Source organism: Coffea eugenioides, chromosome 8, assembly GCF_003713205.1.
Source record: "Coffea eugenioides isolate CCC68of chromosome 8, Ceug_1.0, whole genome shotgun sequence".
NCBI classification, from domain to species: Eukaryota; Viridiplantae; Streptophyta; class Magnoliopsida; order Gentianales; family Rubiaceae; genus Coffea; species Coffea eugenioides.
The window spans coordinates 5374711-5446475 of record NC_040042.1 but is presented as its reverse complement, the minus strand read 5'-3'; the positions used below and the strand labels follow the sequence as shown (position 1 = coordinate 5446475).

Genomic DNA, 71765 nt, shown 5'->3' with positions numbered 1-71765 from the left:
ATTCTACATATTATTACTAGGATTATTCAATTATGTGTTCTAAGGGCAAAAAATAAGAGAGTAGTTGTTTATAAAAATTTAAATATTTTTTTCGTTAAAATTTCCTCAATTCAAGGGATGAATGATAATGTTTAAATTTTATAGTGGACTCACTCCCTATGTTTTGTGGGAAAAAATTTATTTATTTTCCCATTTAGGAATGTGGTATCCTGAACCGTATTCATCACAATTTTAGAGTTTATTTTATCCTAACAAATCTCATTGTCACTAACTTACAAACAGGAAATCTAACAAAATGTTGTGAAACTAAGAAAATAAACCATGATTGTCGCGAAATTCATCTCATTCATTTTCCTCTCACAATTTTCATAAAATCACAAAGGTTGATAAAAGTAGTTGAAATCATAAGTTCTGTCTAATGAACTCGAGTGTAAATCCCATAAATGCCATCTTAGAACTACACCGTCACTCTCCTTGGTTTCTTCCTTTGCTTTTAAAATAATAAAGGTTCTTCTATTTTGTGCTTTAAAGACACAGGCTTAAGCATACAAAAGCAAACCCAATATTTAGTTATGGATTAATCTTTCCTAACGTTGGATAAATAACAACTATGCAAAATTTAAATTTGGAACTCAATTTTTGTACATGTGTCGTGGATTCAACGGTGATAGTGTATGCACTATCAGTGTAGATAAGATTTACTCGTTAGTTATCTGTAAAAGTTTAATTTATTTTGCTAAAGTTTTTTTTGATTTAAGGGTAAATGATAATATTTAAAATTTACTGTAAATCCATCCCTATATTTTGTATGCTTATTCTGTACCTTAGACAACATAATAGAAAAAAAAAAAACACATAATAATATACTACTACTATACTATCAATTGAATATTGGCGTAATGTCGGTTTATGGGAATTTGAGAATACACTATTGATTGTTCCGTTACATTAGAATGTGAAATGATTCTACATCCTCGTGCATGCAACACAAACAAAATCAATACGTTTGAATAAACAACGCCACAGGTAACTTGAGAATGGAGAGAGCGCTAGCAATTGTCTCAATCTTAACCCTACACGGGAACCAGAGATTTGATGTGTTTATATATATCATTATATATAGCAGTAGTAGTACCATTCATAAATTGTCTTTGGTATTAGCTTTTCTCTTCTTGTTATCTACCACAAAGACAAACAATAAAGTATAAACAACTTTGTTTATCCTCACACATGCAGTGGTTAGTGTGCTGCTGATCTTTCCCCTCGCATATGAAAACAAACACGAACAAAAATTAAAGGAACAGAAGGGGAATTGCCCGGACATGGTTTCTTGATTAATATACATTCGACTTTCGAGGAGTTATAAAGCTTGGAGCAGGTTCTAAGTACAGTATCTCGTGTTTCTATGGACACACGTGAGGCCCACTCTAGCATCTTGCATGCAATACAAGAAGAAGATTTTGAAGGATCAAAATTGGGAGGATCGCAAATTTTAAAGTTTTGCACAAATCCTTAAAACTTGTTCGATATTTGGGCTTAGCAACTTGATGATATTTTACGGGGATATCATAAATGGAAACCATATGCTGTTTTAATTTCCAGACTGAATATATATAGTCATTATTGTTTAAAAAAAAAAGAAAAGAAAAACTAACTATATTCATGTAATCGAACCAAGAAACTGAAACTAAGAATTGATTATTGTGAATAATTTTTCTGTTCCGTAAATCTCTTTGCCTCAAAGTCCAAATTGGACTCTTGTGCTAACGAAGGGAGCCCTCTTCAGGTTTCAATCACCACCAGCAATCCACTTGCTTTTCGAAATGATTATTTGCACCAATATATGCTAAATAAAGTTTGAGAAGCATCAGTAGTGATTTCAGGTTTCATCATTTGATATCATTTGCTAGTTTTTGTTCTGACTGAGTCGTCACATTTGGAGACACTACTGTTAATCCATTACAATTACATATCTTCTTACAAATTTTGCCAAACCTTTAGCAGATGGAATTTGCATAGAGTTGGACAAAATGCAACTACATGGTAAAAATGAAAGAATAAAGCCGTGAAATACAAATGATATGAAGATTTTATGCATGCTTGAATTAGTAGGTGGCCGAAATTGTCACCTATGCCCATATCAAGGTCAGCCATTAAACTTCGGCCCTATTTGGCACTTGAGTTTTTGTCAAGTTTGTCTGCTACAAGTTTTTAAAAAACTTTAACTACAGTAACCTCAAAAAATTTCTTAAAGTTTTCAAACTATACATTTCAAAATATTCAAAAATTTACACACTTCAAAAATTTTTTTAAATACTTCTACAATAAGTTACAGTAAAGTTTTAGACAAACACCCAAAAAACTTACTTGTCAAACGAGCCTTCGTTTGTAACAGGACACTGCACTTGTAAGTTGAAGGCCAAAGTCCTTGGATCCAATGATCCAAGAGGCCAGATGGACTGGTCTAGGTAATGAAACAGCCAAAGCCGAACATTTATAGTAGACAAAGGTGCAGGAAACAATTAAGTGGGGTAGAACTTTTGGGCAGAATAAGATTTCTGTGCTCCATATATTTTCAAATAATGGTAAACATACTCTGAAACTAAGCCATATCTAAACACCATCTAGTTGATGAAGAGCCTTAAGAGCAAGTACATCAAAATCTCGAGTTCCCTTAACCAAAGTAGATCAGTTCCTAAGCAAATAGTTACTTTCTAGCAAAGCAGTTGAATTTTAACATCCTCCATGAACCAAAATAGCCCTTCCCTTAATAGGCTTAAAGTTGCTGCTTATTAGTTTCATTTGATTGCTTGATTATCTACACCGGAAACATTGAATCGAAGACGTCATAATCCATTTATCTCCAAAGCAAAGTATTTGGCACATTATCGGCATTGCCGAGTGACACCCAAAGATCAATTGGGCTTGACAAGCCAGAAGTGCGCAACACTTTCTGTCTATCTCCATGACAAAGGATTCCACTAGAAAACAACGTCATGGGCTTCAAGCCTAGGTCTCTAATTAATAGACGGTTTGAAAATATGCATGGATAACCAAACATTGAAGGAAAATCAGGAAAAGAAGAGAAAATTTGGATTGTAGGTACAATATATATATACAACCTATAAATTCTTTCTTTTGTTTTTCTGTCGAACCTATAAATTCTTTCAGTTTCACAAAATTTGATACATTCATGCAGCTATGTAAAATATACGTGTAACCCCACTTGCCTGCTACTACTAAACTATGAACCTTTTGGCACCACAAAACTTTACAGAGCTCAACTTGCAGAACTTCAAACTGTTCGTGTTAGGTAAGTCTGTCTGCTATAGGAAGCACCAAATCGAGCCCTGAAGTGTGGTAAACTATTGTGCATATATTGCACAGAGCATATGTGCTCGTTGATCCTGCTGTCTTACAACTATGAAGAGACTTCGGGTTGAGGAGCTATACAGTTTCATCAAAAGAATTGTATTAGCCTGCGATAGAAAGGAGAAAAATCAGCTCCCCCAACTAATCAACTCAACGATGATTCACTTTAAAAAGCTCAAGTTCATAATTGTACAAAAATAAGCATTTCCAGATTTTGATGTTTTGGATTGTTAAGCACGAGTAAGTACTTAGGATACGTCGGACAGTGAAACAAACAATAGCAGATATTATTATTTTAAGATAAACTTAGCCAAGGATAAAGGTAATTTACCTGATTTTACAGCATATGGAGGTCAAACAGATTATGAGTTAGCTATTGCCATGGCTGGGACAACGAGACAGTAGGTGTTGATGCATTTAGACCTTGTTTACCATGTATAGCAGACTTAAGCACGTTATACTGTTCGTTCACAGAATCATACAATGCCTGCGTATAAGCTGCCTTATTCTGCAATAACAATAAGATGATCTGTTATTAAAAATTCAAAAATTGGGAGTGCTAAACTGACATAACATAGGATCCAGAGAATATCTGAACCTCAGGATTCTACTCAAATATTAGAAAACGAGATCAAGTGAAATCATGCATTGCGGTGAAAGAATTACATAATAGCCATTGAGACCCCCTTTATCATCTCGCTTTCTGTTCTGCTCTAAGTTCTATGCTCCTAAGACTTTTCCTTTCCAGTAGATAGTCATGCCAAGTTAAGATGGAAAATATTGCAGTGCTCACTCTAATGCATGATTTAGAATATGTACAAGTCTTTCTTAAAAACGGTTATTGACTTACAAGGTCTGAGGTATTGGAGAAGAAATGCAGGATAAATATGAAGACTGTTATTTTGCCTTAATGAAGTGCAGAGAGAGAGAGAGAGATCAATTTCCAAACAGACCAGTCTGAAGGATACAAGAGAGACTGTGTCTATGCAGTGCATTTAAATTTCTTATATTCGTATCTGACTAAACATAAAATCTACAAGCAAACTCATTTGACAGACACGAATTAACAAAAGAAAAGGCTGGCAGTTAAGATTTAAGCTAAAAAAGAAACATGGCAAACAAACGTCCAGGGACAAACAGAATTCTACTGACCTAATGAACTTCAGTCATACTTGATGCAACTAACCTTTTCAGGGTCTTCCAAGGAAGTGGCATGGAAACCGATTTCTGGTGCCACTGACAATCCAACCCCATGGAATGATATCATTCTTTTCTCCCCAATTTCTTTTTCCACCTGCAAAAAGTCACTTTTAAGTCAGATGAAATCATCAACAACAAAATATCAAATGCAAAATAAAAAGTTACCTTTGGTGGAGGGGGCATGATATCATGACATAATATTGCCAAGGGATATATGTGACCAGGAACACCAGCATGTTCCACAAGCCTTCTCATGTTGTCCACTGAGGAAACGTCAAAGGGTGCCTAAAAAGTGACATGTAACTATTAGACAAGTGTGATTGGAAGAAGCTGGTGCAGATGACTCAGGTTATTGTAGGTTGGAATTTGTTTAATGAAAGCACGCAGGATGAGGATGAAATGTAAAAATTGCAAAGCATGATTGCTTTTCCCTCTTTTCAATATATTCATATTTGAGCTTAATTTTGTACATAGTTGGTCCTTGATTACATAAAGAGTAAAAAGAAAACCTATACAACTCTTGACAAAGACCTTCAAGGGAAGTAATGCCAAAATGAAAAACCAATTGCAACTCTTACACAAGACAATTGTTTGATAACTCAAGGAAAGTATAAATCATGAGAGATAACCAGGGTTAAATGTCATTAAATATGGTTGGGATATATTTATGTCAAATAAATTGTTGAAATCAACCGTTAAAAGCACTGCCAATGAGATTGTCAATAAAGAAATTAATAGCAAACAAAAACCAAAAAAACTTGACAAAAATACCTTTTTTCTGCAGAAACTTTGCGAAGAAGCTATATATGCTTCTTATGTGTCACTTAGTCAACTTAACAAACTTTTTAAATATGCGTGATAATAACACCGATATCCTAGTTCTTCTTCTCTATGCGGACATACACAAAAGTATATTAATCAAGGATATCAAATCTTCTTTTTGCACCGGCAAGTTGGTTTTTAATGCAAAGACTTCATTCCAAGTAACTTGAGTTTTTGTTATCACTAAGTGCCATTGAAATACTAAGCTCATCAGCAAATTGTAGGGTTCAGAAACCAAGTATACCCTCATGAATTGACTCTTCCAAATGACTTAACCAACAAGCAGTTTATCAAGTCTACAGGAATCCCTTGGAGGTGTCAAGTTTTGAGTCAAAAGTAAATGAGTGATGGAATCTCCTTACTGGATACCACTCTCCTGAGACAGGATCTGGGCGGTCCCTGCCACCACTTGGTGCAATCCAGATTATTGTTGATCCACCCCTGGGATCAAATAAAGTTAGTCTTTGTGCAGACATAGTGCTAGATTAAGAAATTAGAATTAGGCCTAACTGTGCAAAGGAACTAAGAAATTAAAAGTGCAATTACCAGAGTGAGGAGAAAAATTTCAGGGGCAAAACAAATGAAGTCAATACTACTAATTGTATATCAGGATAAAGAAGCTCAGAATAGTTTCAGATTTTGCCTCCTAAAGGTCCAGAACTGGTGAAACTACAGTCAAATGATTTTAAGTGGAAACATAGGGTCCAATGATTGACATTAGAATGTGGTCGTGATATACAACAATAGAAATGCTTAAGCTTTGAAATTCTTTAACGTCATTAGAACTTCAAAAACAAACTATTGATGTTCAGTCCAAGGCTAAGATAGTGTAATCTGCATGCCCAGTTCACCTGTTCTAAGATCATAAAATGACCAGAAAGATGTTGCCAGTCCTATATCTGACTGAACTAATCAAAACCAAAATGGCAAAGGGAGCAATTTAAAAGTAGCATATAATACATAAATTTGCTATATATGCAAGATCATTATAGGAATTTAGAACCTGTAAGTTTTAATACTAAACAAATCATTCTGTGGAACAAATACCACATATCTGTACCCTTTTTACTTGGTAAACAACTGGCAATTGATGAAGCCAAAAAGAGGATGCTGGGTGTCACTAAACCAATAACGTCACATCTATATTGTTCCACAACAAAGAACAGCATTACTAGAATAATGGATTAAATACGACAATGGGGAGTCTGAGTTTAAATGGGACACACAATGGTATCATAGCCAAGGCATTTGACAATGTTGTCACATACACTAGGAAGATGGACAATTGACAACTGGACTTAAAGATTAAAGGCAACTTTTAAATGAATTTGGAACTTCACATAATTCAGACAATTGCTTCTTAATGAATAAGCCAGTATACCTCAGAAGCAAAGCCATCTCTTTTAAGCTTTTTGTGTTTGCTCTACGTTTCATCTCAACCAGCTCAGGATCATCATTCATGTGGTTTTTTGAATAAACACATAACAGATTCCTGAAATGTAGAAAGCCAACCAACTTTAAATCATTTCAGAAGGAACAAGCACATTTATAAATACAAGCTTCTTTAAAGTAAATACAAATGCACCTTCCCATGCTAAAGGGCTTGCAAAGAGGATCAGTAATAACTCTATCCCCAGCCACATAGATCTGTGATGCAACATAAAAACGTTGGTTTTAACAGATTACTCATAGCAGATATGAACAGGCTTTTACTTTTAGTCTCAGATTATAGATAGATTATTTCACCACGTTCTCAGCAAGATTAGGATTTGTTGATTCCAGCAGCAATGCAATAACAGCTGGATCTGCTTCAGTCTGGTGGTTAGACATCAAGACAATGTTGTCACCCTGAAAATACAATCCAAAATACAGAATTTTAATTTTTATTTAGGACAGAAAGCTGCAGAATACTATTTATCATATAATTAATAGATAAATAATAATCAAATACGTTCTTAGTTACACGTCCACAAAAAACACAGGCCAAAAGAAAGGTTAAGGGAGATAAGACTACAGCACTCCAACTTTAGGTTAAGCAGCCATCTCCTGCACTTAATCTCAAACCAAGTGAAAAAACAAAAGGGGGAAAAAAAGGGCAAAAAGAACCTTGTTCCCCATCCCCATGTTAATATGATATCTCAACCATTAGCAAACAAGAACATATAAACTATCAATGATTCCCATCCAGCTTCTTTAAGCCAGCAATTTTACAACCTAACTTTCATTGGTCAGACTTGTACTTGGGCACAGGTAGCACCATCCAGTAATGTTGTAATTTTTCATTCTATATCAGCAAATCAAAATGAACTACAGAATCAAAAGTAAAAGCAGTATCTAAAGCCCCCCAAAACAAAAATATTACTCCATCCCAAATTTTTCGTCGCGTCTAGAGAATCATTTTTTTTCAACAGTACTGAAATGTTGCTTTGTTTTCTATACTTACCCTTCAGAACATTGTAAGAAATGACCTAGGTCAAATGAATTTCCTGTGTTAATTAACAAGCTACCAATGAACCAAGCGTAGTTGCACACTCGACTGATATTAGAGCTAGTGTAATTCGTGGGGACCATGTGCATTCCATGCAATTCTTTATCAGATCACCATCAAATGAAAAGGAATGCACGGAAACACACTCCTTTTGCCATCACATGTTCCAAGCTGGTGAGTTTCATGCACAATTTCTTAGCAAAAGTCAAAAGAATTATGATGGGCCAGCAGCTCATTTTAAATGAAGGGTAGGAATGGAAATTAGATGAGAAATTTTTATCATATTATAGAGTGGCTGTATTTGGACAGACCAAAATAGAAAGTATGACACCTCAGTGGGATGGAGGGAGAAACAGTTACACTCTTACCAAGTACTTTTACAATTTTCTCTCCAAAAACAATCTATTCTGTTACATCTTTTTTTTTCTTTTTATCATCTTATTTTTCATGAAAAGTTTCTTCTACTGTTTCTCCTACATGTTACTCTTATGCTACAGTTGGGTGAAATGCAAAAGAGAAGGACGGAAAGTAAAGCTAGATCTAAATGCTTAACTTTCCTTCTATTACAAGCAAGGAAACTCGAGAAAATATGGAATTTCATTTTCACTGCTTTCCAATTATTTTAACCCTTTAACAGTTATGGATCCAACTGAGGGATGACAATCAGAAGCATAAAGAATGAAAAATGCACACGCAAGCACCCATACACAAACCAGATATAGAGAGAGAGAGAGAGAGAGAGAGACAGAGACAGAGATCTGGAGACATGAAGTGACTCTAAAGATGGAATTTGAATAATAAATCCTCACCAACCATGAAAAGGAGGAAAAATAAAAAGCAAATGCACCTGAAGAAGCTTGTCTCCAATTTCATTGAAAAGAGAAATGTTTCCAACATAAGAGTTCCTGTAAAGGGATAAATTAGTGATTTTGCTTATTGCATGGACCTCTAAAAAAAAGAAAAAAATGAATATGGTGGCAGAGACTTCATGCGAGTCCTAGAAATAAATCAGAATTATATAGGAAACTGTACAACTGAGGGTTATTGCAGATGAGGAAACCGCACAAGATATGTCACTTGGCAATTAATCTTGAAAATTGACAGCTCAACAAATAAGATACTTGTCCCAAAATACAGCCTAAAGAGACCAATAACCAAACAGGATCAACTATCCTCTTTCACCTAGAGGGAATAGACAAAGTGTCCTTCCAAAACAAAAATATATAGTTGAATCTTGTTAGTCCTTAAATATCCACTTTGAACTAGCCTCCACCTCCTTTTCTCTAGCACTTAGCCTACACCATCTCCTATCAGTAACTGATCTATCAGATCAAAGCTCCTGTTCAAAACATATGCACTAGATATTCATGATTACAAATATAACTTTTTACCCAATCCCACACAACCACACAATCACTTTTTCAACCACTGAACAAAAATCACATGTCTACTTCTTTTTCTTTCTTTATGAAGGATGCTTTACGGTTTCCATTACTGAAAAAGCCAAGCAAGAAGGCAGCAGGAACTGTTACACAAATAAATTAAATAAATGATTTTTTTGGCAGGCTATTGTTGTTGTTGTTATGCAGGCAAGGTGGGTTTTAATAGCTGGGAGGGGGAAAGGAGAAAACTAAATGCCTGCTTCTTTATCTTCTTTTGAAAATTTCTTTTCTTGTTTTACCTTTACTCTTAAGCAATCTTTTCCTATGTAGCTTTCTTATGGAGATGAGAGGATAAAATGGCTGTAAAATACATATGAAAATATAGCATTTATAGGTTAAAATCTTCGTGATAAAAACTTAAGCCCTCATTCTTCCAGAAAAGAAGGCTGAAAGGAAATATGTAAGATAACTGAAAAACAAAATGATATTCCAATTTGACAGAAGGTAATGGCTGAGATGCCAATAAATCTCCCTATGTACTGTTTCTTGCTTCCCCTCAATGAACCCACTAAACAAAAGCTTGCTTGATCTGCTGACAGAAAAGCTTGACACAAATCTGACATCCCATCTCCTCCTTAAGAGAAAGATCTAAAGCTCTCAGGTGGAAGGATCTTACATCCTTCTTACCCAAACTCGAAAGCCACTCCCGTCATGGAAATCATCTACCAACTCATCTAAAATACGCAATACCAATGTCTAACAACTAGTGCTTTTCTCTCTTGCTTACTGGTAAATGCTCTCGATCTCACCTCACGTTGTCAAGTGTTATTGACCAAACCAGGTGATAACTAACTGACCTCGGTGTTTACATACGCCTACATGTACCTTCTTATCCTTACCCATAACAGCCCCAAAGGAGAGAGAGGGGGGGCCACATTAGGAATCATATAAGTAATCAGCCATGGAATATCAAGAGATGACAAGCAATGAAAGCTCAGTTGGTTTCATGTACCAAACTTTATCTCAAAGTCTGATGTCAAGTGGGATTACACGGAATTATCCAGTTAAAGGGGGGGAAAAAAAAGGCAACCAGCCAGGTCACTTGGTTGAGATGAAGTTATACAAGAGATTACAGGCATCCAACTGCATACTCAATTCAGACTGCATACTCAATTCAGATAACAGTTTATTCTCAGAGCTATTTCAAAAGTTGGACAAAATCTAGCATAAAGCAAAAAAAAAAAACTTACAAACACAAAGCATATGGTTAAAGACTTAAAACAGAGAAAGAAAGAAAGAAAGAAAGAAAAATAAGCCCGTAAGTTCAGAATTTCAAAGTTTTAACCCCAGTTGCTGGTAGTCATTTGCAGACAGAAAGCATTAAAAAGGCAAATTTGACCTAAACTGGGGTACACCAGCTATGGGACTTGAATTTCAGGCTGCACTCAAATTTTATTTGGCATAGCCTAAGCAGATTTCCATATATGGAGATTTTTCCTAACCCAACAAAGAGAAGTACAGCCACTCTACTCACTCCTGAATTACAGTAAACCAGACATCCTTAGTAAAATGACAAATAAAAGAAATAAAAGACTCGCCTGAAGTCAATCAAGGGACGGATATAATTTTGACCAAACATGTAGTAGTCAAAAGGTTCTCGAATAGCTTTGTGATAGGATGAAAATTCAAAAGGATCCTGAAAGTGGATGCAAATCAACAATTACAACAAGGAAATCCTAAAATTGCAAATAGTACAGCATTAGATGATACCGTTCTTACCTTGACATCCATGAAGATGCGATCAAATGCCAAAGCCATATTAGATAATACAATCTCACGAGCTTTGGGATCTCCACTTTGGTAAACCTGGAGTGAAAGTATCATATATGAATCACGAAATAGCAAACATTTGAGATAGTTATGAACCAAACAAAAGAAAAGCACAAGACTATACTTGAATAGACTGTACTTAAATGATAGTCAGCATGGTTAACCACCATTTTCCACTCAATATTGCACAAAATCAAATTAAGCATAAACAAAATTGTTATCAATGTAAAAGGTGTGCATGCACTTAAATTTAGAAACATTACAGATATTATTGGAAAAAATAGCCAGTCTTTGAAGAACTCATACCACCATTGATTGCTAATTTGCCAGGAAAAAGAGAGTTTTCACTAATGAAGCACTATAAGCATGTCGCAAATAGTATCCCATTCAAATGATTGGAAAACAAGATTGTTCAAGGGAATAATAATGCCATAATCTCATGCAATGCTTGTAAGAACATCAATGTATATATTTGACATGAAATCAGACGTAGGTAGAATTGCCTAGAAATCAATTAATCGAAGTTTCACAGGATACAATGTGGAATGCCTTGAAAGACATCATTTAAATCAAGAACAGCCCTACAACCAGGCAAATGAGCCCAAAAATGAAATGATAAATTGCTTTCCAAGACTTGGAGTTATTCTAATCTCATATAAACCATTTTGGATCATATGCTTTAAAGTTGTTGTAGATTAACATCACAAGTATCCAGAAATGGAGAAATATCAACAACCAACAGTGAAGAAAAAAGTCAGCTGGATTGAACACCTTCACAAATGTGCAACGAGTAAAAAGTATCATAGAAACCATTGTCATATTTGACAAAATATTCTACACCCAAATGAAAGATCAAATTGCAAGTACAAGAAGATGAATTTACAGCATTCCGGTAGTTCTGATACAACTCCTCCATGCCTTGAGTAACATTCAGAGGCAACCTTCCAGAGTCTGCTGCTTTTCTAATCCCAGAAAGTAGATCTGTAAAGCAAGAAATGGAAAAAAGTTCAGTATGACCACTATTGTACAAAAGCATTTTCATTCTCAACTTCTATTACTCTGACAGGTAAATACCAGGAAAACATCAGATAACACCAACCATAGTTCCAGTCTAAAATCACGGGTTTCCACAGTTGCAATCTAATATCAAAGGTTTCATTTTTGAGGTAGGAGCATCAGGCCATTACAATACGACACCCCCCCCCCCTCCCAAAAAAAAAAACCCCATCATGGCCATGGGGGGAAACAATATACAGCATTTATGATTAATTGATGTAATTATTTTCAGTTGTAAATAGTAAATGCCCTTGTCAATTTCAGATATGACACTCAAATTTTGGCAAAAAGATTAGTTTTAGGGAGGCTGTATTGAATCCAAGATGATTCCATTGTTATAACACACTTCGTGTAAAGCAGCTGCATCAGTTGCTTACATTTATGCTTCATGAATAAACCACAACTCCTTGCAGGTAAAGCATGTATGGAAGTACTTTGGATGTTTAACAATGTTTTCAGCCTTAAATAAGTGTTTCAAAGGAATGCGCTTTAACTAGTTTTGTTTTTCCTTACTGTTATACCAATTCTACTGAAGTAAAAACTTTTGACATCTTATAAAACAAAATTATATAGCTCATCCTGTATCCAAATCTATTGTAGTTAGACTTTGGATATGCAAAATCTGATCCCATGGTTAAATGCAACTATACAACAGTATGCAATTTGAGACATTACTGAATCTTCTTTCCCCTTGCTACCATATGAAGCTATCATCTTGCCATACAACAGCCAATGTTTCATGCCACCTTTGCATACTCTCAAGAATATGAAGCAGTTGGCAACTCATTCGTCTAGAGTTATCTCACTCCATGCATTTTTCATCCAAACTGGGTATGGTGATGGGAACTAAGTTCAAGATACAGAAAAGGACAGCCCCTTCCTACTTTCTTGCATGCAGATTATGCCTAAGTTCAAGGTGGCAGATTATGCAGAAAGTCACAAATAATGCAGAATTTGCATGCAGAAAAACAACACATACATTGTAGATTGGGCATATCTGTTTACTGTAGAACTCCCACTTTTTAAATTTGCTGGAAAAACAATAGCAAAACTTACAAATTTCATTAGGCCAAAAAAAAAAAAACGAATACGGTAAAGCTTCTTTTGATCTGAAAAATACCCACACATGATCATAGCTGAAATCTTCTTCACATAGGAAAGAATAAAGAAATTGAAATAAGAACCCCATGTAAAAACTTTAAATACATTCTGAAAGCAATGGCTATGGTCATCATTGTACTTTAAAATTTTTTGGACTAGAAGATTGAAAAAGAAAAATAGAACCCTTATAACAAGTAGAGTATCAACCAGAAACAAAATGGAAAAAAAAAAAAAAAGAATAGTTGAGTATTATATTTCTCAGTCCTAACAAACTGCCACGTGACATAGAAAGGCACAGAACACTGTCTTCCACTAATTGACAATGGACAACTATCCAACGTAACTTAGATGTCTCAAAACTGCAAGCCCTGGGTATTATTACAGCACCATTCAGATCCAAATTCATAAAGCATCTTGATTAGAATGAAGGAAAAACTGCAGCTCATCAAGAATTTACAAGAAATCAGCACGAACAACAAATTAAGAGCCAGGATACCTCTAGACCGTCATAGCAACCAAACATGGGATCATTCAACTACAAAGGCAAAGGAAAAAAAAAAAGAAACTCAAACAAACATATTTACAAACACATTTACGAAGAAATGTAACGTCATGTGCACAATGCATACAACCACAACTGAATTTTTAGCAAATTGCAAAAATTCAATAACTGCAATCAATCATTTCCACTTTCAACGATAAAAATTTTAAAATGTACAAGAAACACATTATACCTATAGGAAGTGGCTAAACTTGATAATTACACATGCAAGAGTGAGTTCGTGTGTTTCTCACACACACATCTTTATTTTATTTATTTGAATTATGTATCTCGTGATATACACAGCAACTGAAATACAAGCAACGTATTCGCTGGTATAAGCAGGTGCACATACAAATTAAGTTCGTCAACACACGAATTAGATTGATTAACAAATTACACATATGTAAATTTGTTAATATATATGCAGATAAATGCATTAAGACACTCACGCAGGAAGAATAAAAAAAAAAAAAAGAGCGAAAGTGTATGGACCAGAAGAGGACCTTCTTCAGTTCGGAAATCCACGAAATTCAGCGAGAGCGAGAGCTCCGAGATGGAGCAGCTGGAACTAGAACCGGAAGCAGCCAACGCCTCCGCAGCTGCCGTGGCGGAACCTTTCGTCTTATCGCCACCAAAAATCTCCGCCATTCCTCTCACCGACTTAGCCGAAGGGCAGAACTCTACAGAACTGGAAACCTTTACTGAAAAAATTGAAGTTGCTCTCCAACTTGAACAGGCCGGAGAAGCAGCTCGAGCTGCCCCCGCCGCCGCCGAAGTGAAGAGGCTACAAGGAGGAGGAGCAGAGAGGATCACCATGGAGACAGAGTAAAGAGTAGAGATAGAGAGAGTGAGACAATTTTAGAGAGAGAAGGGAAAAATTATGCCATATAAGAGAGAGTGGTTCTTATTGTTGAAAGCTTGATATGGAGGGGGTGGGGTCCGCGTGGGGTCGGAGTCGGATGGTGGGGGAAGGGGAATAATTGGGTAGGGGTGAGTGCGTGGTGATTGATGGTAGACGCACGTGCTTTTTATCTCCCAATAAAGACGTGGAAAAATCCGATGGTGATTGATTTTGAGGGGAGTGGAGCTTGGTGAAGTCTTATCGTGACACGTGGCACTAATGGGAGAAATATAGGTCTGATCGATGTATATCCTCTTTACGCTATCCACTTTTCTTCCATTTCTATTTCCTGGGAAGAGCAGTAGAGCTCTAGAGCGGTTTTTTCCGTTCTTGATTTTGAAATTTTATGAAGTAGTCCTTTCAGTTTTGGAATTTGCAAATAATATTAAAAACTTTAGTGTGCAATTAATTGTTCAATTGAAAATTATCTGGAAAATCATACATAAATGGAATTATGGATACATTTTGATGACTTCTTTTTCTGTTTTTTTGGAATTATGTGTTTGACAAGAAGTTTCAAAGTGGACAAAAAGGTTTGATTAAGTCGCTGAGATTCAATAGATTATGTTGTTTCTATTTAATTCAAGCAAAGCTTCGAGAAATTTTTTTCGACCAAAATTAAAACTTTTAAGATCAATTCAAGTTATCAAAGTTTATTATGACTCTTTCGATTCAACTATGACTATAGTTTTTTTTTCTAACTTAACACAAAATAGTCCTTAAATCGATTTTAATTGACTAATTTAGTTTAGATTTGATAACGCTTTTCGTTGGTGAGAGTAATTATTTTTTAAGCTTGTGGAGCTCTAAAATACAAAATGTACTTGCTAAGAAGTATATGGGTAAGTCTTAAATAACCACAAATTTTGTAAGCATAAAGTTAAGAAGAAAACAATTAATACTCTTCTTACATTAGTGGCCAAATTATGTGCTGTGGCTGGCTATCAAGGTCCCATCTACTTTTGTGATTACAACATTACAAAAGTCTAACATCATTGATGTTAAACTATACTAACTATTTATCTATTTGAGATTGCGTAATTAAGATGGCAATGTGCATAAATCATTGTGTTCAAACAAGTCCTAAAAGATGACGGGAGTACAGAAGCACAAACAAATCAAGGCCAACTTGACGTTGACTAATTGAGACTTCAGACCAATTTGGGATTGGAGTGTTTTCAGTAGAAAATTACTTTTAGGTGTTAAAAGTATTTTTAAAGTGTTTGGTGAACTTTAATCCATAAAATTAGGAGTAGGGTTTTTGATATTAAAAGCACTTTTAGCAAAAACTCAAATTTTGTGCTTTTAGAGTAGTTTTTGTGATTTAAAAAATAAAACACCAAATTTAATCATTTTATCCTATATTATGAACTAAATAAAGAGATAAATTTAATGATTTTATCCTATATTACCACAAATCTTGTTTAGTGATGCTAAATTTGTTAATACTAGCATTTAGTACTATTTATCAAATAATTTACCACATATTGGTTTGTCATTATATCATTTTGGGACCGATCTCACCAAAAAGTTCAATATTTATAAACGCATATTATTATCTAATTATTGAACCATGGCTCTCTTTGGATTAGTGACTTTTTCACAAACAAGTTTTTCCAATACAAATGTTACAGTAACACACTCTCAAGAACACCTAATATATGCAAATCTCAAATACAAACTAAAAAAATAAATAATTAATGAGAAAAAACCCATCGCCTCTATCTTTTTTCACCCACCACCATCGGCCCTCTCCTTCCTTCTCTCTTCTCCGCCTCCTTTCTCCTCCCTATCCTTCCTTTTTGCTCCTTCTCATCCCCTTCCCCTACCTCTCCGCTTCCAAGGCCACGATCAGACCAACCTTCTAGTCATAGCTAGAAGTCATGATCTAGTTGCAATTTTTGGCCGCAACTAGAAGGTCAAGTGGCATTTGGCTACAACTCGAAGGTTGTGTGAGAGGAGGGTAGAGGCAAGGGAGGGAAGGGAAGGGTAGGAGGGAGGGCGAGGAAGGAAGAGAGGAGAAGCGAGGAAGGAAGAGAGGAGAAGGGAGTGATGAATAGTGATCGCGAGTGATGGTAGCTAGTATTATTTTCAATTTTTGAAAAATATATAAAAAATTTTAAATTCTAAAAATATTTCAAAATATATTCTTAAAAACACGCTCAAATTCACCCTCAAATACATCCCAAAAACAACTAATCATTTATAATAAAAGTTTTTCACATATAATTGCTATAATAAAATTTTTGAAAAATATCCCCAAAAACACCTAATTCATACGGAGCCTAAGCTTAGGTTTTAAATACGTTGGATTCATTTTTCCATTTGGCATCCATGAGAAGGGATGTAATTTAGAACCATAATTAATTTTATTGCCCGAAATAAGCAAATTAGCAATAGTTCTAAGTTTATCAAAAAGTAAAATAGGATGTGGATAAGCATAGAAAAATAAATAATAATTTAATAGTGGTGACGCAGTCTTGATGAGATACGTCTGGAGCAACGTTCCAAAAAGTGATGCTCCGGACAAAAGTGCAAGTTGGTCTGAACACTCGACTCTCAAGTAGGCCTGTCAACGGGTCGAGTCCGGGTCGAAATTCATTATTACAGACCCGGATCCGGCACACTATATCGGATCCGGATTCGATCCATTTATCTTACGGGTCTTTTACTCTATGTTTCGGATCCGGGTCTACCCGAAAAAAAACTAACAAAATTTATAATTCCTAACAAAAATGAGAAAAAAACATATATTTATAAACTAATTTCTAACTAATACAAAAAAATCAAATAAGAAAAGAAATCAAATTAACCTTACTCAAATACACCACCTTAATCAAATTATATTGATTAGGATCCGGGTCCAATTATATTGATTACTCAAATAATCATCCTAATCAAATTATATTAATAAATATATATTTTTTAAATTATTAATTCATTTATTTCCGGATTTGGGTCCAATACAGGTCGAAATACTATATTCCGTATCCGATCCGTTTTTTGTTTGATAAAACAGATCCGGATCCGAGTCCGGGTAACGGAATTAAATTCCTATCCATACTTGGATAAATTTGACGGATCCGGTCGGGGTCCGGGTCTAGACCCGGACTGTTGACAGCCCTACTCTCAAGTGTCCAAATTATTTTTGTCATACACCAAACCACCGGGAATTAATTTAGATTTAGTTTATAGTAACAACTTATTTAATATTATCCTTGTGATGTCACATATGAACTCTTTCAAAACCTCATATTACATCACCCTAATAATTTTTTTATATAATACATATGAAATAAAAATATATTTATAAAACAAGCAAATAAAATTGTGCAAATAATAAACTATCCAAACAATCCATTGTTACTAATTTATACTTTACAGTATTAACTTTTGTTAATTTGTCGACTTTTCAAGGCTTTCGTGACTTGTGATTTAGGATTTGCATAATAATCCCTGGAAAAAAAAATTCTTTTACAGAAAGCCATCATGAAAAATCAAACTTCAGAAGTGAAACAACAACCCTTCTTAATAGTTTAGTTTATAAAGACTGGAGTTTTTTTTTTTATTTTTTTTATCGTCCATGCCAATTTCTTTAGTTTCCAGATATACGTTCCCTTAGAAAAGGAAAATGCAGCTAATTATCAAGAACTACACATGAATGCTCGGCCCTGGAAAAAACTACTACTACATAGGAACTGTGCGTGTGTGTGTGTTTTTTTTGGGGGGTGAGTGGTTGATAAGGAATTTGGAAGATGGACACTTACCAGCACAATCAGTGATAGAAGCACAACCAGCGAGAGAACCTCAGCCCACGTATTGATCTAGGAAAGATAGTTTATTACAGAGAAATATAGGTTTCAAAGGATAAGGCAGAGTGGATTTGAGGAGAAAGATTGCAACTCGAATTTATATAGGAAATCTTAGGGCTTGAAATCTTGACCAATGAGGTTTCAGAAAATCTGAGGAAGATCAGGTAGGAGCTTAGCGAAGAAGAAATACACAGATAAAATGGGACTCATCATATAAGGCCAGAAAATATTCTTGAGGAGTCAAAAAAAAAAAAAAAAAAAATTCAAGCAAAACGTGGCCCCCTGGTACCATTATCGTGTGGCAATTTGGTCTATTCTCATCCACGAAACCCATTTGAAAGACTTAGGCGGCGTTTGGTAAAAGGGTTTCGGAATGAGGAATTGAAATAAATTCCATGATTCATGTTTGGTTCACTACTATCGAAATTGAAATTTTGAAATGATATCTAAAAATTTAGCATTCCACCATTCCTTAGTAAGTTGGTGGGTTTTGTCCAAAACCCAAGTGTGATTCCAAAATCTTATAATTACATAATATTTAGTATAATTAATATTTATATATATTATATTTATATTATAATATATACTTATATATAATATATTATAATTATAATATTTTATTATAATATTAGTATATTATATAAATATATATTATAATTATTTAGTTAAATATAATTATAATTATATAATATATATTATAAATTTATTAATATTATATAATAATATATTTATAATATATATGTATATTTATAAATGTATATTATATGTGCATATAATTATAATATATACATGTATATAATATTAATAAAATATATATTTATATTTATATTTATTATTTTAAATATAATAACTATATTTAATATGTAATATACATTATATTTATATAAAATATTAGTACAATTAATATTTATATATTATATAGTTATAATTATATATTTATATTATAACATTTGTATAATTATAATTAATTATATATAATATTTAATTTAATTAGTTACAAACTTATAATAATGATATTATTATATTATATACTTATATATTATAATTATTTAGTTAAATATAATTATAATTATATATTATATATTATAAATTTATCAATATTATATAATAATATATTTATAATATATATGTATATTTATAAATGTATATTATATGTGCATATAATTATAATATATACATGTATATAATATTAATAAGTTATATAATTGTAATTATACTTATAATTATTATTTTAAAAATAATAATATATAATAATAACTATATTTAATATGTAATATATATTATATTTATATAAAATATTTGTATAATTAATATTTGTATATATCATATAATTATAATTATATATTTATATTATAACATTTGTATATTTATATTTAATTATATATAATATTTAATTGTTATTATAATGTATATTAATTTATGTAATATAATTGATATTATCAATTATACTAATAATTATACATGTTTACTAATAGAAATTATTAATTAGTTATACTAAATTTACTAATATATTTATATTAATATATTTAATTAGTGAAAATTTCTTATATCCCATTTACAAAGAGCCAATGACTATCATTTACGATGTAGTTTATAATATATTTATTATATTCCATTCTGAAAGAGCTGACGAACCAACATCAACTATAGTAATGATACACATTCCAGGTACTTGAACCAAACAGATGTATTGGAATGAATGACCTTATTCCAAACCCAGGATATCCAATTTCGAATCCGAATCCGATTCCGATGTGCGAACCAAACGCCACCTAAAAGTTTGAATTCGAGTGAATGGACACATATTTATTGGAATGAAATACTGTTGTTTATTTAAAAAAATTTTTGAGTGAAAAACACATATTTTATTTAAATGCTCAGAGGTCCTCTAACATTTTAATTTGCACATATTGCTAATTACTAGACAGTCTATAAGTACTTAAATGTGAATGTTGACTGAAAACAAGGTATTTTGGTTTTAACTTTACGTGGCAATTATTTCATTTAAAAGAGTTATCCTATATGATAATCTTTAAATGCAATAAAATGTTTTGATTCCTAATGTCCTCAATTTTGTAGTAGGCTTGTACATGAATAGAATGGAATTGAACAAGTTTTAGTTTCCTGTACCCGTTATATTATATTTCCTTTTCTTTGGTCATTTACAACTATGCACACCAATAGTAATTTTTCTTTCTTTGAATCTTATTTTACATAATCGCAACCCTTTTAAAGGATCAATTTTGAATTTTGCAATTAATGCCTTGATATCAATTAATGTGGATGCAGTTGAATCTTTAAAAATATATAGAAGTAGTCAATAATAATTCTTTCTTTGAGTTCAAAATATTGCATTCAATTTGTTGAATGTTAATTTTATTATTTGAAAATAAAAATTGGATGATATTTCTATTATTTATGAACTCTATATATTTTTAATACATTTTTACTTTAGTATTTTCAAAAAATACCCATGGATGCCCAAATTCATAAGGGTCTGGATATGAATTTACTTTTTGAGACCCAAAAGGGTCTGGATCTGGATCTGGGTCTAACTAAATTAAATGGGTCTGGATTTGGATCAAAGGGATCCAACCCAAACCCTACCCATTGACATACCTAAATATCTCAGAATCATGTGCTGCAGCTACTGTTGCCATGGAAACACCACGAAATTAATATAAAAAAGTTCTATTGGGCTGCAACAAGTAGTACTATAACATGAATACACAATGATAAATATTTCATCCATAATAAACAATTTGATAAAATGCCATCCATGCATGAAAAAATTCTTAATAAATATGAGATGTAACACGTTTCCATTTAATATTAAAAAATGATTTAATTCTTATTCAAAAATTAATAGTAATTTTTCTTTCTATGAATCTTATTTTACATAATCGCAACCCTTTTAAAGGATCAATTTTGGATTTTGCAATTATGCATTGATATCAATTAGATTTTGAAAGGGCATTTTGTCTCCATATACCCCTATGAGAAAAAAATCCAATTTAAAACTTTGAACTCCAATTCAAGTTAGAATTTACTAAACACCGAACTCAAACTTAGAATCTTCTGAAAATCTAGTTGGTAGCTTGCCCGACCGGTTTAACTCAATAACAAAAGCAATTGGCCATTATATACTACTCGAAAATAAGAATGAATAGTTTTCAACCCATAATAGGAAGCACGGAAAGTAGAGGAGCGTTTCCTTGTACTACAATGAAATTGCAGAGACAGGAAACAGTTCAGAAATTTCTATATGAAATTGCTAATCTCTTGTCCCAATTATAGTAAACTTCGGATACAATTCATAATTGTAAAGAAACTACTAGTAACGCTTCCAATTTTTTCTTAACTTCCAAGTCTATAAAACCTATATATACTAGTTATAAACCAACATAAACTTTTTTCTACTTCTCTCACATCTCCACGGAACTCAAGATTCTGAGAATTATAACAACTTTTCTGTGATCGTTCCTTTTTCCTTCCAAAATTTTGAAAAGGGACATTACAATGCTGCCATATGGAACTCAACCACGATGGTTAGAACATTTGCTTCAAGTAGGATTCTATGAAGACGTTGATACTTGTAGCGTTCAAACCCATCGGTGGAAAACAGTTTTCTGTAAAACATGTATGGATGGGCCAATTTGTGATAAATGTTGTTGGACAAATTCTCACAAAAATCATGATATTCTGCGGGTACGTTTAGTTTTTATTTCAACATGCATGCATGTGTATTTATTTAATTTTTTTTTGGGTCTGGTTTGGAATAAACTTTTACTTATCATGTATTAGGTTTGCAAAGCGTCTCATCGAGTAGCTGTACCAAAAGAGGATATAACAAAAGATATGGATGTTGATGGCATTCAGCCCTTCAGAATTAACTTCAAATTGATTTTCTTGTTGCATGAAAACGTAAAAAGTCAGTGCAAAATTGTCCGAAGTGTCAGATATGTCAAGGATATATCAAGGATCCAACTTATAGGTTTTGTTCAATCGCCTGCAAAGTAAGATTTTTTTCCCCTTTTCTTTTTTGAGATTTATCTTAGGCCTCAATTGTGTTAAATTTACTTATACATAACTTATGTTCATTTATAGGTTAAATCAGTTCAAGGAATCAATGGCGAAGTTGATCTGCAACCAAGTCATGGCCTAGAAGTCCAGCTTCGTCCAATTAGAAGGCATGGGAGAAAAGGAGTACCTCGTAGATCACCACTCAAATAATGGATAGATATTAAGTTTTTATGGTTATTGAACTCTCTAATTTACATGTATTTAGGCAGATCCACTAAAAAAATATATATATTAGTTGCTAATTTTATCTACTATTTTATTGGTTTCGCCCGTTTAAGCACAGGTAGCTTACTTTAAGTCATATTTTGAGTGCTTATTCTAGTCTGGCTAGTCAAGAAATAATACAAATTGCCTTAAATTGCCCTTTGGTTTAGAGTTTCAACGAAAAAACCTCCTTGTGATTTTAAAGTGCCTTTTAGCCTCTTATGTGAAATTGCTATATTCAATTTTTTTGGGTTCAAAATTCAAGAACAACGTATACACCATCAGGATAGAAGAAGATGATGAGTTTGTTTGGAAGGCGCCATTGTTTGGGTAGGAAGGACTAGACGTTTGCACGTGCAACCTTTTGGGGTGAATTTCATGATTTAGATTTGGCCAAAATTGTGAACTTTGAGAATGTGCATTCCCAATTTCCGGGTTCCAGATTTTAAAGTTTTGATGTAATCGTGAGTTTTACACTAATTCAATGATAATTCATGTTTATATCAAAATTATTCCGGTTTATATCGAAAACTGGACAGAATTGAAATGGGAGAGGTCCCATCTCTCCCAATTTTCATGCGATAGTTGGAGGTCCTTAAAGTGGTTTTCTTCATTCATACGTACACATTGGTAAAATTATTGTTTGTGTGCAATGGCCATGGCGGCCATTAAACATGGTTGGGTACTATTATCACCAACAATTGTTCATGTACCACATTCGAGTGAGATACATGGGGATGTTGGCTTATGAAATTGTTTGAAAGTACGGATTGAGGCAATTGAGGGGCATGGCTGGCTAAGAATGTCATATTCTCACAGCTAGCCTGTTTAGCTATCTTTATTGTTCTCATTTGCATCACAGAAAGCAGTGGCGGATTTAAGGTGGGGCACGGGCCCCACTCCCCCTTTAAATTCCTATAATACTTATACAATTTCGAAGACATGGTAGAGAATATAGTGTTAAATTGGGGAGTGGGGATTTCATCTTTTTTTTTTTGTCTTTGCTCACGAGATTGACATGGTCTCCACTCCCCAATTTCCCTTCCCTCCTCTGGTCCTCTATTTCCTCCCCCCCCAACACAACCGAGAGCCACTCTACCAAGCAACTAGCCACTCTTTCTCTTGATCATCTCATCCAATCATATTATTCACTTCCTTTGTCCCCACTTCCCAATTTCCCTTCCCTCCTTTAGTCCCCCATTTTCCCCCCACAACCGAGAGTCACTCTTCCTTCCACAACCAAGTAGCTAGCTACTCTTTCTCTTGATCACTTCATCCAATCATATCATTCATTTCCTTTGTCCCCATTTCTCAATTTTCCTTCCGTCCTCTGGTCCCCTATTTTCCCCTCACAACCGAGAGCCATTCTTACTTCCATAATCAAGTTAGTAACTCTTTCTCTTAATCACTTCATCCGATTCAGATATTGTAGCAGAATCAGTTGATCTCCTGGGTCCGCCACCATTGCAACTCTTTTCTAAACTTCTTACCAACTTTAGGAGATCATCAAAATCAAGTTCTAAACAATTACTTCTTATTATTATTATTTTGAATTTGTTTGCAAATATATTTCTAGAGCATGAGACTATTACTGTTTTAAAGAAATTTGAAAACTGATTAGTTAATATAATAACTAATAAATGGATTATTTGATAAATATTTTAACTTGTGAAATGGTGCTTTTATGGATTTATAATTTATTTTTTAGTTGCCTTGATTAGTTTCTTATATTGGAGTTAATGTAATGATGAATAGAGGGCCATTTGACATATATTTTAACTTTCAAATTATTCTTGTATGGATCCTTTTGTCTAATTAACATGATTAGGTTCATATGTTGCGATTAATGATTTGATCTAGTAATAAATAAATAAGTCATTTAATAAATAACTCTAACTTGGGAAATAGTTCTTGGATAGATTTTATTGTCTATTTAATATTTTAATTTGATTAGTATCTTATATATTGATTTTAATTTCTTTAGCTGCGGAGAGATATTTCAAGAGGAAGTCAATGGAAAAAGAGTCATCTAATAAAGAAAAAGCCAAGGATAATGAAAATGCAATAAATGACAATAAAAAAAGACGCTTGGGGATTAATTTAGATGAATTACCTGTAGATCCAGCCCAAAGGAAAAAAATTGGGGATTATCATCCAAACCTTCAAGATAAAATTCGGAGATATTACTTACAAAAGGGACCATGTTAACCTCTTGAGCATGTTTTTCCACAAAGAAAGATAGGAAAAAAGATACGTCGATTTGTTCGGGGCTGGTTTGATGATTACAAGAATTGGTTAGAATATAGTCTTGAAAAAGATGCTGCTTGTTGCTTATGCTGTTATCTATATAAACCAGATGTGGGCGAACAATTTGGTGGTGATAGTTTCATTAAGGAAGGATTCACAAATTGGAAAAAAAAAAAGGATAGATTTGATGTTCATGTTGGTGGTCCTAATAGCGCACACAATCTGAGTTGGAGTAAATGTCAAAGTTTATTAAATCAAATCAGCACATCAAAGTGGCATTTTTTAAGCAATCAGAGAAAATGAAGGCTGAGTATCGGACTCATTTATTAGCTTCAATAGATTGTGCTAGATTTCTCCAACACCAAGGTTTGGCATTTCATGGTCATGATGAATCTGATATCTTTGAAAATCAGGGAAATTTTCTTGAACTTTTGCACTTCCTTGCAGGTCATAATGATGATATAAAAAAGGTTGTTCTTGAAAATGCCCCTAAAAATCTCAAACTCATTGCTCCAGATATTCAAAAGGATATTTCAAATGCTTTGGCAAGTGAGACTACAAGTATTATTGTAAATGCCATTGGACACAGATTGTTTGCTATTTTATGTGATGAATCTCGTGATGCATCAACAAAGGAGCAATTAACAATTGTTATACGTTACATGGATTCACATGGATATGTGATTGAGTATTTTCTTGGCATTCTACATGTAAGAGATACTACTGCTCTTTCACTTAAGAAAGCAATTGATGTTTTATTTTCAAAGCATGGTTTGAGCATGTCACAAATCCATGGTCAAGGTTATGATGGTGCTAGTAACATGCGAGGTGAATATAATGGTTTAAAAACTTTGATCATGAAGGAAAATGGTTTTGCATTTTATATTCATTGTTTTTGCACATCAGCTTCTGCAAAGAAACATGTCCAAGTCGTCCAAGTCTCTTCTATGTATAATACACTGTCTACCTTAGTGCATGTTCTTGAAGGTTTATCTCAAAGACAAGAAATTCTTAGAGTACAACGACTTAAGAAAGTCGTTGACGATCTAATGACTGGAGAACTTGTGAGTGGTCGGGGCTTAAATCAAGAAACTAGCCTTCAAAGAACTTGTGATACACGTTGGATGTCTATTCTTGCCTTCGAATTCAACTTCATTCCTGGCTTTCCAGATCTGCCAAAGAATTTCCACTGTTAAGGTTATGTGTTCTCTTCCATCCTTTCGCATCTGTACTTCCATTAACATACTCCACCATCTTCTAAAATCAGCAGTGTGCTCCTTAAGTCCATCCCACCGGAGGGGTGCCATCCGCCATGTCATTTGTGCTTGTTTACACTGAAAGAATATGTGTTCCATTGTTTCACTATTTTCCCCACATAGGTTGCAGATTATATCACCATTTCCTGTTCGTTTATGTACTGCTTCCCTACTTGGCAAGGCTTGGTTCAGGCATTTCCATACAAACAGCTTTTGTTTGTGCTTTATCTTCATCTTCCACAGCTGTTTTCAGACTTTCCCACTACCTCCTTCCCAACTTGTCTCTCCCTTAGCTTTGTGAAAATGTGGGCTTCTCAACAGGATATAGTTGTAAGAAGCAGCTGAAGCCTAATCCAAATTGTCAAGATAAGTGGTTTGGAATTGCAGGAAAATGGAGTGATGAGGGCAAATTAATTCTTATTGTGGTTATGTTCTTTGGACGACTCCTCAAGAAGTTCCACATGGATGGACGCAAAGCCTGGAAACTCCTGTAATCAGAAGCTGTCATCCGTATGTAGAGTACATGTAGGTATCCCATTGAAGGATACTAATTGTAATTAGTAATTACCATGTCGATAAATGCATTGGAAATTACTCTTTCAAATCCAACTTGGCCAAAAAGAAGTTCAATTCAACTTTGTCACATGGTGGATTTGCCTTTTTTTTTTTTGTGATAAACTGAATTGCAAGGGATAATAGAATAAACATGATAATACTGAAAAAAAAGACATGACAATATTATTTTTCCATTTTCAGATTTTTTTGCAAGTAATAAATGAAGCTGTGGTTGTAATAGCATGGTTAGAAAATGCGACTATAGATTCATTGCAGCGAAAGAATATTTTTTTAGAAGTAATAATAAAGTAATAGTGCAACAGTATAGTTACCAAATGAGGTACAACGTCATTGTTTGTTTGTCTAATTCCTTTACCCCCTCCCCACTTCTGCAGTCCTACTCCTCTACAAAAAATATGAAAAATAAAAAAAAGTCACATTTAATGTTTCATTAGTATTTAAAATTAGTCTCAATTTAGATATATTTTTCCAAAAAATGACACCTATTATTGTTCTTAGTGTCCTCTTTGTATTTAGATAGTTTCTTGATTTAAATTCATTTTTCAAGAACTAACACCTAATAATCGAATTGAGTAATTATTAAAGTTATTAAACCCAGCAAAGGCACCCCGTCTTTGAATCACTGGTTCAATCGTAGGTGAGTGGTTGAACTAGAGGATGACTGAAAGAACATTTCAAAATACAACAAATATATTAATTAATATAGTACATGTAAAGTTTATAAATAAAATGCTTTACATATTAGAGCAATTGCACTATGTAATTCATAGTTCAGATGTATTTAATTTGAATTCAGATAAATAAAATTGAAATTAAATTTAAATTAAAATGATATGGCGGTACATAAAACCGTCAATGTATACAATGATAATGTAGGAAAGATTAATCTTTCTTTTTTATGTTATAATTTTTTATTTTTTATTTTTAGGTTCATTAAATTTCACATGAATATCAAGTTGAGTTAACCAAATGATCTATCAATTACACCCCCAAAATTTGTAATCAGGTTGATTGGTGGTTTGATTCAAATTGAAATTTGGGTTCAGGGATGTAATAATTTCAGTTTTTAAATGTCAAGGACGAAATTGTTTCATTTTAAAAGTGAGGGACGAAAAGAATATTTTTGTGAAATGTGAAGGATGAAACCGATCATTTTCTCAAAAAAAAAAAAAAAGGTGGCTAAATTCTTCTTAATCCCGGCCCGTACCCATTAGACAAATTCAATAGCAAACACTAGACGTCCACTAGGTCAAAGTGTTCCTGCCTCATTCTATATTCACAACCCAGCTGCAGGCCCAACTTCGATAGTTGAACAGACCAAACTACATCCTTCAAACAAACAGAATCCATCCAAAACATTCAGCCCAATTCCAAAACACCAATAAACTTTGAAACACAGCTATTGTGGTTCCGCAAGGCAAACCGAAAGGAGGAAGAGATATACAATTACTTTAAAAAATATCCGCACCAACCTAACATTCTATCCTGCTTTGAAGATTCCACGCAAGACCATTTCTTCAGAGGAGAAAGTAGACTAATACCTAACTTGACTGATGGGGCTTTAGTTAGGCGACGATAAAGTCTCCAATTTGACTCTCAAACTCTCATTTCTTGGTAAATACTTGTACTAATCTAGATAAGCTTATCAATTCCCGGCTGCCAAAAAAAAAAAAATCCATCTTGATTAGTGCCACGATTCAGATCACCATTCAGAGGGCACTGCCTCCTGCCACTGATAGGATTTGTTTGTTTGTTGGGTTCGAGAATGGTGTGGCCAGCATGACACAATCTCTCTGCTTTATCAGTGCTCTCTTGGCTGATGCTGAAGAAAGGCAAAACCAGGATCGGGCAGTGCAAGAATGGTTGAAGGGTCTGGAGGAAGTTGCTTATGATGCTAACAATGTTTTGGATGAGCTCAACTATGAATCTCTTCGTCACAAGGTGATGGGGTCCCAAAACCAACTCCAAAGAATGGTATGTTGCTTCTTCTTCTGCTCTAACTGTATTGCTTTCCGTTGGAGGATGGCTTCTAAGGTTAGGGAGATCAGACTTAAGTCGAAGGAGATCAATCAAGAAGCCAGTGAATTGGGACTGGTCAGTAGGGCAGTTGCGACAGCTGCCCTCCCTGCCGCTGCTAGAGACACAAGAGGTCAGCAGACCGACTCTGTTGTTGCTTCAATTTTTGGAAGAGCCGATTCAAAGATAGTTGAGATGTTGTTGAGCCCATCTGAGAAGGTTGTTTTTGTTCTTTCAATAATTGGTATGGGAGGTTTGGGAAAAACAACTGTGGCTAAATCGATATACAACGACAAATAAATTCATGGCATTTTGAGGTAAAGTCGTGGGTTTGTGTATCGAAAAAAATTTTAATATTAGAGTTTTTCAAACTTATACTAGTGCAATTAAAAGGTAGAAGTGGATGATAGGAATTTCGTCGCTGGAAAAAATTTGGAATCGACTAAGGAAAAAAAGATATTTTTTAGTTCTTGATCATGGGTGGGATGACTTTTTCACCACTACGAAGGGACTCAATCTAACCAATAGAAGCTGGTGCATTATTACCACTCGCTTGAGTCAAGTGGCACATATCGTGTTGGGAGTTCTGATGATGGATAATGATGCCTATTTCGTAGACTATCTGATGATGGTTGTTGGTCTATTCTAAAGGAAAAAACAACTGCAGGGGAAGAAGTACCAGATGAATTGGAAGTATTTAAGGACAGACTTATAAGAAGATGTCACGGTCTACCATTGGCTGCAAGTGTGAAATTGGAGGTCTGTTACGAATAAAGAGAAAAGAGGATTGGCGATCAATTTTGCAGAATAGGCTTTTGAATTTGAGTGAAGATGAAGATGGTCTGATGCAAATACTTGAATTTTGATTATTTACAAATTTCCATCCATCAAGAAATGTTTTGCATATTGTTCTATATTTCCTGAGGATACTTGAACTTTGGACGGCAGAAGGTTTCCTTCAACCAAATCTCAAAAAATGAAACAGCGATTGAGAAAATTGGAATGAATTATTTGAGAAATTTATTGCAGGGTTCTTTGTTGGAAGAAACAAGAGCTTATTTGCAAACATGTTATAAGATGCAAGATCTACTGCATGACCTTGCCAAATCAATGTCAATGTCTACTAGTCATTAACTTGGAGACTGGTTTAGTAGACAAAAGTACTTAGGTTCGTTACCTTGGAGGATCTCAACTGGAGAACAGGCAGTGAGAGTTTTTGAAAATATATCAACTTCACTTCACCTCAAGTCATTTGTTGAGATTGCCAAGGAAAATAGTATTGCTCTTGCCATGAAGCTGCAGAGACTTGGTAGATTATCCTTTACCAAAATTTAAGTCTAAAGTTTAAGCTCTACTGCAGTGTCATAGTTTTATGAAAATACTACTATCTGTAGACTGAGCAGAAAGATTTCATATCTGCTTACTAATTTAGGTTAGGAAACAATGACAAAAACATTTCTTCAGCTTTCTGTAAGATTTTGTTGAACAGAAATGTCATGCAATTATGTGGAATTTCTTGTTAGCTTTTTGATCTTCTATAAATTGTCCCAAGTTTTTCTGGTTTGCAGTGGTATTAGGCTGAAAGCTCATCGGAGACCTCAATGGCCCTTAATTACTGCCTCTACCTATGAACATCCTCTGATTCATTCTCGAACAACACCATGTCTCTAACGGGAGACAAACATATAGGGTGGCACTCTCTTTTGCTTCTTAAGTGTCTGAGATAGCCAAAGCCTGAGATCTACGTTGTGAATGTGGTGCCTTCAAACTGTCAATCAGCTGTAGCTTTTGTGGTCATGATATGTGGTAGTAATTCACTGATTATGGACCTCAGTTTGCTTTCTGTCTCAGACTGCTTGTCTCTCAAATTAGCTGCAGTGAAATGTCAGTCTGTCTTGGGACTGCTCCCGAGTTTGAGTTTTCTGTTTTGCAGTGGCTCTTAAGTCTTAATTACTGCCTCTACCTTTAAATATTCTCCGATTCCTTCTTGAACCACATCATGTTTCAAACTGGATACAAACATATAGGATGTCACTATCTTTTCCTTCTAAGTGTCTCAGATGGCCAAAGCCTGTATATCATCAATGTCGTGCCTTCAAACTCTCAATTAGGTGTAGATTTTGTGGTCATAATACGACGTAGTTTTTTTTTTTCTTTTTCTTGTTGCTAAGAAAGAGAGATAGATTAATTAATAAGTAGCGTTTACAGAATGAGGCAAACTGAAGCCTCTACAATCATCCTCTAGGAGTTTCAAAATACAATTAGGGACCAAAGAAAAAGATACAAAATCTTGCTATCATGTTTATTTCAAAATAAACCTTCCATACAACAAGAGCAATTTCTTCCTTTCAAGCACCATTCTCCCTAGCAGCCAAAAATTCGGTTGCCACTCGAGGAAATGCACCGCTCTTAGTCATTTCCTCCGTTACTTTAAATTTTCTCCTTGAACCTTAGACCTTTACCGTGTTCCAGGGCTGGGAAAATAAAACATGCAGCCTTGGAGATTGTTGGATGCGGTAAGTTTAAGTTTGAAGAGTGGTGTGTTATTAGGACAAAATGTTCTTACTTATCAAAAAATACCTTTTAATTGGGAAAACAAGTAAGAACTTACTCATGAAAATATTAAGGAGTTAGAATGTCATATGCCTACTTGCTCAGTTCAGTAATTAGGCATTATAGTCTCATTACATATCAAACAAAAATTGTAACAGGCGCCGTCACTTCTAGTCAAAGGGCACGGCACCAGCTTATCCAAGGAAATTCATGATCACCAAATGAAGTACTAGGTTACAGAGAACGAAATCTGCAAAAGCACGCTCTGGTGGTAAATCCTGCAATGTAATAGCCAATTGTCAATTAATGAGATCCAAATTACCAAACTTGTTACAGGAATATCTGATCCTACTGGCACTCTCATCATAATGAACAATGAATGGTATTGGTGTTTCTCATACCAATTCTATATGTCTCCTTTTTTCACTCAAAAATAAGCTTAAACTTATGACTGCTATTATCTTCGTGTAAGCAGGGAAAAAAAGGTCATCCCATATATACATGTTCAAGGTGGGTGTAAAATATTACCAATCGCAACCCTGTGTGTGTGTGTGTAGCTTTTCAGTATGGCCACCACAGATTTGGAACACTCTACTTGATGAAACAACAGAGATCAATGACAGCATATACACAGCACCGAAAAATGCTTACCTTAAATTCCTTATTTTCTTTGTTTACTTGGATGCGAAGGCAAACTGCAGACCAGCAAATCAGCAATAATAACAAGTTAAAACTTGACAAACAATACTAAGTTGCAAACCTTAGACTTTCATATAATAATAATTACATGCAGATAATATAAAAATCCCCAATTATGCTTACCAGCAAGAACTGCAGTTCCAACACAAGAAAGGACTCCTGAGAGGAATGAGTTGAAGGGAAATGATCCAACAAGAGCCATGTACACTACCTGATTATCAGCCAAAGCATAATGAAATGTTAAAAACATTTTGGCCTAAATACTCACACAAGCACCTATGATAAAGTTTAAATATATTTCCTCAACCACCAAACTAACAATTTTTAATCATTGGTGTTGGCTGAAAATCTTGGAAGAATGCTAGTGAATATACAGAGAAGCAACTCTAGTTCAGATGGAACTTATATAGACTTTACTTGCCAAGCCATGAGGATACCACAATGTGGAGAAACACATAATATGTGCCAGTTAGGTTTTCCCGACTACTCCAGCATGTGAGCTTTTTAAATCCAAAGATAGACTCATTTTTTGCCCATTTCTATAAAATGTCCAAAGTTCTTTACAATAATCACATACTCCATCTTTGAGGCCACCATTGCAGTGATGTCTGTATACCCAAATCAACCAAAATCTAATAGATTAACTTTAAGAGGGACTATCGAACATGTTGGCCTGCTGAAATCAGGAAACCTGAAAATTTTAATCCCTCTTCGCACACCAACTCTTAAACACAACCTTCCTTTGTCAGGGCCTCACACAGGGCCTTAGTACCAATATAGAGTTATTACATGTCATGGAATACTGGACGCAATTCAGATCCATTATACATCCCTTTGCAATGGACTAGAAGGTAAAACTCAACTCTCATCCACAGACCCCATCCACTCCATTTGCCTCTTCTCCAATCAAAGCTGGAATAAATACAATAATTCTGTAACAGACCATATACAGTTGCTATTAGTTACCTACATCTTTTGACCTTAACCTTCAGCAACCAATAATATTCGACATGCACATTCAACAATCTTTAATGCCTTAAGAATCAATGTACATTTTGCTCACATGTAGCAGAGTTCACATATGAAATACAATTTTCATCCCTCAACTCCACAAATGTACAAACTGCATTCCTTAAACTTTATCTACAACAATGCTATCCCCACTTCCTTTACATTCCCAAGCTTAAGCAACAATTCTATAATATGGTAGAATCTGCATACTCAATTAAAGCCTATATTGAACCGATTGCTCCAACTATGCCACACCACTAAGGTCTACTGTGGAAGCTTAAATTCCTAGGACACATTTAAACATTCGAATATCCACAAGTTCGAAATGATCATCGAACTGTCATACGAAACAGCATTTATTATTATGCCACAGGAACACTCAAACAGATTGAATTAATCAAATAACATAAAATTCAAATAAAACAGTTCAAAATGCCATATTTTGCAGGAAAACAAAAGCTTCAAGCAATCAAACAAGTAGAATTTCATCTCAAACATCACATATTAATTCCATCAAGTTCCTCGGCCAATCGAGTCACATACAGACAGTCCAAAAAAAAATATACAGGTCAACGGAATCTACAAGTTCACTCCACATATTGAGAAGTTATAGACATAAGAATTTGAATGAAGCACCTGAATTAGGGCAGTGGAGACGGCAAAAATGATATAAAGATCGATGATCTGAGAGAAACAAAGGAAATTTCGTTAGGATTTCAAAAACTGCTCCGCTGCATTGATTAATTTGCAAAGAAATCGAGATAGTAAGAGAGGTGGATTGACCTTGAGATTGGTCGGAGTGGCGGCATAAGCAGATCGGAGAGATTGGATAAGAGCCTGAGCGTCCTTCGCCGTCGACGATCTCGCCATTTCTTCACCCACTCTTGCTCTCTCTTAGCCGTCGACTTGCCAGATGTCTAGTCAAGTTAGAGTACAAAAACCCTTAGATAACCCTTGATTCCTAAACAACAGAAATTTTATGATCAGTAGTTAAATTTCTGAAAAGCTTCACAACGGCCTATTAGCTCAGTTGGTTAGAGCGTCGTGCTAATAACGCGAAGGTCGCAGGTTCGAAACCTGCATGGGCCATCATGTGCTTTTGATTTTGCCATTCTGTCCGGGGCCCGCTACTTTTCTAAAGGTCTTCATGCTGTTCTTTTCACAATGGCCTATTAGCTCAGTTGGTTAGAGCGTCGTGCTAATAACGCGAAGGTCGCAGGTTCGAGACCTGCATGGGCCATCCTGTAATTATGATTTTGCCATTTTGTCACGGGCCGCTACTTTTGTAAAGCATCTTCATTCTGTTCTTTTCTATATGTGTTTTTGGAGTAGATTTGGAATACTTCTTGGTCTTCTTTAAATCTTTCCATGATTAATACGTGTTTAGTTCTAAAATTTTGTCCTTTATCAATTTCTTCTTTTGGGAAACATAAGCTGCATCCCCGTCATGGATCAAGCTGCTCGCAAACACTGGGCTCCAAATCAAGAAGTTAAAGTTTTCCCTCTACTGAAAAAGTTCACCTTCAGTTTGGCATCTGACTATTCAAGATGAAGAGCAAATAAGGAAGTTGGCTGATCCTTTCGATCTTGTTAGCGAGAGACTTCTATCTTTGCCAATTGATTTGCCTGGCTTTGCTTACAATGGTGCAATCCAAGCAGGGAAAGCGTTGCGCAAAGAAGTGATGAAAATCATTAGGCAAAGAAAGGAGGAGGTAATGGAGAACAAAGAGGCAACAGAAAAACGAGACAGTTTGACGCAAATGCTTCTTTTCACAGATGAAGATGGCCAGTTCATGAGTGAAATGGAGATTGAAAACAACATAATATCTCTATTGCTGGCCAGCTACGTATCAACCAGTAATGCAGTTAATTTTTTCTTGAAACACCTTGCTGAGCTTCCCCATATCTATGATGAAGTCTTCAAAGGCAAGAAAACTGATTTCATCAAAGTAGTTCAGACGAATCAATATATCTATGGTGTATATTGATTGTTAATCATAGAAATGATGGCAATTGCAAAGACAAAAGGTCCTGATGAGTTGCTAAATTGGGAGGATATTGAGAAGATGAAGTACTCCTGGAATGTTGCCCGTGAATCTTTTCGTGTAACACCACCTAATCAAGGAGCTTTTAGAGAATCATTGGTGGATTTCACTTATTCAGGTTTCACCGTCCCGAAAGGGTGGAAGGTAGAGTAAGAAACCTGGATAAAACATTATGCAGGAAATCTTGATTAGTATCAATTTCTCACGTAAAGCACTTTGCATGAAATATATTATCCATGCCTTCAAATTCTTTTTCCTCCTGATTGACTAGATTGAATAGTAATTTTGGCAGATATTTTGGAATGTAAACAAAATACACAAGAATCCCAAGTATTTCCCGGATCCTGAGAAATTTGACCCAACAAGATTTGAGGGGAGCGGACCTGCACCATACACATTCGTGCCCTTTGGAGGAGGGCCAAGAATTTGCCCGGAAGGGAATATGCTAAGATGGAGACGCTTGTTTTCATGTATAATGTGGTGAAGAGATTCAAGCTGGAAAAGGCTATCCCAAATGAAAAGATAGCACATCGTGCAAGTTTTGTTCCTGTGAATGATCTCCCACTTCGCCTCCAACCTCATGGAAATTAATCTCCAAGTATCTAATGAGTTGTTTAGTGAAGTATATATTTCGAATTATGTATGTGCAAACTTATTTTGTATCTTCATTGGTCAAGTTAATGGAATTGCATTAGGTAATGTATATATGTATATTCTTGTCTCACATTAAGTTTCTTTTAACCCTATTCTACGAGTAATTAAATGATAATTTCCTCCCGTCAAAAGTACGTACCATATTACCTGATTATGTTCTTTGTTTCTCAGATTGGAAGCGATTCATTGGCCATAAATCAGTACTTGCTTGATCATTCCAATTAATGGAGGCCTTCATCCTTTTGCCTTTTGTTCTCGTTCCTCTATTGCTGTGTATCTTCCTTTTTTTCCTAATGAAGGGTTGCTCCAACAAGGTGAAACTTCCACCTGGAACATCCGGATGGCCATTGCTGGGAGAGAGTCTAGAATTTAGATTGTTAGGCCCCCAGAAATTCATAAACAATCGCATAAAAAAGTACTCAGAAGACGTATTCGAAACCTCATTATGGGGAGAACAAATGGCAATGTTTTGTGGTGCAGAAGGGAACAAGTTCATCTTCACAAATGACAACAAACTTGTATTCCCATGGTTCCCTAAATCACTATCATTGGTATTATTTGCTGAATTTTTCGAGAATAGCTCAAGGAAATTATCCACTCCAAGGCGTAGATTTCAGTATAACAGTCTCAAGCATGAAGTTTTGAAGCAATACATCCCCGTCATCCCCGTCATCGATCAAACTGCTCGCGAACATATTGAAAAAGAATGGGCTCCAAATCAAGAAGTCAAAGTACTGCCTCCGATGAAAAAGTACACATTCAGTTTGGCATGTTTTATATTCATGAATATTGCAGAAGCAGAGAAAATTAAGAAGTTGGCTGATCCTTTCGATATTGTCAGCAAGGGACTTCGTCTATCATTGCCGATTAATTTGCCTGGCTTTGCTTTCAAGGGCGCAATCAAAGCTGCAAAAGTGGTGCGTGAACAGCTGGTGAAGATCATGCGGGAGAGAAAGGAGGAGCTAATGAAGAATAAAGGAAAAGAAGTCCAACCAGACAGTTTGACACAAATGCTTCTTTATACAGACGAAGATGGCCAATTTATGAGTGAAATAGAGATCGGAATCAACATAATGGGTTTGTTGTTGGCCAAGTATGAATCAACCAGCAATCATGGTTCGCCATATCTGGAACGGAGGGGATCGGTATGATACCGATCCCTGAATCGCGGATATTACCGTATCTGTGATGACTCGATTTGACTCGGTCGATATTGGCCGATTTGAATCCGTGATGCATGATATCGGCCAATATATCCGAGTCAACTCCGAGTTGACTAAGATTTTTTTTTAAATTGTGTCTTTTTTGGTATTTTCTAATTTTAGTAATTTTTTCAAAATTTTATCAAATTTTCATGTGTTATAACGTACGTATCACCCGATATTCAACCAATATGCCGCGACGGATGTGAAACAACCGAGACCGCGACCCGCGATGGCGAACCATGCCAGCAATGCAGTCACTTTTGTCTTGAAACACCTTGCTGAGCTTCCCCATATTTATGATGAAGTCGTCAAAGGTAACTAAATGAATTTCATTTTTTATCATGTTAAACTAACATTATAGATCTTCCATCATTAACTCGGTAATTTATACTGATTGCTGGTCATAGAAATGATGGCTATTGCAAATACAAAAAGTCCCGATGAGTTGCCAAATTGTGAGGATATTGAGAAGATGAAATACTTCGTGTAACACCACTTACTCAAGGAGCTTTTAGAGTATCAATGGCAGATTTCACACTTTCTGGTTTCAATATCCCAAAAGGGTGGAAGGTATAATATGCCACACGCAAATAAAACTTTGTGCATAAAATTCCAAATCTCAATAATGTCTCAAGCAAAGCCCTTGAATGAAAAATATTGTCCATACCTTTAATTAATCTTCTCCTGATCAATTCTAATAGTTATAACACTGCTACCAATAATTTTGGTAGGTATCTTGGAACGTAAACACAACTCACAAAAATCCCAATTATTTTCCTGATCCTGAGAAGTTCGATCCAACAAGGATTTGAGGGTAGTGGACCTGATCATGTTCTTTGTTTCCCAGATTGGAAGCGATTCATTGGCCATAAATCCTCTGGGGTTGCTTCTTATACAATGACTTTCTTGATTGAGATGCTAAAATTTCCATTTTTGTGAAAAATTGGTTGTCAAGGGAAGAAGAGGATGTTATAAAAAGATACTCAAATCATTATAGAAAAAATCTAGACCCAAGGCATGGTCAGAGATTATCTCTCATGATTTTCTTCTGGTTTTTTCTATTGTTGATGATCAACATGCATGCAATATGAGTGGATCTATTTTTAAGAACTTCTAAAATCTTAATTAAAAAAAAATACTAGTAACTTGTATCCATAATAACGTAGCTTCATCTATCCTTTTTTTCATATTTTTTTCTTTAATGTAAATTTAAAATAGAGTATGAAGGAAGTAAAACGTTTATAAGAAATTAGTCTAACTCTAATGTGCATTTGCATTCCGTTTTCCATTCTTTGCAAGTTGAACCTCAGGGTTAGGGATGGCAATGGGGTGGGCGACCGCGGGCACCCGTCCCCTGGGGGGCTAATGGGGAGGGGGTTGGGGCGGGGGTGGGGGAAATTTTTTTCCCCCCGCTTAGAAACGGGGCGGCGGGGCTTTAAAAAAATAAATATATAAAAAATATATATGTATATAATTATATATATAATATATAATTTAATTAGTTACAAATTTATTATAATGATATTATTAGTTATATGTATTATATAATGTCTATTAGTATATATAATATAATTGATATTATTAATTATATATGTGTACTAATACAAATTATTAATTGGTTATACTAAATTTACTAATACATTTATACTAAATTCCTAATTACACTTAATACAATAACATTTTTTTCTTAAAAAAAGCACAAGCACAAGCACAATAATGAATTAGTGATTGTATTTGTGCCAAAAGTGAAAATTTGACTACTTTAGTTATATTTATTTCATCATGTTGGATTGTATTCAAATAATTTTTGTTTGATTGTTTTTATAAGTTTCAATTATAAAATTATAATGAATAATAATTTGATGATGTGTTAATATTTTAGTACTTGATTATTTACTAAAATTTAACCATAATAAAATATATAACAAATTTTTATTAACTCCCGTGGGGAAAACGGGACAGGACGGGGCGGGGCGGAGACGGGACGGGGGGAGCGGGGGACCGGGGATGGGCCCTCCATTCCCCGTCCCGTTGCCATCCCTACTCAGGGTAATCAAAGACGCTTAGACGTTAAAAGAAAATCTCTATAACTTATAATTCTACCGTGTAAAAACCTATAGGATAATCCGTTGTAGTAGCATAATTTATCTATATAAAAATCCAACTATAGAATAAGAATATGTAAAAATTTCTATGTAGTTTCCCTATGTAAAAATTCGAACTATTGTTTGGATTGTAATTTTTCTTCAAAAAAATTTATATTTTCTGTGAACACATTTTTCAATTAATCTTTTATCTCTTGTCCATCAAACTGTTACAGTATACTTTTCTATAAAAATTTCAAAAAATAGTAATTAGAACGAGAAATTTTGAGATTTCAGAAATATACAATTTCTCAAAGTTTAGAGATAAGTGCATCTTCTATCTTTTTCGTTTCCTCTTTTTTTTTTCCTTCTTTTTTTCTGGTAAATAATTATGGGGTATAGCAAATATGTGAAAAACTGCTATAATGATTTGGATTAATCATTGCTATCCACGGTTAGTTTTGTATGAATAATAATTATGTAAAATTTAAATTTAAACTCCATATTTTATACATTTATCATATATCTAACGATGATAATGTATATATGGTAAATCAAATGATTTTCCATGACACCAAATAGTAGCCTTGATACTTGGAAATTTTACCCCTATACTCAAACAAAATGGTGAAACAGAAGAACATGGCTCCAATGCCTTCACAAGTCAGGACAAATGTACAACTAATTGGAGAGTCTATTTGCCACTGCCTTCACAATTCACGCGCACCACTTGTCTGGCAACTCATTTCACTCACAACAAAGGAATCACATATTCGCACACTTTCCCCATTTCCCCTCTCTCAGTGTTTAACAGAGCTTTCTTTCTTTGGCTCGGTTCCAAAACTTTGCTCTCTACTAAGTGGAGTCGTGAATTTCTGGACAGGGAGAAATGGTGATGTCGCTTTCATACGCTCCACCTGCTGCCATATCCACAGCTCCATCATCTTCTTCCTCTTCTTGTCTTGCTAGCAGCAGGGCTCTTCTTCCCACTTCTCGTACCTTTCATTTTCCCCGCGTTAGCCACTCTGGGTAAGATTTTTTTCTTTTTTAATCCACTTAATTAGTATTACTGTTGATTAAATCATCAGTAGTTCTTTTTTTTTTTTGGTTTGTTGTTAAAATAGAGAGAAAAGGGTCCTTGTGGTATGAAATCTTGTTGGATATGTGTATCTATCAAGACCCTTTTAAAATAGAGAGATTTGGCCGTTTCTTTTGTTTTTGTTTGGGGGTTTTAGCTTTTAAAGATGATCAGCTCACAGAAATAAAATCTCATTAATAAATCTAGGCCTTTTGTTTGATTTCGTAAAGATAAAAAGGACAAACAAAAACCCCCCATAAGTTTTCTGAACTCTGGTTGATAGGATGGTAGCTTGGGTTTTGCCCTTGTTTTGTAATAGAGTTGTATACTTGTATAGCTTCAGCAAACTCCCAAAGGAAATGGCTTTATATGTCCACGATGAAGGGCACCATTATAGCATTAACCAAGACTTACAAAAAACTAGTTTGAAGTTACGTATACAGTGCTGAAAGCACATCGAGTATTGGATTTGCATAAAGTTCAACGTTACAAAAGGGTAGTAAGGAGAAAAGTTCAGTACTGGAAAAAAGTCGATGATCGTGAATAAGTTGGCTTTTATAAATTTAAAGTATCCAACCTGAATGTAATTTGACAGGGATATTTACTCAAGTATTGCCATTCTGATTGTAAGTTAAAATATATATATTGTTGATTTTAATGGACTTCCAGAGATACAGAAATCAACTTCTTGGATTTTTTCCTTCGATTTACTTAGTCTTCCCTTCCTTTCTGAAAGTTGAAATATACTAGGTGGCTGTTTTTCTATGAAGAGCAATTCTTACATGGCTATAGAGGAAGTCTGGGGTTTTTGTGGCTCCATCCTTCAACGCCTTTGTCCATTCAGTGAATTTTCCCAGTCCTTCATCAACACTAAGAGAACTAAGAAGGTGAGTATAGTTGGGAAGCATGGGGTTAAAGGGAAAGATGGGATTCAAAGACTAGCAAAGTCATTGTCAGCGGTGCTTACACGTTAAACACTGTTAGTGCTGTGACGGACAGGAGCATCATCTGTAGCTTGAAGGAGCAGAGTTAGAGTTAGAGTTAGATGAATTTTGGTGGAGGGCAGGAGAAATATACATTTTAAACTAAATAAAATTTTAAAAAACCATTGAAACCGACACTAGTTTCTTGATTTTTGATAGAAGAGGTAAAATTTGAGTAAATAACACAAATTTGGCAGGTTTTGTCAGCATATATGGCATTACTGCACATCTACAGACTGGGAAATGCTCAACTCAATGAAAACTCTTAGAACACAATTTTATGACCTTCATTGGAAAGGCATGCACCTTGAAAGCCTTTTAAGTTAAAAGAAGACCTCTGCTTATACTTATATGTTATTTGAGTGTACAATAAGCGAATTTACATGATGTTATCTGATATCAGCACATATATATTTCTGTGGCTGGGCGGGAGGGTGGAAGTTTTACATTTCATCAAACAGTGTGCCAACTGGGGATTTATCTCTTTTGTATTTTGTATTCCTGTTCGTGGTGTTTTTTTAGTTATTTGAGGCTTGAGCTGATGCTGACATCTAGCTGTTCTTCTTTTTTCAAGCTCACATAGGGCTGGAATTAGATGTAGGTATGCAGGTGCTGGCATAAAAGAGAACGTCAATCCTGGCACTATTGATGTTGTGGCTGATGTCAAGACTGAGCGAGTATGACTAACAACTTCTTCCTTGTCTCAGATGAAGTTTCTTACAGCTCTGTTTCCTTTTATCAAGTTTATCAATTGTGCATTCTATTATACCAGGTTGTAGTATTAGGAGGTAGCGGTTTTGTTGGTTCTGCAATATGCAAAGCTGCTGTATCCAAGGGTATAGAGGTCATAAGTCTTAGCAGGTGTAAGTTTATCCAAAATTTGGCAATTTGATTCAATTTCTTTTACTAGTTCATTTACTCAATTTCTGCGTTAAATTGCATGACTTTTGGGTTTTCTTAATCAATTTGTTCTTCTCTTGGATACCATGGACTATCATGTACTGGATTTTGAAAAAGAAAAAACAACATTTTGCAGGTCAGGACGCCCTTCTTACACAGGGTCATGGGTAGATCAGGTCACATGGAAGTCAGGCAGGTTCATATCTCTATCATACCTCATCGAGGCTTTCCATTTTGTGGCTTATGTTTTTGTAACTTGACTGGAAGTATCATGCTCAAAAGGGTTCCAAATTTACTGGCCATTTTACGCAGTTCGTAGCATTTAGCCTTACCTTTACCTTGGCTAGTATAGCCTTTGGTTCTGTGCTCCCCTAATATACCTTCTCATGGTATTGGAAAGAACTCAAAACTAGGAATTTCGTAGTACCATTGGACTCCTGTAAGTTGACTGCTACTTTTATCGGATGATTTGCTCCAGATAATGTAATAACTCAAGCTTATACTCCTTACAGACTGTATGTATGCTTGCTGCATGTATTTCTTGGATTATCTTTGTCCATAGGAAATGGAAACCAAGAATAGGCTTCCTCTGCAGAATATGTGGTATGGAGCCAAGAACCCCTTGACTGTGTAAATCTGTAGAGAAAGGATGTCCGCACATAGAGGAATGCCCATTGTGCTTCTGGTCCCACTGCCTTGGGAATTTAGACTAAAGTACAAATTTTCATGATGTTATGGAACATGACAACCTACTTTGTCAATGCAATGCAACTTTTTATGACTCTGGGCTTCATTCCGTGCTACAGTCAATGGGCAAGGAAAAATAGGCGAAACTAGTTATTCAGCTAAAGCACGGATGCTTTATGACATGAACTTGAAACTTTTCCACTGTTAACTTTAAATGCAGATCTCTCTTGGGATTTTGGGTTTTAATTTTTCTCTGGAGGCCTTATTTCAGCTCTATGACCTGTACTTTCACCCACATGGGCAGATTGTTTTAGTCATTCTTCTTCCTGCAGGGGATGTTTTTTATGTTAACTGGGATGAAGTGCTTGTTGGGGCCACTACAGTTGTTTCAACTCTTGGTGGCTTTGGCAGTGAGGAACAAATGCTAAGAATTAATGGCGAGGCTAATGTCGTGGCAGTTAATGCTGCTAAAGATTTTGGTAAGACTTGTGAATCGTTTTGCTTATGAGTTTGCAATCGTAATGTAAATGGATTAAATTTCTCATTTAACGCTCTCTCTTTCAAATTTAGCTAAGTATTATGTTCGTCATTCTTTCTGTTGATATTAATAATCAAAACTCTATCAATGCTAATTTTATTGCAGTTATTTGTCATAAATACTTCAGTTTTAAACTACTTACTGCCCAGATTAGTCAAAAACTAGTTATCAACTGCAAGAGGCTTTAGGTATCAAACTGGTAAATATGCAATGCATTGTCAACAACGTCACATCAAAAAACCAAGATTGATCCCAATTCCCAAACCTTTGCATTTGTATCATCTGCCAGCAATGCTACTATTGCTTGTGTTATGTCAGCACATGCTGATTTATTACTAATGTTTGAGTATGTTGATGATAAACAAAGATAAAAACTTCAGAAAGTAGTCACTAACATCTTTCCAGAAAAATTATATGTAACACAAAATAAAGTTTGGTCATAGGTTCAACTCAGTGGGATGTCACAAACCTTGCACATGCATGGCCCATAAAGTGATAAAAATAAGTTCACGTTATGTGTCAGGTGGCATCCCTTAGAGCCTACAGATAGAAGAATTTACTTCTTTCTAAGAACTGGAGCTTTTGTACATGTCATGCTTAGTCAATTTAAGACGGTATCTGCACTATGTAAATCATACAGCATTGATTTGTTAAGAGAAGGTTGTATATTTATGATTGCAAGCATCAATTTTGGCTGGACCTTAGTGAATACGAGTGAGGATGTTTACAGTTACGATGAGGATTATTTGGCCTAGCATCATCTTTTTCATCCTAAGAAACTAAATGTATTCACATACACAGCCGGGATTGTAATGAATCTTGGAAAGCTAAAGTATAAGATTTTCTCTTTCATGCTTGCTTGCATGATGCTCCACAGATTGTTGCCAAATGCCTGTTTATTGTGTATGTCAATTTGTGTTACAACCATAAGACATATGAAGCACATGTTGAGGAAACCAAAAAACCGCAAATATGAAGGAAAAATCAAACAATGCGCTGTATGAAGACATTATCTATTTTGACTGAAAACCTAATGGGGTGAAACGTCAAAAAAATTGATATCACCTATGCCAACGAGCCCTCTCGATGTTTGTCATTCGTATTTTCTAGAAAAAATATATATGTATTACATGCAAGTGTCTGTCTTCAGCTAATTTATAATGGAACATGATTTGGACGGTTTTCTCCCATTTGCAACAACGATTCTTCCTTTCCTCTGTCAATTGCAGGGATCTCTAAGTTCATCTTAATATCGGTGCATGATTATAATCTGCCATCCTTCCTACTTAATTCGGCATACTTCACTGGAAAGAGAAAAGCGGAGTCTGAGGTTCTCTCAAAGTATCCAAACTCAGGTACTTCTATCCACCCCTTCTTCGTTTTCGAAACTCAGATACTTCTCCGTCACATTAGTCCAAGCATCAACAACTTGACAAAAATAATATAGCCAGCAGAATGTGTTCCAAGAAATGGTATTCATTATCTTATATTTGACTGCAACAGGTGTTGTGTTGAGACCTGCTTTCATCTATGGAAAGAGGAAGGTTGATGGCCTTGAGATACCTCTAGATTTTATAGGGAAACCACTTGACAATTTTCTTAGTGCTACGGAAAACTTTATTAAACCTTTGAGCTCTCTGCCTGGCTCTGATTTGCTCTTGGCTCCACCAGTCAGTGTAGATGATGTCGCCTATGCAGTGATAAATGCTATCGGAGATGATGACTTTTTTGGAGTATTCACTATTGAGCAGATAAAGGAAGCAGCGGCTGCCATTAGAAGCTGAAAAATATCCTGATACATGATTCACCATCCTTCCAACAACCCTTGAATTGCTTCAATTCAAGTAATATGTTACTGTTTCTTTAAGCAAGCAACGTTTGTTACTTTTGTCTTCTACGCTTAGAGAGAATTATATGTTAGCAAAAGAATCGCGACATTTTCTTTTCTAATCACTGCTGGATCAGACATGGCACTGTCAGCTGAATGCAATATAGCACCAACAGTTACAATTTCTGCGCTTCTGGCCTGAGTTCTCTCATTTTTAAGTCGAACTTTTTAACTTCTAAGAGAGATTTCCAAGGTATGACATTGGTGCTGGCAGTAGGTTCAGCCATTTAAATGCCTGTCAGAATAAAGTCTCAGATCAGCATTAACTGAAAAAGAAAGATTTTGTACGTGAGATCCAGCTCGTCAAGCTTGGCTGGCAACGTTAGATTTTGGCTTGTGGCATCAAATTTCTGCCGACGGAAAGTTGCTTGGTTCATTATCTTCGCTACCAGATTCGCAATTGTAGAAGACAATTTTTCTACCTACCGAATATTAGCTCGCTTATAAGATGCCAATGGCCAATATTGCGACTTTACAAGGATTCGTTGATACATCCTCAAATATTCCCTGGTACAGAGAAGAAACTACACACATAGCTGTCTAATGGCATGGGTACCATAATCCCACTTCTCGTTTGCCATTAGATGTTAATGGAGCAAGATCTTCATTGCACACATGACGGATACAAGTTCTTGAAGAATCAAATTTTCTTTGCTGAAACATGCGAGGCTTAGCCATGTCCGTGCCTAGCAGAAGACTGCTCGGTAAGATACCTGGATCACAATGTGGAAGTGTTATTAGATCGAAGACATCAAATTTATCATGAACTGAAATAACAACATTACAACTGATAATATTTGGAAAAAAAATGGGCTAGCAATACAGAACTCAACCATGGACGATAAACCCTCAGAGGGAAGGGATGATTAGTATCAACACGTAATGGGAGTATTTACATAGATATTTTTTAATCAATTTAAAGAAATATTGGGCTTTTGCAATTACCAAAATTATAGAAGTCGATATCTTGAAATCAACTTCAACCATAACAACTTTGAAGTCGATAATCAGAATATAGACTTAAGAGTGAAACCACCAATAATCCTCACTATATGATCTCTCCCTCATCATGCTCCTTTTAATACTTCAATGGCAATCCCCGGCAAAACCACCAACACCGCTCAGAGAGACCTCCCAACGCCTCCCTTCAAAATGCGGCAGCAACTAACATTTCTTCTGTGACAGCAACTACCATTGCTACCGCGGCAGCAACTCACGTTTGTTCACCCTCAAGCCCCTCTGCACTTGAAGAGAATGAAAGAACACTCCCATAATCCCACTGATTTGGATGGAGGTTTCTAGAAAAAGTTCAAATATATAATGAAGATACTCAACTATGTGGGTTGCATTTAAATTGCTGATTTAAGGCATATGATGAATGTAATTTTTTAATCTTAAAATTGGTTGCCCACAACTTCAGGTTAGAAAGGTTAAAATATTTTACTTCATCATCTGGGCAACTGGATGTCATTTGTGTTGGAGTTCAGCTTTTTAAGCGGTTAAAATATTTTACTTCATGTTATTTGCATGTGTTGTTCGTGTTTGGATCTTTAATCATAAAATGGTGTCAGGGAGGCTTTAGACTATGTCTGTGCATCTTAAACTGGTTGTTGTTGGAGGAGATAGATGCTGAAGGAAAATGGTTGATGTCCAAGACATAGATGCTGGGAGGAAGGGAAGAGAGAGAGAGAGAGAGGAGGAGGAGAAGTCAAATTAAAAAGCACAAAGCAGGAATGAGAGGCAAAACAGTGAACAACGTGGTTATTTCCTTTAAGTCGACTTCCATTGTTTTGGAAGGCAAAATAAAGGTGCAATAATTTTTGAAATTTGATTAAAAAAAATAAAAACAACAATTTCATGGAAGAAACCCAAAGGAGTTTAGATGCAGATTTCAGATTGTAGTCTCAAGTGTTACCCTCAAAGAGCCAGACCCAACATGAGACAAAGCAGATAAGCTAGTCATGTACCTACCTTGGGAACCAAGTTGTAAGTTCCAGAGATACATCTAAAAAATGTTTTAACAGATTTTATCGCCTGCTGATAAGCCTCTTGTGCAGATATTGTAATCACTTAGCACAGAGTTATCAAGTTCCATTTTTGTGCTATTCTGGTAATGAGCACTATTTCCTATGGGATTTTGTCGAGGTGACCCCAACATGAAGTTACCTTTGTATGTTATTTTTTTTCGCTGAGTGCTACTTCCAAGTGAACTAGACCACCACAAGAGCTTACTTCAAACCAAAACAAGAATATAATTTGTCACAATTGATTTTAAGTGCCAATATCAGGTTTAGAATTATTTCTCTCTGAATGCAGCATAATTTAAGGTATCGAAACAGGAGACTCTTCCATACTTACTTGCCAGTGTAGAAACCAGCAGAATACCAAGCATTCAAAACAACAGTAAGATCTGTTTCCGAACTGGTACTTTTCTCTAAATGACAGAAATTTTTCTGTGACTGTTTCTCTTTCCCTGCAATTCAATTACAAAAGTAGAGGAGGCAGTAATGAGTAAAGTCCTCAGATGTAGATCCAAAATATGATTGTTTCACCATATTATGGCACCAACATACTAAATAATTGAATAACATAAATCTGCAAGGTGCAGGCATAGCAACCTACGTATATGTCAAACTTGCAAATATTAAAACACAGTAGTCAAATACATAGGATAATTATATCTTAGACAACTATCACAAGATGAAGAATTTTGCACCAATAAGAGATGTAGTGTTATGTTGTTCTACTTTGAAGTCCAGTAAAATTCTCTTAGAAGAAACAAACGTTCTGTTCTACAGATTAAGGATCAGTACATTGGTCACTGTAAAATCTTTTCTCCCAGTAAATTTATCAGTGAATACAAATGTCGGAAAAGGTTACTTTATAGCACTAATTATAAAGCAATAATTCAAGCTCAAAACTGCCTAACAATTAAAGATAAAAGCCCAAAAACTTTTCACATCGTAATCTCTAAAGAGTAGAAAAAGGAAAAGAATTATGAAAAATCTAGTGTGCTGAATAGACGTACAATATTTAGTTCTGACATTGCGGTTTGCTAATGTCCAAAAAGTCTGCCAGTCATCCTAAAACTACTTGATAATGTCAATTTGTGTAATAACTTATTACGAGAAAAGCTAAACCAAATGCAATGTTTATTATGATTTGGCAATATGCATCAGTAAGGGTTTGACCATTGCGAGAGTAAATAGCAATCAGTTGTTCAATAAGGCAACTACAACAATCACTTCTGTGTTTATTAAGTCATATGCAGAAACTTGATTCATCATCGAACATGCCATGACATGATAGCTAAAAGCTATTAATTAAATCTTAATGCTGTAATACAGTAGTTCAACTAGACGCTCCAAAATCAGCCTAATCAGCAAATATCTGATACAGAAGCAAGATGAAGATCCACAGCCTGCAAAAATTTTGAAGAATCCCATTGCCTCCTTTTTGTTGATTTTATCTTTAGGCTTTGTGGAGTATTTGTATTTCTACAATATGTAAGTATCAAGTTACCACCAATTAAATAGAGATGATATACCGGTATATTCAGTAGTACTTTTTAGAACCATCAGTCCTTCGTTTCCCCCTTGTCCCAACCCAGTGGACCCATCAGGAGCAGAGCAACAATGCTCATTAGATTACTAAACACAGCAGATTTGACAATTGAGGACATTGCTGATACATGCCATGTTAACTACAAGAACATTTGAGTTATATTTCTCTAACATTTATGTCATGATGATGCAGGTTTGTGCCCAAAGAGGGTGGTATATACATTGTTTGAGGTTATAAGCAAGAAAGCCATCTTTACCTTCATTTACAGAAGCATCACAATTAGTGCAAGCTTGTTCCTTCAAGGAAGACAGTGCTTGTTCTGCAGCAAACACTGCTGTTTTAACAAAATCAGTTTCTCCTGGAGATGTTAAGTTTTTAGTAGTAGCACCTTTTGCAGAAGCATTGCAAGAGTTTCCAGCACAAGCTCCACCAGAGAAATAACAAGGTACTGAAGTGCATGGAGCTACCCAACTTTGACACCCATAAGGACAGAAAGAACTTGGAACTGTTGGATAAGCTTGGGAAGTAGAGGTTTCAGGCTCTTGAGACACGGAAGCAGTTAAACCAGAATCATAATTCCAATAACCAAACTCGTTAAGTTGCTGCAGAATCTTTTGCCTCTGATCCTCAAGCTCATAATATTTGTTTACCAACTGATTGTAGTGTTCAGTAGTCTGCAAGTTTAGATAACCCTCAGGCTCTTGATGGATGTCTTGCCCAGTAGATGAAACTACATGGTCTTCAGGAGCTTCTGATTCCAAAAAAGATGATTCTTTGACAGTTGGCACATTACCATTTTCTTCTGTTTCAGCAGCGCTGTTTGATGGAACCTTGTTGTCATCACTTATCTCATCAACCCTTCATCAATAAAGAAGAAGAAATCAGACTTATGATGAAGATTATCAGCCCAACAATTACAAATACATTGGAGTTCTTCCGCAAAACATGAAAAATATCAACAATCAAGCACCATACAGACACACAAAAAAAGATTGGCTCAACGGTTATAGTTGCCAAACTCCTGTCACTACAGTTTTTATTTCCCTATCACACATTACGAGTATATGCAAATAACTCTTCCTAAATGAAATTCATTTTGGTTCAGTCTTGGTTCATGATACAAAGTGTGAAGAAGCCGTCCAATTCTCATTCACGTTAATTGTTAAAACTCCAACTATTTTCTCCCCTTTATGAATCTTTGACCAGACAGAAGAAACCCTCCCCCATCCCGAACACACACACAACACCACCCACACGCTGAGAGTTGATTATACTACTTTGAAGCGCTATAACTGCTCCAAAATGCAATTTACTGAACCAACATTTACAGACTTCTGTTTTTCAATTTTTCTTCTGCGTTACAACAAGGATTTCAATACATCTTTAGATCACAAAAATCAAACACATGCTGTCCCAATATTCAACCATCAACCGAAGACTCGCAAGAAAGAAACAACTCGACAATATTTGAACTGTCTAGCTGTCAAGTTATAAAATTCTCAACGAAATATCAACTAGTAATGAGCTGGATAATCAGACATTCCTCCTAATTCTAGTACTGCGTTCTACACAGGCCACCAACTTTCCCTAACCCCTAGACAAAATAAACGAAAAATGAGACAAATAAGAGTAAGAAAAGGGATTGCTTTCCAGTTAGTTATGAACACACCTTCCAGCATGTTCTTGACCATCAGCTGAGCTGACTTGGCTTCCTTGAATATGCATTTTCTGGAAATCATCAAGATTTAAAGAAACATGAGCATGAATATATGATTATGATAAATCAACATATCTGTCTCAAAAACAACCACTGAACCACCTAATGAAAATGAAGTATTTCAGTACACTATCGAAAACAAAAGTTAAAGCTCCTTGGCTCCTTTCTTTTCTTTTACTATTGGTATAGTTATCCAAAAAAAAACTGAGTTCCAAAAGACAAACAAAAGAATATTGGTGCAGAAAGAACAAAACCCAGAAAGGTTTAAAGGAGGAAGAGGAGTTGACAAACCTTGTACTTGGAGATGGCATCATTGAAGGCGTTAATCAGGGCAGAATCGTCCCACAGTTCATCTTGCTTATTTTTCCTCATCTTGATTACTTTTTTTTTTTTTTTTCAAATAGAGAGTTATCAAGCCAGTTTATTAGAGTTGCAGAATCTCTCTGTTTCCAGTTCCAACCCGAGAAATAGGGGTTTTTTGGTGGAACGTTTATGCCAATCCGACCCTCTAAAGTATGTAAAAATCAAATTTTGGCCCTCTAAATTAGAAACGTTCTGATTTTATCCAAATTGAAACAATTGTTCTAATTTGGTCCTTCCATCCAACTTCATTAGGGATGGCAATTAAGGCGGGTGCTCGCGGACTAATGGAATGGGGGTTGGGGTGGAGGGGAGGGGGGGAATTTTTTTCCCTGTTAAGAAATGGGGTGGGAGGCAGGGGAGTGTGTGTGTGTGTGTGTATATATATATATATATATAATATTTAATTTAATTAATTATAAACTTATAATAATGATATCATTAGTTATAAGTATTATATAATGTATATTAATATATGTAATATAATATAATTGATATTATCAATTATACTAATAATTATACATGTCTATTAATAGAAATTATTAATTAGTTATACTAAATTAACTAATACATTTATACTAAATTCCTAATTACACTTAACACAATAATACTTTTTTCTCAAAAAAATACAATAATAACTTAGTGATTGTATTTATTTCAAAAGTGAAAACTTAATTATTTTAGTTGTATTTGTTTCATCATGTTGGATTGTATTTAAATAGTTTTTGTTTGATTATTTTTATGGATTTCAATTGTAAAATTACAATGGATAATGACTTGGTGATGTGTTGATATTTAGTACTTAATTATTTGCTAAAATTTGACTACAATTAAATTATATTAAAATTTTTTATAAATCCTGCAGGTGCCCCACGCAGGGGGCTAGGGAGAGGTCCCTCACCTCGTTGCCATTCCTAAACTTCATCCAAATTTTGATATTTGATGGGTCAGTCAGAGGCATAAATGCATATTTTAAAATATGGATGGAGTTCGATTGAAGAACCACAATTTATACTCCTTCCTCTCATTTTGATAGTATTGGTTCTTTTTTCACACAATTTAAAAAAAATTAATTAACTTTGTTGGAAGAGTAAATTTAGCTTACTAGTTTCATAAAATACTCTTACATTAGTATTAGAAGTATGACTAATAACTATACATATACATTAATTACAACAATAACACAATGGAAAGTTGCACCATTCAAGGAATAAATCCAAACAATTAATGAATAAAGTAAATTATAACTGATAATAAAGTACATTAAATAAGGGTATTTTTAGAGAAATTACAAATTAATTATATTCTTCAATTGAAAAGTGAACTATAATTTGGAACGAATGAAAAAGGAAAATAAGACTATCAAAATCGAATGGAGGGATTTTTTTCTCTCTCAGTTTAAAGATTCAAATTTTGGTTTTCAACCACTTTTTAATAGCAATAAGTGACACTAATCCTAAAAAAGTTTATACTTAACTCTTAAATTTTTAATCCAAAATTTCCAGTATAGATTGTAGAATACCAAGTTAGGTCTATCTATCTTTCAGCCCAATTTCGCACGTATAACCTATTTATTTTGCATGTTTCTGTAAACTAATAATTGTGTTTGTAATTTGGTGAATATGCCATAAGGGAAAATCGTTCAAAACGTCCTTTACATTTTACAAAATAACTTTTTTCGTCCCTCACTTTTAAAAGTGTAATTTTACGTCCCTTACAAAGTTACATTGGTCATAGGTTTCCGACTAATTTTTTATTGGAATCCACCACGTGCCTTGCATGTGATCATTTTTTAAGAGCAAAATTGTCAAATCAAATTTTACATAATTCGATTCATAGTCCCTCACATTTCACAAAATGAATTTTTTCATCCTTCACATTTTTCAAATTGGATTTTTTCATCCCTATTGATCATGTGTGCGAATAATTTTTTTAAACACATGTATATATATGTTTGATTTCACCTAAATAGTACGAATAACACATACTATATCTTTATTTGAAATCAAATAGAGATATATTATATGCTATTCATATTATTCAGGTGAAATCAAATAGATATATACATGGATTTTAAAAAAAATTATTAGTTTTTCATTTATATTCATTTCGTTACTCGAAAATTGAAAATAAAGAAGACATTTAATCCTAAACATTAGCGAGCGTTTATATCGAATTAAATTTGGACAGAAAAAATAAACAAAGGAAAAGTATGATAAAAAAAGTAAGTGCTTGGCACTTTCAAATTTGAAGACAATCACAAGGCAAATAATTCAACTGTTGGTCTTAAAAGTGGTGAGTAGAAATTTCAAATTTAAATTACAATTTATTAGCACGACTATAGAATTTAAGTTAGGATCCATTAATTAGATGGCGTTATTATACAACTCAATAAATAAATTATTACCTAAAGAGAAAGGTCACAAATATTGAATAGGTTCATATGGTGAAATCATCTAGAAATATATATATATATATATGGTTTAAAACAAAATTATTAGTTTTAAACCCCTGTATATATATGTTGAATAACATATGTACAATTACGATTAACCTGTTTAAATGAAATCAAATAAATATATATTTTATGCTATTCGTACTGTTCAGGTGAAATCAAATAGATATATACATGGATTTAAAGAAAAAAAACTATTCGTACACATGATCAATGAGAGATGAAAAAATTCATTTTGAAAAATATGAGGGATGAAAAAATTAATTTTGTGAAATGTAAGGGACGAAATAATTTATTTTGTAAAATGTTATGGACGAAAAAATTCATTTTGCGAAATATGAGGGATTATGAATAGGATTATGTAAAATTTGATTTGATAATTTTGCTCTTAAAAAATGATCACATGCAAGGTACGTGGTAGATTCCGGTTAAAAATTAGTCGAAAATCTAAGTAGGGACTAAATTTGATCAATGTGAATTTATAAGGGATGTAAAATTACACTTTTAAAAGTAAGGGACGAAAAAAATCATCTTGTAAAATGTGATGGACATTTTGAACAATTTTCCCGTGCCATAATATTGCCTAGGCATAGCAACTGATTGTAAACTTACTATTAAGCAGTGTTCCAAGTTATCTTTTATTAAACTTGCACCATCTCATATTATGTTGCCACAGTCATTTTTTGTCAAGGAAAAGAATACAAAAGTTTTTTCAAGAAAAATTATTATTCCAAGAATTTTTTTTTTAATTTCTTGCAAAAGTGTACAAAAGTTAAGTGGTCATTCATATGTCAATTTTTTTTTATTTTCTTTTTCGTCATGACTTTTTGGCTATAATAAATTATAGGATGTAAATATCGTATAGAAAATTTTTGCGCTCTATTTGGCAGCTACCGAAGTGTATAAATTAGTCTTTTCTTTTTTTTGAGGAAAGGGGTATAAATTAGTCGATTACACTTTTGGTAAATTACCTAAGGTTCCTCTAGACTATTACTACTATAAACTTTTTTCCCCTTTACCTATTTTTTGTCTTATTAATTTGAGGATTTTTTTTGAATTTTTTATGATAGCTTCGTCAATATTTTCACTTCTTAAAACTTTTTTTTGAAAATATTCTGTCAATTTCTTGTAGACAAACCCATTAGCTTTTTCATTGAAATGTTTGAAGTATATTTTGATCCAACAATGAGTTTTAATCTATAATTGAAATTTTTTGGAGGCTTTTCACAAGGCAATTCAAAGGGATCACATGCCCCAGGACGAGTGGGGAAGGCAGTAAAATTCGACTTGCCCTGTGCTCAATTTTAATTACCTTCGGTCATTTTTTTTATGGTACCATAATTGATTAAGTTCATTGCAAATCCTCCGTTGCCCCATAATTGATTAAGGGGCCCTTTCTTAGTCTAAAAGTCCCAGTCCGATAGGATTATTGGTTTTAAATGAGGTACTGCTGTCAGCTTGTTACCGAGCCGTCTCTTGACACAAGAATTTTTTTTTAATCCAAAATTGTCTATTTATAAGGATTAATCTTTCTTATACCGACAGTGTCAGTGTTGAATGGATGACAATTATGCAAATTTTGAATTTAAAATTCAATTTTTACACACATGTCATGAATCTAACGGTAATAGTGCATACACTGTCAATATATGTAAAATTTACTCTATTTATAATCCCTCCCATCATACCATGAGAAAATTTGCATATTATCAGAAAAGCATTTTGATTGGTTTTAGGAATAGACAAGTTGAGTTGCTCATTGCTTAGCTAAATAAGTTAAGTGTGTGTGTAAACAATTTCTTGGGAAGGTATCCCAGCATCATTTGTATCTTCTTCTTCTGGATAGAATCCGGATTGATTACAGTTTTCGACCTTCAACCATGAAAATGGAGGGGTCATTTATCAACGCTACTACATGATAAATTTGTTTAAGCTGCATACCTTGTCCAATAATTAAAGGGCCCCTTAACATTACATCTCATTTAACTTGGGCTAATGATTTGAAACAGAAGCCATTAAGTTGGTCGCAAGAATAACTCACACTTGCACCATCTAAACTAGCACAGCAAACGAGTCGAGTCGAATCGAGCTGAATCACGACTCAATTTTATCAAATTCGAACTGACCTCAATATTGCCTCCCCTAACAAATGAAAATCACTCAGCTTCATCCTTTTTTTAATAGTGAAAACACCAAATGAATAAGAAGGAATTCCGAAGACTTGAAAACTAATTAAAAATAATCTTTGAGCAAACAATTGTTTTCCATTCAACTTTGTGTCATTTACTTTATTGGTTATTGCCCTCACTCATTATCGGTTTCTAGCTCTGCCACTGCCCTAGCGAAGCCTTTGAGGATGATACTGGCTACCAAGGATGCTACAACGACCATCATCTCCATAGAAGTTTATTTTGTCGATTTACTTAACCTTGACATGTAATATTATGAAGATTTGAAAACTATTTGATCACTTGCACTTCTTTTGCATTGCCAGATGATGGCTGGACCAGGACAAGAAAGAATAAATCGAGTTTTCTGGTTTTCAGATTCAATTTGAGTTGGGGCTGACAATCTTGCACAGGTATATTAGTTCTTTCTGACAATCTTTCAAAGAATTGCAGTCTTGATCTTCAAGACAAATGAAGTCGAAAAGTAGTTCCCTCGGAACTATATTACCTTGATATTGAGATGATCTATTACATACATAACCACTTAAAGAGTCTAAGTATTACATCTTTTCTTGCCATGTAAACAATGCTCCCTCTCAAATAATAGGATCGGATCTAAGTATCGACTCCATCAACTTGTTCCATGAGACCATACACAATCGTTATTTTGATTATGGTATTTTTCAAGTATTTGATGCAATCTGCAAAATTTTTCAACAAAATTCAATGCATTAAGTTTTTCCCCTCTCACCTAATAGTCTATCTATATGTTCAATATTCAAACGTTTACTCTGACATTACTACCTACATAGGGGAAAAGTGCGCAAAAACATGTGTTACTATTGAACATTTCCCCTGTTGTACTTGCTTCTTTTTTTTTTGGTACAAAAGATTAAGCATTACCTTAAATTAAAGACAGCTTACGAAAAGAGGCATGCAAAAGCCCCTACAATCATTTTCAACAAGTTTGGAAATGGCCACAGGTTTACAAGGAAATAAAAGAAAGTCTTCTACAGCTTCTGCGCCCAATTTGGCCAAAAAGTCTGCACAACTGTTAGCTTCCGAAGACACGGGTAGTTGCTGGAAAGCTCTGCGTACAGTCCTGCCATCATTTAGAATAAGAAGGTTCGTGTGACCTTCACAAAATCCATTAGAAAGCATGTCAACAATAACTTTTGCAACCATCACAATATGGAGCTGGCTGATTTTTAGGCACTCAGCCAGCTGAAGCCCTTCTCTTACTGCCCATAGTGCCCATTGTACAGCAACAGTATTTGTAGCCAAGTCCAACCTTCTACTACAACCGCTTGTCCCGTCCCCATGACGATTTCGAATGACTCCGACTCCTGCTCCTGCTGGGCCAGGATTCCCAAAAGAAGCTCCATCTGTGTTGAGCTTGAAGGAAAGTGGAGGGGGTTCCCAAAATACTGAAACATGCTCTTTGTGTCAAAAGTTCCATCCATTGGTAGAACCCAAGTTTAGAAATTTAGCTGCAGTTAAGGGTGTCAATTGAGTTTTTTGAACCGAGCTTTAATAAGCCCAAATTCGGCTAACAAATTATATGAATTTTTGGACTTTGATCTTTGGAATTCGGACTCATATTAAAAAGTTCAAACTTAACTCACACTATTACATAAGTTTCGGGTTCAAATCGGATTTAGCTTAAACTCATAATAAATACATAATACATTTTTTTATATATATATTTGATATAAATTATTAACATTTTATGTCATAATATGTATAATTATAACTTATAGATATTATTATATATTTTTTACGTATATAATTATACTCATATATGGGCTGAGCTTTAATCGGGTCTGAATTTAGTATGACTCAAACTCGACTAACATTTAATTTGAACCTAATATTTAGGCCCAAATTCTGCTTAGCCCAATTAAAGCTTGGACTCAGTAAGCTTTTTGGGCCAAACGGGCCGAGTTCCGGCATATTCACAGTCCTAGGTGCTTCAACTATGGTGACTCGAGTTAAGTTGCTTGAATAGACATAGGCGTCAAACAGGTACTCGTTTCTTTCCTTCCATAACAGCCAACAATCAAAGGCCAGATGACAAAAGGGTGTTGAAGCTGAAATTGAACAAATTTGATTTAGCCAAGTGCAAAGATTTTGGCCTGCAAATGGCCACCAAAAATTCGTGGAAATAGAAAGGCTGGGATACTGCCAGAACTATAATTTTTATGCCAAAATAATTTTTATTTAAATACCAACGTCACTCTCAGTTAATCAACCTTATATATTCCCATTAATTTTGTTGGGGCCCATTGTCCATTGATTACTCTTTTTCTTCTTTTTTCTTATTAATGCAGTAACGAGTTTTTTCTCTCTCTCATTTTCCCTTCAATTCCCGGTTCTCTCTACATCTTTCCTATTTTACAATTTCTTTTCATTTTCTTGAGATCTTTGCAGAATGTGGTTCAAGACCTTTTATATAATATTCTTCTCTGTGTTGAATTTGCTATTTCTTCATCACTTTACCAATAAGTTTTTTCCTGCCTTTTTCTTTTCTTTTTTGTTTTTTTTTCCCATTATGCTTTATATCAAATAATCTTTGCTTACAGTTTTTGGAGTGATCATAAACTTTGATTAAATTTGGGATACAATTTCGTTGCAATTACAGTGAGATTCAAGTTCTCATCTTTTGAGTAATTTTTGTTGCAATTATAGCAATATTGTACGTTTTGATTTGTTTTTGTTTTTTTTGCAATATTGTACTATCAGATTATCGATTTTGTATAAATTTTTTTCCTTTTAGGTTTTGTATTACTATGAATTTGGGTTCAATTATAGAACATCAGTAAGTCTTGTGACTTGTTGCTTGCATAGGAGTAAATCATGAGTTGTTCAATTATTTTGTCAATCTTAACCTCAATATGTGTCCATATTTTTTTGGATTATTTTCATTTAGATTGTTAGCTGTCTGAATTAAATAATGTTGTATTTGCAAAAAATAACTTTTAAATACAATTTTGAAAATAAAAAAATAAGAGCACTTTAAAGCAAAAGAATTACTCCCTCCGTCCCAAAATTTGGGACGTTTTTCGGGAATAGCACTTTTTATGCACAGTAAAATGGTGGACTGTACTTTTCATATTCTTCCAGTTTTACCCCTTGTCTATCACACGAAAATAGCCAGCCAAAAGCAAAAAGTCACAAGAATGGTGAAAGTGTGCATGTGTTGTGGTGGGCCATATGTAATTGTTTATTATTAGTTGATGGAATCTTGTCATTATTACTAAGGGTATAAAAGGAAAGTAGTAGTGAAAGTTGTTTGACTTTTGCCATGAGACTCTTATTTTGGGACAACAAAAAAGTGAAAATATGACATTAACAATGGGACGGAGGGAGTACAATATAAGAAAGATTATAGTAAAAAGGGAAAATGATCTGTTTCATCCTTCACATTTCACAAAAATATTCTTTTCGTCCCTCACTTTTAAAATGAAGCAATTTCATCCTTGACATTTAAAAACTGAAATTATTACATCCCTGCACCCAAATTTCAATTTAAATCAAACCACCAATCAACCTGATTACAAATTTTGGGGGTGTAATTGGTAGATCACTTGGTTAACTCAACTTGATATTTATGTGAAATTTAATGAACCTAAAAAGAAAAGAGAAAAAATTATAACATTAAAAAGAAAGATTAATATTTTCTACATTATCATTGTATACACTGACAGTTTTATATACTGTCATATCATTTTAATTTTAATTTAAACACCAAATTTTATATTTATGATACACATGTAGATTCGCAAGCGGATATACTAACGGTGCATGAAAAGATTTATCAAAAAAAAAAAACTCTACTATTTCAAAACAAAGAATGGTCTTTTATGTTATAATTTTTATTTTTTTGGTTTAATAAATGTCATGTGAATATGATGAAGTTGACCGAATGATCTATCAATTCTATTTTCAAAATTTATTACTGGGTTATTGGATGGTTTGATTCATATTGAAAATTAGGTTCAAGGATGTAATAGATTTAATTTTTAAATGTCAGGGACGAATTTGCTTCATTTTAAAAGTGAGGGACGAAAAGAATATTTTTGCGAAATGTGAGGGATGAAATAGGTCATTTTCCCTAGTAAAAAACCCAAAACCAAATCAGTGAGTTGTGAAAATAATAGATAAATAAATTCAAGAGAGATACGAAGAAGGCAAAATAGTCAATTAATTAGAGAGAAAAGGAAAAGAGTGGACAATGAGCTGACAAAATCAACGAGAATATATGAGATTGACTAGTTAAGGGTAATGTTGATATTTGAATAAAAATTGCTTTGACAGGAAGATTATCGCTCTGATAGTATCGATAACAGAATAGAAAGGCTGCTCCATAAGGCTTTAGCACGAGGGCAGAAAACCAGTACATGATAAGTGTCTTCCTGAAATGTATTCACAGAAAGGACGAGACTCATCCTGTACTATTGTTTTCTTGAAAAGATTGCTTTTTGTGGGAAGTTTATTCCGGCATGCCAGCCGAAGAAAGTGTCCCGCCCCTGTTACTAGCCAATACTTTCCGGATCTCTACTTGAGCAGATTAACTCCATAGCAGATTTGAGACTGAACTGACCATTTGGAGTGGTCTGCCGTTTTATGTTGCTTGTTGATTAAAACAAACATGATGTAGGCAGTAGTTTCGTCATTCTTGATTGTTACCACGATTTTGAGTCATTTCTGCTTTGTCTTCATTTTCTCTATGTCAATAACAAGTTCCTACAGTTTAATCAAGAACAAAATATGATGGATTTTGGCTTTATCAAATACAATTGTCCTCGAGTTCAACTTGATTGAGATAAACCATTTTGGATCCAAGAACATATTTAAACACTTGAGATTAGCCATCGCCTGATGGTTGATGCATATGTAATACTGTAGTCCTCCTAAAATTGAAATGTTCTAAAGACAAAAAAAGCTCGAAAGTAAAATCAAAGGGCTCGCTTTAGACTTTACAATAATTTAGGACTATTTCATCACTAGGTTGCTTGTTCGAAAATGTTAACCTTTTTCCTGTTCTGTACGACTCTTTCGTACGACAGTCGCCGTTCGATCACCCAATCACCATTAGCCTTAGGCATCACTAGACAGCCACCATACCATCACAAGAATGATCGGTTGATGAATTGGACACTGCACGATAGGATCTTCGAATCACCCGCTCACCATTTGAAAAAATAAGATAATAATAAAAAGCAAGCTAATGGTTCGATCATTCCTCTGATTCCGATAGAGAAAAACTAGTCCACACACTTTCAAGCATAGGAAGCAGCGATAGATAAGAATGGCAAGCAGCAATCGCAGATTCTGGAGTTGGTCTTTGCCGTGAGCCCTTACCCTGGGAATAAGATAGCCAAAGTGTCACGTAGAGTTCATAGTTTTTCAACATAAGAATCTAGGGATGGCAATGGGTAGGGTAAAATTCGATACCCATAGGTATTCGATCCGATGGTTAATTTGATTAGACGATCGATTAATAATCAATTAGGGTTTGATATTAATGATGAGGAGTAACTAACGGATAATTCGATAAGATTTGGTAAAAGAACCCTAAAAATTCGAAACTCGAAACCCAACGAGCACACACCCACGTATACACACACATATTGACACATATATGTGATAATTGTTCCAATACAAAACGATTAAAAACTAACATTTTACTACTATATCCAAAAAATAGCTGGTGAAAGAAAGTCCGAATATCTGGTGATGCAATATTCTGATAATTTTTCTCTGCAGTGGCCGACCAAGTTTAAAGCGACAATGGCATGCTTGGTGCCGAAAGTGGCGAAGGTGTTGAAAAGAAGGGAGCAATTTGATTTTATGGAGCTTCATAAAGACAAATATACGAAAGTTCTGACCAAAGCTGTTTTTTATTTTGACTAAATGGGCTTTGTGTCCGGAAACAACAAGGAAAAAAGAAGAGATCCTTAATTGCATAGTGGAAGAGAAACTGATTAAGAGTATCACATTTCAAATCCACTGTAAAACATGTAGAATTAAAATTTCAATCATTGAGGATTTTATTAGAAAATCATATTAAGAAAGAAGATTGACAATCATCAGTGGTACACAGAACCTGATGCAAGGACTGATATTATACTTGAGGGACATAGAACCTGATCAGCAGGAAGGCAGTAAAGGCCTCAAAAGCCAATTTCCCAGAAAGTTGAATTATTGGTGAAGAATAAATGTCGAAGGAAATGGCTGAGTAAATTGGATTATTTCAGAGAGTAGCAAAAAGATTACAAAAGGGAAAGGAAAATACATACATGACGGTCCGTAATCTATATCTATATGTATTGCAGAGGAGGTTTTAGTGAAGGCCTCTTGAATGGTATCCAAATCTCCTATACTTTTTTTTTTTCTAGATTTTTCTTTTATTTTAATACATAAATTCAATTAAAAAGTTTGAAATAGTGGTTTACAACTAATCCTATGACAATTCAAATTTAAAATTTAAAACTTTTTTTCCCACTTCAAATGAGTGCTTAATAAATCGTTTATAGTTTATTTTCAAACTTTAACCCCTTTTTCCTTCCATAAGTAAAGAAAATAAATTTGGATAATTTGACAAGTCCCATATTAAAATCATTCACCCCATTACAACTTTATCACTTTAACCCATTTTATTCCGTGATTAATAAAGATTGATTTGTCAAATCTGAGGAATAATGTGATTAGTCCAATTTATTAATCATTTATATAGTAATATATTTAGCACTTTCCTTCCAGGTATATACATAGATTTGTCAAACATTCAGATAACATATCCAATTATAACCATTTTACCTATTGCAACTAATTAATTTTTTTGGCCTTAAACTTATCCAATTAGATGATTATTCCAACCAATGAAATAAACATTCTAACATACAACGTCATCTAGATAATTTTTTATATGCGCAAAACTTCATCTGGATAATTTTGCATATAATGAAAGTGCACATAAAACAAAATTTTATATGAATTTTAAATTAATAAAAGGGGCATTTAGATTGCTGTTTTCGGAGTGTTTATCAAAAATTTTAAAATAAATATTTGTTTAAACAATTATCTTGGGTGATCGTCACAAAAAATTATAGTATTTCATCAAAATTATACCCAATTACTTTTCCTTGATGACTATAATTCTAACTCTTTATTTGAAAAAAAAATACTTGAAAAGTGAGGTAATGAATTCTAAATAATAAAAGGAATAGAAAGATTGAAGTGTAGGGTTGGGAAGTGTAAAAGTAAGGTAATGAATCTTAAATAATAAAAGGAATACAAAGATAGGAGTATAGGGTTGGGGAGCTGTAGTTGTAGATTGAGATAAAACTATCAAAATAGGTGATTTATGTGGGTTAAACTGATATAATTTTACATGGTTTTGGTTATCTTACCCATTTACAATCCACTACAAAATTTTATTTATTTTTCTCCCATATTCTTTGAGCAACAAAATAAAATATCATTGTAAGCAACAATAATAAGAACACATTACATTAATAAATAAATTTTTACCTAAAAATAAAAGAATTACACAGAAGAACCAATAGTAGTGATCCTAAGGAGTTTCGATTTTGTCACTCTACAAAAATCTCAAAATAATTTAGGTGTGAATGTAAGAAATCAACTAACATTTAATGAGTTAATTAAAACTTGATGGAAGGGAGGAAGGAAGTAGGATAAAATTTAACCAAAATTAAAAAAATAGAAATTAAAGAATAGAAAAGAACATTAAATATGCCTTTGCAAAAAGTAGAATATAATTATTGAATCTGTAGTGATTTAAATTTACTTACTAATTAATTTGAATCTATGTCTAATTTAATTAGGTCTAAATAGGCAGTCTCAATCTATCTATTTAATAGTCACTAATTAATGAGTTTAATTGGGTTATCCATTTGAAATTAATAAAATTGCATACCCATACTCATTTGTTGAAGAACAAGTTGAAAAATTGGTCATTATTTACAATTATATATGGGTGAAAAGAGTAATAGGATATGAGGTAAAAAGGTTGTGAAATTGGGTAAGAGATTGCACAATTTATTAGAAGTGAGGTACGGTGCAAGAAAGGTAGAGTTTGTGGGAGAGAGAAGAGTTGGAGGGATATGGGAAGTTTGGGTTAGAAAGGTGTGGAAAAGGGTAATGAAAAGTAGGGGAATGTTAACGGGAAGTGACGCAAAAAAAGAGAAGGGAATTTCGCCATTTTCGTCCCTAAACTTTTACACTAAAACCAATTTCATCCTTTATGATTTTTTTTAGCCAATTTAGTCCTTCGACTATTTTGAAGTCTCTAATGTAGGACTTTTGCGCGGCGACACCATATTTTACATATTCCGTACAATCGGTGATGGGTATTGTACGCGATAAAAATTTCAAGTCTGCAAAACGACAAGAAAAATGCACGACAAATATATGATATATAAATTTAGAAAAGTATGTAGGTACAATCTTTGGGGTTTTCTCGAACTTGTGGAGAGTTTCCCTCGATTCTTCTCCTCGAACGCCAATCCAAGGGCTTCGCAGCTTGTTCTTGGATCCACCACCGATTCCTTCAAATCTTGATATAGAAGATTTGAAGAACTTTGGAAGATATTTGAAGACTCAAGTCTTGATATCTGGGAGACTTGGAGAGCTTGAAGAGCCGAACCTTTGTAGCTTGGAGCTTCAATGCTTTGAGCGTATATGATGCTCTTTGAAGTCCCTCTGTGTATTTTTTTGTGTGTGTCCTTGATTTGGTTGAGAGACCTCTATTTATAACTGTAGCAAGGGGTAGAGGTTGAAGACCTGTGTACCACTTTACTTGTCTTGCAAGACGTGCAGTCATATTAGGACTGTGCTAGCCAAATATTATCTCTTCATTTTATATTTATTAATAAAGAGATAAGTAATTCCTCGATTGGCCAAACTCGTGGGGACACGTGACGTGGCGCCGTTTGACTGGCCAGGCTGTTGCAGTATATAAGAAATATACTTGGACTGAACAACTCTAAATATTATCCCTTTAATAAGAAATAAATATTTAGATATTTATCCAATAAACATGATATGATTTGGTTGGTGGAGATATCCCTGCAATTTGAATTGATCTGGGACACCTCAGCTTAACACATGGTGAAATATAATTGGTTATTTAACAACCAAATTTTCCAAGTGTACATGACATATGGCAATATCCAATTGGATAAAAATAAGCCATGAAAATAATTTATAAACCAATGGTATTTTTTAGAATTTAATTAAAATTCCATTGTCTACAAATGCCCCCTCGAAACTTGTGCGTGAATGCTGGATATCGGAGCAAATTTTTTAACGGACAAGTTTTGACGTATATTTTTTGCTTTAATTTGAACACCGTTGACATATTAGTTTTCAAGTAAAACCCATAAACGGGCTAAACTTCAAACTTTGCAAACTTCATATCAATTACTTGTATCACATATGATAGTTACGTGGAATACCACCAATTAATCCCGAGGCCGGATTAATTCATGCCAAAGCCTTGTGTCTATTGTTGGAATAGAGCCCACGGATGGATTTACTTAAAGCTTTGCATGCCATGGCTTTTGAACCAATATAAGATTGTCATGTAAGGCATTTTAAGTCCCACGGCTATAGTATTAAATGCATGCATCATCTGGTAGGGCCAACACTTTAAATTTCCAAGACCAAGTGATATCTTTATATTAACCTGCCAGGTTCTCCTTTGCTCCTGAGGATACACGCATGACAGCTCAAGGCTTGACCAGGATTCTCATCTCCGATAAGGTGCAAACTTTCAATTATAAAAGGAATTTGTATTCCTTCATCCCTCAAAAATATGAGCTATATCAGTACTCGATTTTCCATGCAAGTGTCCACCTCATACTGTAGTTGACCCGGAGGACTACATGTTGGACTTGAATTCTATTCACTGGAGTTCTAATAAGCCTGTGTAATTCCCATAGCCACATCTTCCTGTGCGACCTAAAAGAATTATCTGACCTGCCCGCGACAAACTCTTATTAGTAGAGGAGTCGAGATTGAAGAAAACCCATGAACAGACCATAACTCTACTTGCGTTTGGACTTGAATTTTTGTCAGCCTTCAGTGAGACCCCTACTATAAAATACGCAAGACTAAGGCCAAAATTGTGAAGCTTCAGTTATTGCTTGTCTCCGGTACTTTGTAGTTTACTCAGCAAAGGTTGCCGCCGCTTTCTTTCTTCACTGTTGTAGCTATTCGTTGTCTGCTAATTCGCCCCAATTTGTTGTCTTCCCGCAACAACTAGTCACCATTGTTGACTTGGAGGTACTTGCACTGCACTTTCTATGCTTTCCCTTTTGCTTTTTTTTTTCCTTCTGTCTTCATGCCAGATACTAAGCATCACATGCATCTCTTTTTATTGCTCTTGCATGAAGCTTCAACCTTACGCATGTTGCATGTTGAACCCGTAGGATTAACATAAGCTTCCAGTCATCTCGCGGCATGGTTTCAATTTGTTTCAGATCCAATACTTAGCATCGTATTTGATCTGCTTGCTCCTCCTACCAGCTAAAACATCACATTCAAGAATTTGATCTCCACGACTCGTAAATAGCCTCCCCTGCATTGACCAGAAGTTGCTGTGCAAGCCGTTGCTGCGAAGTTGATTGTGCTCCAAAAAATATTTTCCTTGCTTACCAGGTACCTGAAGCTCCTTTTCTTCTCTTTTTTTTTTTTTAAAAATATCATTCGAGATCATGTATGCCCTTAAAATTTTTTTAATTTTTTTTTTTTTTTTTTAAGAATGAAAGATTGGCTCAAAATATTAGTTTTGAGCTATTCCCCAGGGCTGAAAATTTAATCTCAATTTTCGTATCATTTTTTTTTGTTTTGTTTTGTTTTTGTTTTTTTTTCCTTTTTGTTTGTTTTGTTTTGAGTCATTTTTTTTTTGTTTTGTTTTTTTTTGTTGTTGTTTTTTTTGTTTTTGTGTTTACTCATTACTAGGGTAATACCAAATATGATATTTGAATCCCCCTTTTTTTCTTAACACTAAATACGATATTTGAGAAAAGTTTTTTTTTTTTTTCACCAGCCCATGCCAATATCCCAACTTTACCAACTTGCTCCATTGTAGACAACCCACCTCGTGCCTGAAAAGGAGCTTGGAACCATTTCGGAGATTTGAAGAAAGCAACCAATTAGGTAATTTAATTACCAAAGCCTTGTAAGGATTTCCTTTTGTCACCTAATATTTTCTCTTACACTATTTCAGCAAGCATGCAAATCAAGGACTACGCCGTGCCAGTGCCGCATATTTCACTGACGGATGAACGGGGAGGAACTCAATCAAAGAGCTTGTCACTACATGTTTACAAACCAGCAATCGGCCCGCTCGCTGAATCCTTCATTCCCCTTGAAGGATGCTTTCATCTCGAAGATTGGACTAGCAAGTGGACCAAGGAAGTGGTGGCACCGTCGACTTTCTCCACTACATCGAGGGAAGATGAAATGGTCGTATTAAACTCGTCACTTCACAATGGAGATCCAGAAATAGCCAAATTCACGCTTCCGTTCGTGGGCTTCAATGTTGACAAAACTACATGGAAAACCCCTCCGTCATTCTTCGGTGAGGCGTGCTTCACCTCCCATTATTGGGAGTGGGTTGAGGACATGCTTGGAAGGTATAAAGACATACTCACACGCGCTGGCATATTTGAAGCCGTCTACGCGTCGAGATACTCCTACGACCGCTGTGAAAATATCTTGCGAGCCTTCTTCAAATATTGGTGTCCCTCGACGAACACACTTCATACGCCCGTTGGGGAGTTGTCCATCACACTTTGGGACCTTTATCGACTTGGTGGCCTTTCGATCGACGGCACGTTTTTCGATGAAGTTGTTCCTTCGGCGCGGGAGTTCCTCACTCGTGACAAAGAAGGGAAACCACTTCTCCCTGAGAGTTGCAGGCATCTTTTTTCGGCTTACTACCACCTCTGGACGAATGACCAAGGGGTATGGATGAAGGACTGGATTCGCTTCTGGTTCAAAGGAGAGGCTAGGTATAGGGCTCCTCCGAGTAGAGCAAATAGAAGAAAGACTACATCTAAACCAAAAATGACTTACAACCCTTCTGGAAGCGTGGAGCCTTACGACCTCGCCGATACGAATGACTTCAATGTCCCTTTTGACACCCTGGGTATCCCAGGGTCTCTAAGAAAGGAAACCTATATTGCGGCATTCATAGCGTGTTGGATTTGCAAGTTCCTTTTGCCAAGCAAAAAGGTCGATCGTATTCGTCCAAGTGTCTTCAAGGTTGCATGCTTAATGGCTACAGGGAGAAGATTTTGTCTTGCAATTCCCGTCCTTGCGAGCATATATCATGGGTTGAGGGAGATCGTCCACGCCCCTAACCTTGGAGAATGTGGGGTAACTTTTCCAATCCATTACGTCTATGCTTGGATTGGCCAATACTTCGATGTATACTACGAAAACCATCAAGTGAGTAGCCACCACGCGCGCATGACAAGATTTAGTGGTGAGAAAATGGCAATATTTTATGGCCAATTGGAAGCTGAGGAAATTTTCAAAGAAACGAATCCTTTGATGCTTCCTAAATCGTGCTGGACTGAGAATGAAGAAAAGGCGTTGATCGATGACGGATCCTTATCATCAAGACTCACGAGCTACTTCATTAGTCAACGCTCTTGCCATTTAACTCTACGTAAGGACAATACTTTCATTACTGAAAAATATAATCCTTGCAGGTTCAGCAGGCAATTCGGTTTTTGTCAGGACATCCCCAACAACTTGAAAGAGATCACTCACACTTATACCTTAGGTGAAGCTATTCAACTATGGGATTCCTCAGTTCGCACTCAGACGCGGTCTCGGATGACTATACCCATGCACAGGAAGCATCCATTGATCACAAAAGACTATGATGCCTGGTGGTCGACTCGGTCAAATAGTGTCTCTTCAACTCCCTTAAAATTCACCGTTAAGATCCCTCAGCAATCAGTGAAGAAGGGTAAGGTTACCTCCGCCAATGAGCCAGTGCACCATGATGGAGTTATAGAGATTGTAACGGGTCTTACCTCATCCACCTTGCGGAAGAACAAAACCATTAGCGGCCCCTTGGAAAACGTTGTTACAAGAAATAAGTCTTCCAAGGACTCTCGACAGGTCATCAAAGAGGCGCAACCAGTGATTCCAGCGAAGAAGATGCCGCCCAAGGTTTCAAAATCTTTATCAGTGACTCACACAGAAAAAGATGTCGAAATTGAAACGATGGACGATCGTGATTCTCTCGAGACTATAGAACAAGAAGGGACTCAAGCTCAGGGCATCGAATCTACCCAAAGAGGAGCCCATTCGTTGGCAAGTTTACATATGCGGGTAGAGTGTGTTAGAGTGCCATAGTAGAATTAATGAAATTGGTGAATTACATATGGGGCTAAATTACAAAAGTTAGGGAGTAATAATAGAATTAAAGAAATCGGTGCACTACATATGGGGCTAAATTGTAAAAGTTAAGGTATCATAATGGAATTAATGGAATTTTTTACAACATTTGGGTCTAAATCGCAAAAGTTAGGGTGGCACAATAGAATTAATGAAAGTGACTTAGAAATAAATACTTTAAACAGTGACGATTAATTCTTGTCACTAAATCCAAATCGGTAGAGTGATAGTGACGATATTAGAAGTTGTCACTATATAGATCATTTTAGTGACAACTTTTTCAAGGTCGTCACTGAAGACTTAGTTGCTTTGAGCAATTATGACAACTTTCCTTGTCGTCACTAAACAACCACGTTTAGTCGTCACTAAAAAATGTTGTCACTAATGACCATATTTCTTGCAGTGTAGTTTGTGACGAAAATAACGGGTCGTCACTAAACATTTAGTTGCTTTGATGCAATTGTGACAACTTTAGGTGTCGCGACTAAAGAAGCTCCTTTTGTGACGAATTATTGTCATCACTACAAAATGTTGTCACTAATAACTTTTTTTTTAGTGATCAGTGACGACAACAAAAAGTCGTCCATAAATAGGTCAAGCAATAGTGATGATGTTCTTAATGTCGTCACTATTGTGTGTTCTAAACACTCCCGCGCTCTTGCTAAATCTTGGCGGGAATTTACTAGTGACGACTTTTCTAAGTCGTCACAAATGAGTTGGCTCCCATTAGAGGCTTGTGACGAGTTATAAAGTCGTCAATAAAGGATCCATTTTTGTGACAACTTTTTTTCGTCACAGAGAAAAGTTGTCACTGATGACCAATTTTCTTGTAGTGAATGATGCTCCTTTAATCTGGTCCAAACTGCTCCTTGATGTTCTCGATCCTTTTTTTGGAATTCTTATTGATTCTGTTGCTCCATTTCAGGAGGGCTATTCTGTAGTTTCTCACCTTTGCCTTAACCTGAAACATTCTTGAACCCTTAGCACTCTTGTTCCAAGCTTCCTTTATTACATTTGAAATTCCATCCCTTTGAAGCCATCTCTTGTCAAAGAAAAATCTCTTCCTTCTGTTTCTTTCCAATGGGGTATTATCGACTAGTAGAGCACTGTGATCAAAAGCATGTGTCTTAACGTGAGTACATTTAACATTTTCAAAATTCTGGTTCCATTGTGCACTGTTGAGTGTTCTATCTAATCTTTGTTTGATTTCACCATCCCCCTCCCAATTATTGCTCCAGGTCCAAGGTTGTCCTTTACACCCAATGTCTATCAGTTGATTTTCATTGATGAAATTTCTAAAGTCATTGAAGGTCCATTCTTCTCTGATTCTTCCTCCCCATTTCTTCTCATTGGAGCATATATCATTGAAATCCCCAGCTATCATCTAGTTTCTGCCCCATAGGTTGTTAGGCCTGAAGATAATCTACGAGGATGGGTGAATTAGGTTGATTAAAAAGCTAATCAAGTTATAGGCACTTTTTGCTCAATATGAAATTTACCCTTTTTTCTAAGTAATTACCCAATGAATTAATCAATAAAGGAACAATATCACTTGAGAGAAGTAGAAGAGATAAGCAATGAGAAGAAAGGAATTGCAAACCAATTGACTACCAAGCTTCTCTTGAACTTGAAGATCAATTCAAACAAGCTTCTTCAAGTTGATGAAATACAACCAATCTTGTGTACAAAGGAAGACTCACTTCCTCTTTGCCCCAAACTCTACTCGGTCAAGTTAAGAAGTTTTACTATCTCTCAGGACAACCCTCACAGAGTTACACTATTGAAGTATTCACTTAAAAATGAAAAGCTTACAATGAACTTCACACCACCAAAACTACAAATCTTCCTTGGAGAGTGTTTTCTCACTAAAACTGCTCTATATCTTTTGTATCTTCAGTGTGCAAAAGTTGTTTGAAGTTTCTGACTATGCTCTATTTATATGAGACCAAGAAAGTGCTTCATTAATGTTTCCGACGGATAGAAGGTAGTTGAAGAGTCAACTAGTTGTTAGGAGTATCGGACGTCTGGTACTACCGTTGCTTGCGTCCGATAGCAGACAGAGAGTTTGAAGGATCATCTCAATTCTATCGGACGCTCGATACTTCCGATGCTTGTGTCCGATAGTAGACAGAGAGTTTGAAGGATCATCTCAATTCTATCGGACGTCCGGTAAAGATGTTCTGTGTCCAATATGATCTGCACTGTCTATCGGACGTCTGATATTGTCTTTGTGAGCGTCCGATAGCTTTCATCTTCCTTTATCTTCTTTCAATTATTCTTTGAATTAAATTGTTTCAGAGCTGAAAAGCTTTCTTATTGAAAAGATATTAGTATTATCCAATTGTTTTGTAAATATCAAAATACAGGGATCAAGATCATCATAGGTGTTTCCTTCATTGTATGGCTGACCACTGTTGTTTTCTTATTGAATCATCACAGCTTGCATAGATTCCAACCATCCACCAGTCACAGTTGTTGACTTGATCCTCTATGTGAGCCTCTATAGTAAAAGCTGTGTGTTGCACTTGCACTACTTTGATTTCTGAATTCCAGTATAGGACCATTCCACCTGCTCTCTCCATTGCTTCCACTATGTAACTGTGTTAATAGTTTAGGATCTTTTGAATTTTTTCCATATATTGTTTTCTGTTTTTGGTTTCACATAAGAAAATGAAATCTGGGGAGAGGAGTTTCTTATACTCCTTTAGATGGGGAACTGTCAAGAGGCTCCCGACATCTTGACAATTCCATACCATTATCTTCATTTATCATTGGGGGGACCAGTGCAGGCTGGCACCCACCCCTTCCTCAGTTTGTCCTAATTCCATGTCTTGACCTCC

The 71765-nt window shown here is 34.9% G+C and overlaps 6 protein-coding genes, 2 non-coding genes and 1 pseudogene across 11 annotated transcripts; 6 read left to right on the top strand and 3 right to left on the bottom strand.

Moving 5' to 3' along the window:
* Positions 1 to 3713: 3713 nt before the first annotated feature.
* LOC113779593 (glycerol-3-phosphate acyltransferase, chloroplastic-like) lies at positions 3714 to 18659 on the bottom strand. 2 transcript variants are annotated; one of them, XM_027325226.1, is made up of 13 exons: positions 18464 to 18659; positions 14299 to 14579; positions 11978 to 12075; positions 11044 to 11130; positions 10863 to 10960; positions 8730 to 8787; positions 7141 to 7242; positions 6980 to 7041; positions 6776 to 6886; positions 5757 to 5835; positions 4738 to 4857; positions 4559 to 4666; positions 3714 to 3880 (listed from the first exon to the last, which is right to left on the bottom strand). In XM_027325226.1, exons 2-13 carry the CDS (start codon positions 14441 to 14443, stop codon positions 3746 to 3748), a joined length of 1203 nt encoding a protein of 400 aa, XP_027181027.1. In that variant the 5' UTR covers positions 14444 to 14579; positions 18464 to 18659; the 3' UTR covers positions 3714 to 3745. The 2 variants fall into 2 exon arrangements, with proteins under 2 accessions (XP_027181027.1, XP_027181026.1); XM_027325225.1 differs by lacking the exon at positions 18464 to 18659 and having other exon boundaries at positions 14299 to 14651.
* Positions 18660 to 25341: 6682 nt separating this feature from the next.
* LOC113780034 (zinc finger MYM-type protein 1-like) lies at positions 25342 to 26238 on the top strand. The gene has a single exon (XM_027325857.1). It carries the CDS (start codon positions 25342 to 25344, stop codon positions 26236 to 26238), a length of 897 nt encoding a protein of 298 aa, XP_027181658.1.
* Positions 26239 to 31459: 5221 nt separating this feature from the next.
* On the bottom strand, positions 31460 to 34088 carry LOC113779765 (dolichyl-diphosphooligosaccharide--protein glycosyltransferase subunit DAD1). The gene is made up of 5 exons (XM_027325477.1): positions 33937 to 34088; positions 33790 to 33837; positions 32266 to 32353; positions 32095 to 32138; positions 31460 to 31721 (listed from the first exon to the last, which is right to left on the bottom strand). Exons 1-5 carry the CDS (start codon positions 34021 to 34023, stop codon positions 31638 to 31640), a joined length of 351 nt encoding a protein of 116 aa, XP_027181278.1. The 5' UTR covers positions 34024 to 34088; the 3' UTR covers positions 31460 to 31637.
* An 80-nt stretch (positions 34089 to 34168) lies between these two features.
* TRNAI-AAU lies at positions 34169 to 34242 on the top strand. The gene has a single exon. It is a non-coding gene; the product is annotated as a tRNA-Ile (tRNA).
* Positions 34235 to 35789, top strand: LOC113780033 (annotated as a pseudogene).
* On the top strand, positions 34320 to 34393 carry TRNAI-AAU. The gene has a single exon. It is a non-coding gene; the product is annotated as a tRNA-Ile (tRNA).
* A 521-nt stretch (positions 35790 to 36310) lies between the features above and the next one.
* Positions 36311 to 37003, top strand: LOC113780032 (beta-amyrin 28-monooxygenase-like). The gene has a single exon (XM_027325855.1). The coding sequence runs from the start codon at positions 36311 to 36313 to the stop codon at positions 37001 to 37003; it is 693 nt and encodes a 230-aa protein (XP_027181656.1).
* A 2885-nt stretch (positions 37004 to 39888) lies between these two features.
* On the top strand, positions 39889 to 45390 carry LOC113779677 (uncharacterized protein At1g32220, chloroplastic). The gene is made up of 7 exons (XM_027325356.1): positions 39889 to 40170; positions 41777 to 41879; positions 41975 to 42063; positions 42239 to 42294; positions 43122 to 43268; positions 44557 to 44682; positions 44831 to 45390. Exons 1-7 carry the CDS (start codon positions 40031 to 40033, stop codon positions 45109 to 45111), a joined length of 942 nt encoding a protein of 313 aa, XP_027181157.1. The 5' UTR covers positions 39889 to 40030; the 3' UTR covers positions 45112 to 45390.
* A 269-nt stretch (positions 45391 to 45659) lies between these two features.
* LOC113779679 lies at positions 45660 to 50921 on the bottom strand. 3 transcript variants are annotated; one of them, XM_027325359.1, is made up of 6 exons: positions 50788 to 50920; positions 50449 to 50507; positions 49168 to 49637; positions 49036 to 49098; positions 47574 to 47688; positions 45660 to 45928 (listed from the first exon to the last, which is right to left on the bottom strand). In XM_027325359.1, the coding sequence occupies exons 1-6, from the start codon at positions 50866 to 50868 to the stop codon at positions 45886 to 45888; spliced, it is 831 nt and encodes a 276-aa protein (XP_027181160.1). In that variant the 5' UTR covers positions 50869 to 50920; the 3' UTR covers positions 45660 to 45885. The 3 variants fall into 3 exon arrangements, with proteins under 3 accessions (XP_027181160.1, XP_027181158.1, XP_027181159.1); XM_027325357.1 differs by having other exon boundaries at positions 49036 to 49637; positions 50788 to 50919; XM_027325358.1 differs by lacking the exon at positions 45660 to 45928 and adding an exon at positions 46082 to 46454 and having other exon boundaries at positions 49036 to 49637; positions 50788 to 50921.
* Positions 50922 to 71765: the final 20844 nt, after the last annotated feature.

Bases quoted from the DNA above. Each gene is read 5' to 3' on its own strand.
- LOC113779593 (XM_027325225.1), bottom strand. From the start codon at position 14,611: ATGGTGATCCTCTCTGCTCCTCCTCCTTGTAGCCTCTTCACTTCGGCG. The intron at 6,887-6,979 runs GTGCATTTGTAT...TCTACATTTCAG, and splicing joins AAGCCCTTTAGCATGGGAAG to GAATCTGTTATGTGTTTATT. The intron at 5,836-6,775 runs GTATACTGGCTT...ATTTGATCCCAG, and splicing joins GAGATGGCTTTGCTTCTGAG to GGGTGGATCAACAATAATCT.
- LOC113780034 (XM_027325857.1), top strand. From the start codon at position 25,342: ATGAAGGCTGAGTATCGGACTCATTTATTAGCTTCAATAGATTGTGCT.
- LOC113779765 (XM_027325477.1), bottom strand. From the start codon at position 34,023: ATGGCGAGATCGTCGACGGCGAAGGACGCTCAGGCTCTTATCCAATCT. The intron at 33,838-33,936 runs GTCAATCCACCT...TGTTTCTCTCAG, and splicing joins CCACTCCGACCAATCTCAAG to ATCATCGATCTTTATATCAT. The intron at 32,139-32,265 runs GTAAGCATAATT...GCTGGTCTGCAG, and splicing joins TGGAACTGCAGTTCTTGCTG to TTTGCCTTCGCATCCAAGTA.
- LOC113780032 (XM_027325855.1), top strand. From the start codon at position 36,311: ATGGCAATGTTTTGTGGTGCAGAAGGGAACAAGTTCATCTTCACAAAT.
- LOC113779677 (XM_027325356.1), top strand. From the start codon at position 40,031: ATGGTGATGTCGCTTTCATACGCTCCACCTGCTGCCATATCCACAGCT. The intron at 40,171-41,776 runs GTAAGATTTTTT...TCTTTTTTCAAG, and splicing joins CCCCGCGTTAGCCACTCTGG to CTCACATAGGGCTGGAATTA. The intron at 41,880-41,974 runs GTATGACTAACA...CTATTATACCAG, and splicing joins CTGATGTCAAGACTGAGCGA to GTTGTAGTATTAGGAGGTAG.
- LOC113779679 (XM_027325357.1), bottom strand. From the start codon at position 50,868: ATGAGGAAAAATAAGCAAGATGAACTGTGGGACGATTCTGCCCTGATT. The intron at 50,508-50,787 runs GTTTGTCAACTC...GATGATTTCCAG, and splicing joins ATGCCATCTCCAAGTACAAG to AAAATGCATATTCAAGGAAG. The intron at 45,929-47,573 runs GTAAGTATGGAA...ATTGTGATCCAG, and splicing joins GCTGGTTTCTACACTGGCAA to GTATCTTACCGAGCAGTCTT.